At 54.3% G+C, this 69,917-nt stretch overlaps 2 protein-coding genes across 4 annotated transcripts; both read right to left on the bottom strand.

Moving 5' to 3' along the window:
* Positions 1–31,860: 31,860 nt before the first annotated feature.
* Positions 31,861–33,894, bottom strand: CHST14 (carbohydrate sulfotransferase 14). The gene has a single exon (XM_004609569.2). The coding sequence runs from the start codon at positions 33,749–33,751 to the stop codon at positions 32,621–32,623; it is 1,131 nt and encodes a 376-aa protein (XP_004609626.2). The 5' UTR covers positions 33,752–33,894; the 3' UTR covers positions 31,861–32,620.
* A 4,288-nt stretch (positions 33,895–38,182) lies between these two features.
* BAHD1 (bromo adjacent homology domain containing 1) lies at positions 38,183–60,986 on the bottom strand. 3 transcript variants are annotated; one of them, XM_055132418.1, is made up of 7 exons: positions 60,654–60,986; positions 43,467–44,906; positions 41,563–41,945; positions 40,091–40,250; positions 39,644–39,720; positions 38,899–38,999; positions 38,183–38,483 (listed from the first exon to the last, which is right to left on the bottom strand). In XM_055132418.1, exons 2-7 carry the CDS (start codon positions 44,890–44,892, stop codon positions 38,294–38,296), a joined length of 2,337 nt encoding a protein of 778 aa, XP_054988393.1. In that variant the 5' UTR covers positions 44,893–44,906; positions 60,654–60,986; the 3' UTR covers positions 38,183–38,293. The 3 variants fall into 3 exon arrangements, with proteins under 3 accessions (XP_054988393.1, XP_054988396.1, XP_054988394.1); XM_055132421.1 differs by having other exon boundaries at positions 38,899–38,990; positions 60,654–60,985; XM_055132419.1 differs by lacking the exon at positions 60,654–60,986 and adding an exon at positions 60,451–60,574.
* Between the last annotated feature and the right edge of the window lie 8,931 nt (positions 60,987–69,917).

Below are 69,917 nucleotides of genomic sequence, written 5' to 3'. Positions count from 1 at the left end.
GAAGTGATAGTACTGTGGGTAGGGCACTTGCTTTGCATGCAGCTGACCCATGTTCTATCCCCAGGATCCCATATGGTCTCCTGAACACTGAACACTGCCAGGAGTGATTCCTGAGGGCAGATCCAGGAGTAACCACTGAGTATCACTGGATGTGATCCAAAAACCTCAAAAAAAAAAAAAAAACAAACATAAAAAAGACTTCGTTTCAGAGGCAGGGGCCGCTCCTATTTTATCCCTTTTTACCTGGAAAGAAGCAGCTCCTGAAAAGTTGAAATACATGTCAAGAGAAAAGAGAGTGTTTGAAACTTTCAAATTGGTGTTCATTAAGGCAAGTGTCTCGGCGACACATCTCTCTGACAGCGGAGATGCCGTATACCGCCAGCGCTTTGGTGCTGACTTAAAAACGGCTTCAGGCATCCTTGAAACATATTTATTCATAGACTGTGCATATATTAAAGCGAGGGGTTTTCAGAGACAGTTATCTGACGGTGACAGTTATCTATGTTCAGACATCTGGTGCTTGTTTCTCCTCTTGCCTGAGCTCCGCGTTGGGTTTAAGAAAGACGCCAAGGCTGCCAAAATCTCTCTTTGGCGCCACAATTTGCTTTAATAACTGCGATGTCTCCCTGTCTTCAGAGAACGAGAGTGAGACGGGTGGGCTGAGGCAGCATCCCACTGGGGATAAGCCTGCTGACCCCAGGGTTGAAGCAGTCACTCATTATGCAGGGTTGGGGGTGCAGGATTTGGACCTCTGGGAGGAACCGGTGTGTGGGTGCAAAGACAAATTAGAATCACAAAACTCCCCCACTGTGAGTGTCAGGAATCTCCCTTGGCATAGTTGGAGATAAAATGTAAATACTTATGGCGCTGCAAGAGGTAATTAATTCTGAGATTGAAATTCGCCCTCAGGTGCAAATGAGACTTCCAGAAAACTGGGGGCCAAAGAAAAGTGGAAGAAAGACCCATGCGGAGGCCTAAGGGTGTTGTATAGGATCGGTCTGAGAGAGGCAGGTACAGGCTGGCTTTAGCTCAGGGCAGGGGAGTGCCAGGGAAGCAGGAGAAGGAAGTGCAGGGGAGTGTGTCAGGGGGAGGGGTGCAGAACTGAGGTGTGTCAGACTGGAAAGGTGAAAGCCCTTAGGGTTCACAAGGCCAGTTTGTGAACTGAAAATGTGCTTCAAGACCCCCTTTCCCTGTGTCTGCTCAGAACCTTCAGCCCTGTCCCCTGCTTTCACTTTCTAGGAAAATCAAGGGAATAGTGGGGACCATACGAGAGTCTGGGGAAGGGATGCCCTGAATTCCTGTATCCCCTACTTGGCATTTTAATTTTTAACACTTGCATTACTCTTTTATTTTCCTTTTTTTTTGGGGGGTGGGGGGGCCTTGGCCCACATCTGGCAGTGCTCCAGGGTTATTCCTGCCTGTGATCTAGAGTGAATCTAGGCGGTGCTCAGGGGACCACATGTGGTGTCAGATATCTGACTGGGGTCAGCTGAATGCAAGGCAAGTGACTCAACCCTTTTCCCTTTTTGGAGGGGCGGGGCACTTCGAAGTGATACTCAGCCCAGCTGTGCTGTCGCCTGGTGTGAGTCATTGTCCACAGTGCCCCAGGCCTTTGGAGCTATCTCCCCGGCCTTGCACTATCTTAAGTCATATTTATGACTATTTATATGTGACTGTATATACAAGGATTTACTATTATTTCCTTTCAACTTTTATTTCTGTTTTTTGTTTTGTTTTGTTTTATGGGCCAAGTCCAGTGTGGCTCAGGGGTTTCTCCTGGCTCTGCACTCAGGAATTACTCCTGACAGTGCTCCGGGGATCATATGGGATGCCAGGGATCAAACATGGGTCAACTGCAAGCAAGGCAAGGGCCCTACCTTCTGTACTATCACTCTGGCCCAAGAACTTTTTCTTCCTAAAAGAGGGGGCGGCAGTCAGAAATATCGCTGAACAGATTGACACATATTTCACATGGAGGAGGTCTGGGTTTGATTTCCCACCCTGTCAGGAGTAATTCCCAAGCACACTAGGTGTGGCTCCAAAGCCTACACACACACACACACACACACACACACACACACATATGTATATGCCTGCTCAAGCAAATCAATGAACAACGGGACGACAGTGCTGTGAACATATATATGCACTTATATTTATATATGTATCTATATACATTAAATTTTTTCCCTATTTTGGGGGGCCACACATGGTGATTTTTAGGGCTTATTCCTCATTCTACACTCAGGTATCACACCTAGCAGAAGGGATCACTTCCGTCAGGGCTTGGGGGACCATATGGGGTGCTGAGGATAGAACCCAGGTCACCCACATGCAAGAAAAGTACCCAACTTGCTATACCAAGCCCAAACCTTTCATTTTTAAATTCCCCTTTCCTTCCCTTTTGTTTTTGCAAGGATGAGGAATCACACTCTTCACCTATAGTATATTGCACACATATTGGGTGAATTTGCTGAGAGTTGCATGCTTGGTTATAGTGCTTGCCAGAGCTCACACATGTTTAGTTGTGATGCTCACACATATTTGGTTGTGATACACTGAAAATTTCATGCTTTGTGGTAGTGCTGGCATCCCAAATAGCAGTACTACTGGAAGTTTCCAGATGCATGTGGGGAAGTGCTGGGGATTACACTCTTGGTCTTGAGCTGGATGGAGAGTCCAGTGGGTAAGGCATTTGCCTTGAATGTGGCCAACCTCATTCGATCCCTGGCATCCTATATGGTCTCCTGAGAATTTCTAAGAGTGATTTCTGAGTGCAGGGCCGGGAGTAAATCCTAAACATGGCCAGGTGTGACCCAAGACCCCTACTCCAAATAAATAAAACAAAATTAATTCTTGATCTCATGCTTGCAAGACAAATGCTTTGCTACTGAGTTATTTCTGGAGTGCCCCCCCCGTCCCCCCACAATACACACCAAAAATTTTTTAATGAGATGCAGTATAATCTAGTGTTTAAGGGAGTAAGTCCTGGAACCAGAAGGCTAGAGTTTAAATTTGTGTGATCTTGGACAAGTTCCTAAACCTCAATGCTTCACTCTCTTTGTAAATTAGGCATGATAATTGTTCCTGCTCCGTGGGAAGATGAAACGAGGTCATGGAGCACCTAATAAATGTCAGCCACTTTTGTTGGTGTTTTAAGTTGGGCTTCCCATAGGCACTCAGCTCAGTAAGCCTCAGATTAAGACTCTCTGTGTTGTGAATTTCCTGCCCACTGATCGCAGCCATCTCAAGCTGATGAGGTTAGCGATTGACATGCTCATTTGCTCAGTGCTGACTAAATCAGCGACTGCAAAATGATGTTTTATTGTTTAGCTATTTTTTTTTTTGGCTTTTTGGGTCACACCTGGCTATGCACAGGGGTTACTCCTGGATCTGCACTCAGGAATTAACCCTGATGGTGCTCAGGGAACATATGGGATGCTGGGAATCGAACCCGGGTTGGCTGCGTGCAAGGCAAACGCCCTACCCAATGTGCTATTGCTCCAGCCCCTAGCTAAATTTTTAAATTAGGTATTCTGTCTTATTTATTTGGGTTTGGGTCCACAGTCGGTGGTGCTCAGAACTTACTCCTGACTCTGTGCTCAGGGGTCACTCTGAGGGTGCTCAAGGGACCATGTAGTCCTAAGGACTGAACCATAGATTCCTGCATTCTAAATACGTGCTTCAGCCCTGGGGCCAATTGCCCAGCTCTCTTTGATCACTTTCTCGTTGTCCAGTAGAACAAGATGTCCAGGCTGATCTTGTACATTTACTGATCTAGAACCAGTCAGATCTCCAATCAGCTTTTCCCCAAGATTTTGTTGATTTCGGTAAAAGATGATATTTCAAGGCTACAAACAAGATACCATAAACACTGATTGCTACTGGGTTGGTAATTATTTCCAGGTCTTTTCAGTTGTCAGGACTAGGATAGGTAGATGAAGTGATAGATTAATCAAGATACTAGTATGGAGTATCTTGAGTTCCTAAAGATACTGTCCATTCAAATTCAGGACTAAACTTTATTTGTGGTTGTCCTTTTCATAGGCATTTTTAATAGTCATATGTGCTTGGATAATAACTAGCTAACTTTGAGGTCAGAGAGATAGTACAGAGTGGGTAGGATGCTTGCCTTGCACAGGCTGGACCCATGTTCCCTGGTACTCCATATGGTCCCCTGAGGGTTACCAGCAGTGATTCATGGGTGCAATGCCAGGAGTAAGCCCTAAACACTGCTGGATGTGGCCCCCCAAACAAATCAAGAAGGGCCGAAGCAATAGTACAGCAGGTGGGACATTTGTCTTGCACATGGCCAACCTGGGTTTGATCCCTGGCACCCTATATGGTCCCCAAAGAAAGGCTCCCAGGAATAATTTTTGAGTGCAGAGCCAGGAATAACCCCTGATTATTGTCAGGTGTGACCCAAAAGCCAAAACAAAACAAAGAAACAAACAAACAAAAACACCCACAAGATATAGAAAGAACAAGTTAGCCTTGGTATTGAGGTCCTGTTGGACTGGGGTCTAGTAAACCATTGATTGAGTTCCTGAACTCTTTCTTCTCGAAGGCTCTTCCCTTGGGCTGGACTCCAGTCCCTTAACCCCCACTGCTCCCCTGCCTCATGCCTGTGACTTCTCTGCTGCCCAATATCCCAGGGTCTCACACACTGACTCAAGACGAATGTTCTGCTGCTGCGCTACATTCCGCAGCCCTCACACTTACAGTCCCGCCTTAGGCGTTTCTGAAGGCTCTTTCTTCACTATACCATCTTGGATGATCTTGCCCACTTCTAGATCCCAGCCCAGAGCTGGCTTAAACCTAAACCTGTATCTCAGGCTCAGATCTCCCTTCAACTCCAGATACACATTGGCTGAGGATATTTCTCGGCCATTTCACATTGAACACAACAAAACCAGAGTGCACTGAAGCTAAACTAGAATTCAACTACATTGGAACACACTAAAACTTTCCTTCTACCCCTAAATCTGCTTCTCTCCTCTCCCTCTTCAGCTTGGTCAATACTGACATCACCACCCACCCATCCACTCGTGAATGAGTGGGGTGACATGTACCTGAACTGCTTCCTCCTTGTCCCCTTCAAGCCCCTCTCACCAGACCCCAGATCATGGGCTGCCTCTGAGAAGTCTAAAGAGATTTTAAGGTTCTGTCATTAAAACATTAGCCTCAATTCTTTCCAACAGTCGTAGGTGACATGATAGAAACCACCAAGGAGGAAAAGGGTGTAGCCAAATCTCCATTCTGCCACCTGCCTTCACATAACTTACAATACAACATTTTTCTTTAACTTAAAAAACAATATTGGGCCCAGAGAGATAGTACTTTGGGTAGGGTACTTGCCTTGCACACAGCCGACCCGGGTTCTATCAACAAGCATCCCATATGGTCCCCAGAGAACAGCCAAGAGTAATTCCTGAGTGCAGAGCCAGGAATAAATCTGAGCATTGCCAGCTGTGGCCTCCCACCACCACCCCTCCCCCACCCCACACATAAAGAATTAGCTAGCTTTTTATCAATTGATAGGCAAAAACAAGCTCTCAAGCAAACTTCAGCAGAAAAGGGAGAATAAGATTAAAATGTGCACAAAGGCCAAGGAGAGAAATGCAGCCAAGTTCCCTGATTGGAGGAGAATCAGGGACAAGAGCTCACAGGGGTCAGGGTTGCCCTCACTGCAAATCAGCTCCTTATTTTTCCTTCCCCAGATTTACTTTCTCCACCTTATCATGCACCTGGACAGTAAAAATTCTCCAAACGCTGCAGTGAGTGGGCAGCTTCCGGTGTTACAAACATGGTTAGTGGGATGGAGACTGAAGAGGGAGGAGGGGGATCCTCATCCCTGAAGTGGGGTGTGAGCAGACAGAAAGCGGCAGCCACGGCCTGTGAAGAGAATGCAGGGCCCACAGGATCTTCACTTAACCTTTTCTGGATCCCATCGAAATTAGCTTCTTCTACTCCAAGCCTCCACGCCTGGTTCTCAAGAACACAGAGCGTGATAAAATTAGAATATCACATAATTACTAAACTACTTTATCCCCTGTACCACACACACACACACACACAACACACACACACACACACACACACACACACACACACACACACACACACACACACCAACCTCAGTCTCAGAGTATACAAGCACCATGGATATAAGGGCTGAGAACCTCTTCGATTGGTTGTCTGCATATGCTCTCTCCATCCTCCCCATTTTGACAGTTGTAATAGCTACATAATATGAGCATATGGCCTTCACACGCAGTCTTTTTACGTCTCTATTTTTTTGGGGGGGTGCTTTGAAGGCAGCTCTGCTTACCATTATACCACCAACGCGGGGGAGAGAGGTACTTGTTCACAAACAGTGGTGCTCAGGGCTTACTCCTGGCTCTGTGCTCAGGAATCACTCCTGAATCGGAGTCGGTTGCATGCATGGCAAGTGCCTAAACCCCTGTACTATCTCTCTGGATCTATCTTTTCTTTTTTGTTGTTCTGTTGTTGTTTTGGTGGGACCACACCTGGCAGTGCTCAGGGCTTGCTTCTGGTTCTGCACTAAGGGATCCTTCCTGGTGAGGCTCAGGGGACCATATCAGGTGCCAAGGATCAAACATGGGTCAGACACATGCAAGCAAGTACCCTACCTGCTATACTATCACTCTGGCCCCATGATTCTATCTTTTCTATATTTTAACCCTCACAGTTAGTTGGTTTTTCTAGAAACTATTTCAATTTTTTTCTTTTTTGCTTTTTGGGTCACACCCAGCAATGCTCAGGGGTTACTCCTGGCTCTGCACTCAGGAATTACTCCTGGCAGTGCTCCGGGGACCATATGGGATGCTGGGAATCAAACCCAGGTCGGCAGTGTGCAAGGCAAATGCGCTACCCACTGTGCTCCAGCCCCTCAATTTTGTTTCTTTCTTGGTTGGGGAACCCAACAGTGCTCATGTGCTACTCCCAGTCTGGCTCTGTCTCAAAGGTTGCTCCCAGCAGTGCCGGGAGGATCATGTGGTTCCAAGGATTAAGCCAGGTTTCCTGCATGCAAAGCATGTGCTCTGTTCTGTTGGGGCCTCCCCAGCCCCATACTCCAGCCTCTTTGTTGTACATCGATGTTTCTCCAGTCATATTGGTTGCTTTAACTGGGTAGTGTGTGTGCATGTGTGCATGTGTGTGTGTGTATGTGCGTGCATGTATGTGTGTGTGTGTGTGTGTGTGTGTGTGTGTGTGTATGTTTCAAAAGATTGGCTCAGGCAACTTTGGAAGTTGAGAAATCCTAAAAACTACTGTTGCCACGCTGGATATGTAGGAATACTTCTGGTCCAAGTTTCAGTCCAAATCAGAAAGTCAGAGACTTAGGAAGTCAATGTTCCAGTTCAAGTCTAGGGGCCAGAAGGATTTTACATTGGGGACGGTGTTTGCCTTGCATGAGGCCAACCCAGATTCACTTATTGGCATTCCATATGGTCCCCTGAGCACCATAAAAAAAAAAAAAAGCCAAAAACCAAAAACAGGGGCTGGAGCAATAGCACAGTGGGTAGGGCGTTTGCCTTGCACGCGGCCGACCTGGGTTCGATTCCCAGCATCCCATATGGTCCCCTGAGCACCGCCAGGAGTAATTCCTGAGTGCATGAGCCAGGAGTAACCCCTGTGCGTCGCCAAGTGTAACCCAAAAACCCAAAAAAAAAAACCCAAAAATAGTTCAAGCCAGCACTGGGGGCTAAAGCAGCAGGTAGGACATTTGCCTTGCATGTGGCCAACCTGAGTTTGGCTCCCAGAATCCCATACAGTCCCTCCAGCCCCACCAAGAGTAATCCTTAAGTAGAGAGCCAGGAATACCTGGGCATTCACTGTTATTCACCAGTTGTGGCCTCAAACCAAAATAAATAAATAAATAAAAGAATAGTGCAGGAGCTTAAAGGCAGGCGCCTTACATCATACATGTTCAAATCTCTGGTGTTCCTTATGCACTGACCACAGCCTTCAGGGCTCTGCTGTTCGAACCTGACAGCTCTGCTCTCTGCAATCCCTTGGGTCACAAGTAGTTTCCAGCCACTCTACAGCTAGATGTATGTGAGCACCAGAAAGTGGGCACGACCCCAGGCAAACACCAGGGCTAAGAGACATGCAGGAGTGCCAAGCTGGGAAGTGAAGCCTACTGAGCTGTGTGTGAGATCCATAGCCTGACACGCAGCCCAGTGAGCACCAGCGCCAGGCATGGATCACTGCAACACCAAAGGACCAAGGAAAGGGAGAGTGACAAAATAATCAATCAACCAATCAAATTCAACTAAAGACTCAGGGCTGAGAAGGACCAATGTCCCCACTGAAGATAGTGAGGCAAAAGGGTTCCTGTGCTATTTTTCTTTTCTTTCTTTCTTTTTGCTTTGGCCACACCCATCAGTGCTCAGGGATCACTCCAGGCGGGGCTTAGGGGACCATACGAGGTTTCGGGGATCGAACTCACGTCAAGCATCCTGCCTGCTGTACTATCACCCCAGCCCTCAGACTGTTTTTGTCTACTCGTCTGCAGCTGATTGGACGAGGTCCAGCCCTGTGAGGAAGAACAATCTGCTATACTCAGTCTATTGATTCAACTGTTACTCTCATCCAAAACACCCAGAATAATATTTGACCAAATGTCTGGGCACCCCATAGCCCAAGCCTGTTGACACATAAAAATAACCATCAGGGACTGGAGACATAATAGAGTGGGTAGGGCGCTTGCCTTACATGCACCTGACCCAAGATTGATCCTCCATATCCCAAATGGTCCCCCAAGCCCCACCAGGAGTGATTTTTGAGTGCAGAGCCAGGAATAAACCCTGAGCAATAATGGGTGGGACCTAAACCCTCTCCAACACACACACACACACACACACACACACACACACACACGGGCTGGAGCAATAGCACGGTGGGTAGGGCATTTGCCTTGCACTCGGCCAACATGGGTTCGATTCCCAGCATCCCATATGGTCCCCTCAGCACCGCCAGAGGTAATTCCTGAGTGTAGAGCCAGAAGTAACCCCTGAGCATCACCAGGTATGGCCCAAAAGGCAAAATAAAATAAAATAAAATTTAAAAAAAGAAAGAAAAGAAAAGAAAATTGCTAGTAGGGTCTCAGGGCTTTAGGGCTCCTGAACACTACCAAGCAAGGAGACCAAAAAAAAAAAAAATTTTTTTTTTTTGATGACAAGCCCCACAGTGTCATAAAAAATGACACTGTGGGGCTTGTCATCAGTGATTATAGCAGATAATCAGAACAGAAGAGGAAGACAGGTTTTGAGACAGGCAGATATCTGAAAAGCATCTTTTGTTTTTGAGCCACACCCGATTATGCTCAGGGTTCACTCCTGACTCTATGCTGAGGGAATCACTCCTGGTGGGACTTAGGGAACCATATAGGGTGTGGGGGATTGAACCCCGGTTGGCCCCATGCAAGGCAATTGTTCTATCTGCTGGACTATTGCCCTAGCATCTGAAAAATATTTTAAGATAAAATACTCCTAGGGCAATAATCAGTGAATGGAATGTTACTTTCTTGGTAATAAGGTCCTTGATGATACAGATTAGACAGCAATTTTCCCCCAAATGCCAATATTAGTAACTGAAAAATCCAAGAGTAACAATATGAAATAACAGTAAGGCAAGATTTGTATTCTATGAACTCCTTTAGATTTTTGGCCCATGTCTGATCTCCCCTCACTCAGGATTCACTGACTGCCCATGGCCATCACTTTGCCCTAAAGCCTAATTTTCAGCTTCCTGGGAATCCTTTTGTATCTGAGCAGAGACCATTTGAAACAGTGGAGAGGGATCTCAGTACCCCAGAAACAATCCTGAGATTTAGGGTCACAGGCATGAACTATTCTCCTATGATACCTTGGGGCAGAAATAGAAAAAAATAAAATAAAATAAAATAAAATAAATATGGAATATCAAAGTCTTCCATGTAGCCAAAGCAATCTTGAGAAAAAAAAAGAACAAAGTTAGAGAGATAGTACAGGGGATAAGACCCTTGCCTTAAACATGGCTGACCCAGGTTCAAGCCCCAGCACCCAATATGGTCCCCTGAACCCTGCCAGAAGTGATCTCTGAGCCTAGAACACCATTGTATGTGGTTCAAAAACAAACCAAAAAAAATTTTTTTTTTAAATTTAGGGGCTGGAGTGATAGCACTGTGGGTAGGGCGTTTGCCTTGCACGCGGTCAACCCAGGTTCGATTCCCAGCATCCCATATGGTCCCCTGAGCACCACCAGGAGTAATTCCTGAGTGCAGAGCCAGGAGTAACCCCTGAGCATCGCCGGGTGTGACCCAAAAAGAAAAAAGAAATTTAAAAAGTAAAAGTGCACACAACAAAAATAAAGTCATGGACATATGAGTGAGACTATATCAGACTTAAAAACTTCTGCACAGCAAAGTCAACAAAGAAAAAGGTCAACCTATGAAATCGGAGAAAATATTTGCGAAGGATTTTATTGCATCAGGGGTTAGTGTCCGTAATTATAAAGAACTTCTAAAATTCAACAACAAATAACACGATCTTAAAGTGAACAAAGGACATGAATAGCCATATTTCCAGAGAAAATGTACAGATTGCCAGCTACCTTTCAAGAGGATATACAACGCCAAAGAAGCAAATCACAGCCACAATGACACCTCCTTATGCACCCATGAGGGTGACTACTATCTAAAAGGAAAGACATATCACATGGAAAACACATGGGTTGATATAGATATGGAGATACTAGAAGCCTATGCACTGCTGATGGGATTGTAAAATGGTATATGTGCTATGCAGTATGAAAATATAAGAAGGTTCTCTAAAAAAATAAAGGCCGGGGTAGAGCATTTGTCTTGCATGTGAGAGGCCTTGGATTTGATTCCTAGCACTGCAATTAATAACAATAATGAATAAAACTAAAAATGAAACAAACTGGGGCTGGAACAATAGCACAGCGGGTAGGGCATTTGCCTTGCATGCAGCCAACCCAGGTTCGATTCCCAGCATCCCATATGGCCCCCTGAGCACAGAGCCAGGAGTAACCCCTGTGCATCACCGGGTGTGACCCAAAAAGCAGAAAAAAAAAGAAAAATGGAACAAACTTTTAATTCAGCAGCCCTACTGCTAGGTATATATCCAAAAGGATCTTAAACAGAATCTTAAAAAGGTACTTGTTTATCTACATTTGTTGTAGTGTTACTCACAATAGCCAAAACAGGGGCCCTGAGGGTCTGGAGAGATAGTACAATGGGTAGGGCACTTGCCTTGAAAGCAGACAACCCAGGTTTGATCCCCGGCATCCCATATGGTCCCCCAAGCACCACCAAGAATAATTCTTAAGTGCAGAACCAGGAGTAAGCCCTGAGCATTGCCAGGTGTGGCCAAAACAAACAACAATGATAACAAAAAAGTGGGGCCCCTGAGAGACAGGAGTTCATGCTTCACATATAGGAGACCTAGGTTTGATCCCCAGCACTGCAAGTTTTCCCAGGCACTGCCAGGAGTGACCCCTGAGCACTGAACCAGGAGTAGCTCCTGAGCACTGCTGGATATGACCCAAACCCTCTCCCCACTGAAAAGAGGGGTTGGAGGATGGGGAAAGGCAGTTCTGAGGACGGGAGATGCAGAAGGCCCAGGTTTCATCTCTGGTGCCACATGGTCCCTAGCAGCCAGTGGCCTCTGAGCACTGAGCACTGCTGGATGTGCCCTCCAGAAATAAAAAATAAATGAAAACTCTGAAGAGGGTACATTTAAGTTCTTTCTCTCTCTCTCTCTTTCCTTCTCTCTCTCTCTCTCTCTCTCTCTCTCTCTCTCTCTCTCTCTCTCTCTCTCTCTCTCTCTCTCCTTCTCTCTTTCCCTCCCCCTCCCTTTTTTTCATCACAGGGAAAAGAAGAACCCTTTGTCTAGAAGTGTCCTCTGGCCTCTGAATGAGGTTCTCAAGCAGCGTTCTCTTTGCAGGCCTCATAGAGCTGCTTCCCAAGTGGCGTCTGTGTGCTCCCCGAAACCCCCAGCTCTCAGGGACTGTGGTGGCACCAGGAGCAAAATGTGCAAATCAGCATGAGTCAGCTCAGCTCCCGGCACACTCTGGTGGTTAGGGAAGATGGTGGGCAGGACGGCCAGCAGGGGGGAAACTGCCCTAGGGAAGGGCAGAACAAAGTCAAAAGCACTCTCTGAGGCTGGCCATACCTTCCTGCGCTGTTGAGTACCTGAGAACATAAAGTGAGGTCACCAAGACAGTAAGAAAGTCAACCGTCCAAATGCTGCAGAATCACTGTATCACTGTATCACTGTCACCCTGTTGTTCATCGATTTACTTGAGCGGGCACCAGTAACGTCTCTATTACACTCAGCCCTGAGATTTTACAAGCTTCTCCTCACTCGTCTTTCCTAATGATTGGAGGCTCTTTCAGGGTCAGGGGAATGAGACCTATCGTTACTGTTTCTGGCATATCGAATATGCCAGGGGTAGCTTGCCAGGCTCTGCCGTGTGGGCGGGATACTCTCGGTAGCTTGCCGGGCTCTCCGAGAGGTACATATATATCTGTTACTGTATTTGGGATATAAATACACCACGGGAAGCTTGCCAGGCTCTCCCGAGCAGGCAATAGACTCTCGGTATCTTGTCAGGTTGTTCAGGAGAGAGAAGTAGGGTATTAGATGTCCAGAGGCCACTATGCACTTCCGGGAGCTTGGTTTTATAGTCTCTGGATGTTGGCCATTGATGGGATTACACAGCACTGGGGGCAGTCTCTGGGTGTAACTGCCTAGCTACTGGAAAAGGGGGGATCTGGTTGGAAGAGGCCCAGTCCTAATCCGAGCAGCCTTGGAGATCTCGGCCCCAGGTCCCGAACACCTGGGTTCCTCCGCCAGCTCCCCCATGTGTGAGGCTTGTCCAAACACTGCAGAATACGGGAGTAATAGGGGTGGGCAACAGGAGCAGCTGGGATCGGGGCAGAGTGGATGACGTTGTCATAGTGAGTGAGATTCAGAATTCCAGCACTGCCGACACACCTTGTAAAAATACCAGCTGGGGCCAGAGAGAGAGAGAGAGAGAGAGAGAGAGAGAGAGAGAGAGAGAGAGAGAGAGAGAGAGAACTCAGTGGATTGAGTACCTACAAAGCATTCCGGAGAGAGAGAGAGAGAGAGAGAGAGAGAGAGAGAGAGAGAGAACTCAGTGGATTGAGTACCTACAAAGCATTCAGGAGGCCCCGGGTCTGATTCCTGGACCCCATGCTCTCCTGATCAACACTGGGAGAAGCCCCCAAGCCTACCATATATGGCCCCCAAACAAAATAACAAAATAAGGAGGGTCAGGAAAAAGGAAAATAGTGTAGTGGGTAAGACTCTTGCCTTTCATGCCGCCAACTCCCCTTCTACCCCCAGCACCACATATGGTCTCCCCAGCCCCGCCAGGAGAAATCCTTAAGCACAGAGCCATAAATAAGCCCTGAGCATCGCCAAGTGTGACCCCAGACCAAAAAATAAATAAATAAATAAATAAATAAATAAATAAATAAATAAAAACACCAGAAAGGATAAATTGCTTGATATTTGATGCAATAAATTATAAAGATATGTTACATTATAAATTATAAACTATAAAGATTATGTTGAGGATCAAAGGTAGTCACCATTTTTTTGCTCTCTGGCTCCAAAAAATATTTTCTTTTTATCTTTTTCGTGACGCTGGGGAGGGAACCCAGGGCTTCATGTGTGCAAGGCATGGCTTCTACTGCTAAGTCATGTCCCCAGGCTCCCATCCCCTGCTTTTGATTTTGACATGTGTTAAACCTTCTGACATTTTGCAGATTTTCTCATCTTTAGTTCCTGGTACAGAAAATATACAGGGGCTGGAGAGATAGTACGGTGGTTAGGGTTCTTGCCTTGTGCATGTGATCTGGGTTCGATCCCTGGTATCCTATATGGTCTCTCGAGCATTGCCAGGAGTGAGTCTTGAGTGCAGAGCCAAGAGTAACCCCTGAGCATTGCTGGGTGTGATCCCAAACTTTTTTTTTTTTTTTAAGAATATACATTTCTAGGGACTGGAGCAATACCACAGTGGGCAGGGTGTTTGCCTTGCACGCCGCTGACCCGGGTTCGATTCCCAGCATCCCATATGGTCCCCTGAGCACTGCCAGGGGTGATTCCTGAGTGTAGAGCCAGGAGTAACCCCTGTCCATCGCTAGGTGTGACCCCCCCCCAAAAAAAAAAAGAATAGACTTTTTTTTTTTTTTTTTTTGCTTTTTGGGTCTCACCTAGTGATGCACAGGGGTTATTTCTGGATCTGCACTCAGGAGTTACTCCTGGCGGTGCTCAGGGGACCATATGGGATGCTGGGGATCGAACCCGGGTCGGCCGCGTGCAATGCAAACGCCCTACCTGCTGTGCTATCGCTCCAGCCCCAAGAATAGACATTTCTATAGGAGATGAAGTATGAATAGGTATGTATATATTTATTCCTGTACCATGTAGAATAGATAACTATATAGGTATATGATTGTGGGTGAGTATAAATAAATATATGTATATCTATACATGCTAGAGGATTAGAGGAACTTGACTTCACTCTTTCCCAGGCCAGAGAGACAGTACAAGGTTAAGGCGCTTGCCTATCAGACAGAGTAGACTGGAGAACAGACTATTTCAAGTCCACAAGCCCTCAGCCGGCCTGTCCCATGGTTTCCTGGCCTCCTCACCAGTCTAACCACTCTAAGAAATCCACTCTAGGGCAAGCAAACTAGCTCACTTGGATAAAACCCCCATCTGCGTCAACAGAGCAATGTGGAAAAGTGACTTTTGACAAATCAAGATGCACTTGACATCTCCAGAAAGTACTGGGTAATTAGCCATTTAATCCTTCCTGTGGGGAGCCTTTGAAATCAAGTCAGTCTGATGCTTAAGACCCTAACTCAGTCGCTCTTCAAAAGAAAAAGAGATGAACTGCAGCAGGCAACACGAGGAGTTCTCAGTACACACCAGCCCAGCCTTTCTCACTCTCGTGTAATAAACTTCCCTTATAGGGAAGAGAAAGGTCAGAGGGACAGTACAAAGGTTAAGGTGCTTGCCTATCAGGAAGCTATGACATTGATCTGGGTTCGAATCCCAGTACTGGAATATGCCCCGCCCCCCCCCCCCGCCCCAAGCTCCACCAGGTGTGGCCCCTGAACACAGATCCAGGTGTGGCCTCTGAGTACTCCTGTGGGTAGCCTCAAAACAAATAAAACAATAAAAAGGGAATAAAAAGATAGAGAAGATGCCTCAGACCTCATGCTAACAGATATTATACTACTGTGGAACCAAAATGAAGCAACCAGTACAGACGAAAACTACAGCAAAAACAGCTCAAATTAAAAATCATCCATTGCATAAATGATATCAGTGCTACCCTGGATTCTGCCCATGTGATGTGGCTGCCCACTGCTGTTGCATGGGTTTACTTTAGCTCTCTTTTCCTTTTTCTTTGGTTTGGGGATAGGGTGGCATATGCCATACCCACTGCATTCTCTCTCCGACTTTTCTCCCTCCCTCCTTCCCTCCCTCCCTCCCTCCCTCCCTCCCTCGTTTCCTTCCTTCCTTCCTTCCTTTCTTCCTTCCTTCCTTCCTTCCTTCCTTCCTTCCTTCCTTCCTTCCTTCCTTCCTTCCTTCCTTTTTCTTTTATTCTTTGCCACATCCAACTGTGTTCAGGACTTACTCCTGGCTCTATGCTCAGGGATCACTTCTGGTTGTGGCTCAGGGCACCATATCTGGTGTGAGGAATTGAGACTGGGTCAGCTATGTGGAAGGCAAGTGCCTTCTTCCATTACTATATCTCAGGCCCTCCATTTCTTTTTTTAATTATCTCCATTTACATATTCCACCAGCCTCCCTTCTTTTCTAATCAGATGGAATAATCCAGGAGCATTTACTGATGCCGTGCTGTTCCTATTGCAAATGCAAACTCAGAAGTTGAGGGGACAAGGCAGCACTGAGTTCTAAGTTGTTCAAAGCATCAGGAATATTATACAATCACTTGTTTCAGTCACTATCAACACTGAACATTTAAATCAAAAAGACTGGAGATGGGGACCTCAGAGGTGCATTCCTGACACTGTCCCATATGTACCCAGTGTGTTCCCAGCAATTGTCCAGTACCACAACTATGTGATCTCCAGTACTACAAAACCAAGGATGTGCATGCACCACAGCTAAAAAGTGTATTGGGATTGGGGTGATAGTACAGTGGATAGGACATTTGTCTTGCATATATTCAACCTGGGTTTGATCCCTGGAACACCATATGGTCTCCCAAGCCCCGACAAGAGTGATCACTGAGTATAGAGCCAAGAATAAGCCCTGAGCACTGCTGGGTGTGGCTTAAAAAGAAACAACAGATTCCAAGATGTAGTTGAGCAGGTAGGGCACTTACCTTGCATGCAGCCAACTTGGGTTCAATCCCTGGCACCCCATATGGTCCCCAGAACACTACCAGGAGTGATGCCTGTGTACTGAGCTGGGAACAATTCCTGAGCATTGCCAGGTGAGGCCCCAAAATAAGCAAAACAAACAAAAATAATAAAAATTTTAAAGTGTGCTGGGCAAGAAAGATGATAGTACAGGGCTTAAGGTGCTTGCCTTGCATGCAGGCAACCTGGGTTCAACCCCTAGCACCACATACATCTCTGAGCAGAAAGCCAGGAGGAGTGGCCCAACCTCCCCTAGAAAGAGTATGAACACGTATAAGCACTACAGCCAAGTGTGTGGGCACTGAAACCCAGTGAATAGCCTCCGGTCATCACCACAGCAACCACAAGGAAAGATTTTTAAAACAATAAACATAAATAAATAAATAAATAAAAAGACTCTCCAGAACATGAGGCTGGAAGCACTTGCCTTGCACACGGCCAATCTGGGTTTTACCCCTGGCTCTCCATGTGGTCCCCAGAGCCTACCAGTAGTAGTTGCTACTGGAATTACTGGAGCACAAAGCCAGGAATAAATCCTGAGCCCAGTCAGGCGTGGCCCCAAAATAAACAAACAAACAAACAAGCAAAAAAAAAAAAACACTCTCCAGAACACTTCCTGGGATGTTTGACAATAAAGTTCCACAACCTAAACCTGAGACTCTTCACCTTTCACAGGCCTGCAGCCCCCTTGATGGTCCCATATGAGATCACAGAAAAATGTTTGGAGATGGGGCTGGAGAAACAGTACAGTGGGTAAGGTAAGGAGCTTGCCTTATGCGTGACTGACCCAGATTGAATCCCTGACACTGCATATGTTTCTCTGAGCCTCTCCAGGAATGATCCCTGAGCAGAGCCAGAAGTAAGCCCTGAGCACTGTCAGATGTGCGCTCCCCCCCCACACACACAAAAAAAAGAATGTTTTGCACTTAAAAAATGCAAGGGATTGCAAAAGAAACCAGTTACATTAAAATGTAGTTATTGAGGGGCTGGAGCAATAGCACAGCGGGTAGGGTGTTTGCCTTGCACGTGACCAACCGGGGTTCGATTCCCAGCACCCCATATGGTCCCCTGAGCACCGCCAGGGGTAATTCCTGAGTGCAGAGCCAGGAATAACCCCTGAGCATCGCCGGGTGTGACCCAAAAAAAGCAAAAAAAAAAAATGTAGTTATTGAGAGGTCCAAGAGATAGTACGGGGGTTAAGGCACTTTAGCATCACGTAGGGTCCCCCGAGCATAGCCAGAAGTAATCTCTGAGCACAGCCGGGTGTGACCCGAAGTAAAACAAAACATTCATTTAGTAAAATGTTGAAAAAAAAGATGTGATGTTTGCATGTCAATAGCATTTAATACTTTATTAGCACATCAGGGATCTAGCGGCAGAGTCAATAGTTCTCATAATTTCTTTTTTGGGGGGGTTGGGTAATGCAAGGCAGTGCTAGGGGTTACTCCCAGCTCTGTGCAATGGCGTAGAGTACTATCTCCAACCCCACGACACTTGATTTTGTAGGTGACAAACCATTAATTTTACTAAAATTTTATAAAGCTGCAAATTTACAGAAGCTGGAGAGATAGTACAGCAAGTAGGGTGCCTGCCTTGCACATCACTGACCCGGGTTCAATCCCGGAAACCCATATAATCCCCGAGCACAGCCAGGAGTAATTCCTGAGTGCAGAGCCAGGAGTAACTCCTGAGCACTGAGAGGTGCGCCCCCGCCCCCCCCCCCCCCACAGTGATCCCTGAGTGGACTGGAGCAATACAGTACAGCAGGTAAGGTGCTTGTCTTGTACATAGTAGACCTCGGTTTAATCGTTGACACCCCATATGTCCTCCCTAGCTTCACCAGGAATGATTGTAAGTACAGAGCCAGGAGTAAGTTCTGAGCATCACTGGGTGGGCTCTCCCACACCTCAAATTAAACAAAATTGTGAATTTACAGTATTACATTATATAGGTCATGTATCTCAACTGATGTTGAGGAAAATAAAATTATAGTTTTCCCCCAAACTCTCTGATTGTATTCAGAGACCCCCAGGTCCCAAGGTCCCCAAGCAAGGACCTTTGCATCAGACTCACCCAGGCGTCAGTCCTGTGTGCTCGAGAGGCCTGCGGGCCTGAGGACGCAGAGCTGCCTGGGCCCATCGCCACCTTCCACAGAGGAGAGTGGTGGGACCTGCGTCCCAAGTGCCCTGTCCTCAGAGCATCTCTCTGGCCTGGAGAGCCCTGACTTGGGTCTTTTCCTCTTACTCCTTTCTCTCAAGAGTCTCTGCAAGGGAGAACATGTGCCTTCAGCAGCCTGGGAGGTGCCTCACATTCTGCAGACACTTGGGCGGTTCCCAAGTGGGGAGCAAAGGCCCAGCACACTCTGCCTGTCCCCATGGAGGAGGACATCATTCCCCAGAGCACTAGACTGTTTGTCTGGGACCACACCCAGTGGTGCTCATAGATTACTCCCTGACTCTGCGCTCAGGGATCACTCCTGGTACGGTTTGGGGGACCGGGATCCAACCAGGATCAGTCACTTGCGAGGCAAGCATATTTCTCTGGCCCCAAGGACTTCTTGTTAGGTAAACTGCTCATGAGGAAGCAGGATGGGGGGGCCTGCCAGAGTCAGGGACACCCAGGCAGCTAGGAGGCTGCCCATCCCCCCTCTGGCTGGGAAGGGCTGAAAAGCCCTAGGGTTGCTAGGCAACGGGACAGAATTCGGTGCTGATGGTACCCAGTAGATGTTACGGCCTTGGTAGTGTGTGGCATGGGGGAGGAGGCGTGGTAAGGGGGATGTGACTAGACTTCCAGAGATCTAGAAGGAGGCAAAAAAATGCAAATTTCTGAAAATAGCCTAAAGGAGTCTTTGGGGGTTCCAGACAGGATGAACAGGAGATCTGTGATCATCACAGTTTTTCCCATGCTGGGGTACCTTTTCTTTTCTTCCTGCAGCAGTTCCTGTCCAGATTTGCTCCCCATGGTCAGGGTATTAAAAGGAACTGAGAAGCAAATCCATCAAAAGAGCCCAAATGTTGGGGCAGAAGAGATAGTATAACTGCTAATGTGTTTTGATCCCCCACTTGGCCAGGAGTGATCCCTGAGCACAGAGCCAGGAGTAAGCCCTGAACACTGCCAGGTGTGGCCTCAAACCTCAAAAACAAACAAAAGAGCCCAAGCACTAAGATTGGCAACTGCACCTGAGCAGAAGAAGCATGAACAGAGACTCGAGGACCAAGCTTGATGGTCCACCCTTCTGTGAAGTGTGATTGTGTCACGGGATGATCGAACAGGCAGCTGAGCATACCAGAAAATCCAAACTGAGGAGCATTCTGCCAAACAATCCATCTAAAGTCTTCAGAACAGCAGAGCCATCAAAGACCCCACCATCCACCACCACGCTCACACAAAGACAGGGCTTTTAGACAGACAGAGTAACACTCTTTCCAAGCATGACCAACAACACTGCTAGTGATTCCACTGTCCTTGGAGAATGAAAAGCCCTAGGACCGTATCTGCACCATTGGGAGACTTTGAATGTGGGCTGGTAGAGTACTGATGTGTTCAGACAGCATTTAATAAACGAAAAGCCGCTGTTTTGCAGAAGGGTTAATCTGCAAAAGGTTGGAGTGTGGTATTGAGGTCCAGAACACAATGTTCTTTCAGCAGGAGAGGTCTAAAAGGTTTTCTCTTTTTTGAGTGGGGGAGGAGTGAAGTATTGTGATGTCTATAATGTGTTCTCAAATGGGTTAGCAAAACACGCATATGCGGAGAGGTGAAAGAAATGTGACATAAAGTGAACTGGTGGATGTGGGTCTTCAGGTGTTCATTGTGCTGTGTCTGTAACATTTAAATAGGTTTGAACATCTTCAAACTAAAAAAAAATATAGGAGAAAATATGTGCAGATATCTCTTGGCACAGGGCCTGATACAAACAAGTAATGAATACATATGGGGTAATTTTGTGTCTATGAGAGACCATTTCTTTCTTTCCTATTTTGGGGCACACCCTTCAGTTCTCAGAGCTTACTCCTGGCTCTGTGCTCAGGGATCACTCCTAGCAGTGCTCAGGGGACCAAATGGGGTTCAGGGGATCAAACTGGATCAGCTGTGTGCTGGCAAACTCCTTACCCGCTGTACTATGTCTCCAACCTCTGTGGGATGATCCCTTAGACTAACAGGATGAATGAAGAAGGCCAGGGAGAGAGCTTGAAGGCCCGGAGCTCATCCTGAGGAGGCACAAGGCCCTGGGTTTGATCCCTGGCATCTTATGCCCCCCCCCCAGCACTGCCTCAGGTAGCCCTGGTAGCTCTCAGCACCCTTGGGCGGCCCCTTCCCTCAAAAAGAATGAAGAACAGTGAGAAGGCAGGTCCAGGCCTGGGGTGCTGGTGGGTCTGCAAATGCTGGAGGCTCTTCACATCCGGATGACTCTAGCCCCCAACATAGTAGGGAGGGGCATATGTAACCTTCCCGGAGCCCAGATCTTGGCCAGATTCAGAGGCTGGCCTGAAACTTTCCTCTAGGAAGGTCAGAAGCCAACGCTGGAGAGGACACATCAGTCCCAGCTCGTTGGCGGCAGCCCCTAAGTACAGAGCGGGTTCTGCTGAGAATAACAGGGAGCACCTTCTCTGGGAGCCCTGGCCCGGGCTGGGTGCCGGCTGCCAATCGCACACAGCAACCCTGATTAACCCCTTCTGCAAAACGGTGGCTTTTGTTTATTAAATGCCAGGCATGTTCTGTGACTAATTTAGAAAGCTCACAACTCTTGGGAAGAGATGTTATTTTGCTCATTACTTGTGGGAAAACAGGCTCAGAACATATAATGGTTTGTTGGATTGGGCCCAGTGAGTCAGTATGTGAGCGAGAGAGCAAGAATCTGAATCCAAGACTTCTGATTCCCACACTCATCCCGCGGCTGCTGTCTGTGGGCACAGAGGAAGATGCCACGCCAACACTCTTCATGTGGTGCCCAAGTTCCCACAGGTGAGGGAGGTGATGAGGGGGGAGGGAACGGACAGTTGGAGGCAGAACTTGCTCCAGATTCTCAGAAGCTTCGGGGCAGAGAGATGACTCAAAGGGCTGAGAGCTGGCTTTGCAAGTGGGCGTTGGGCCCAAGTTTTGGCGCTGCATATCCCCTGAGCACCACTGGGAACAACCTGCAAGCAGTAAGCCAGGAGGATCCCCATCACTACCGGGTGGGACCCCCCCAAACAAAACTAGACATCGAGTCTTGTTTTTTGGTTTATTTTTGGGGGGGGATGGAGAAGAGGTGCACACCCAGCAATGCTCAGGGATTATTCCTGGTTCTGTAATCAGGAATCACTCCTGGCGGTGCTAGGGGGACCATATGGGATGCTGGGGATTGAACCTGGGTTGGCCATGTGCCAGGCAAACGCTCTGCCCGCTGTTCTATTGCTCTGGCCCCATATCTGAGGCTTGTGATGACTTGGACTTTCCTGCAAGACTAGCCCACTGTGTCCTCGATTCTCCAAGAGACTTGCTCTCTCTGACAGCTGCAGGGGACTGAGACTGGATAGCCCCGCACACGTAAATGCAGCTCCTCTCACCTCTGTTAGAGAGGCCCTTTGATTGTTGGAAATGCCTCCCTTTGGAGAACTCCCACGGTCACTCTTGCCCACCCTTCCACCCTCCTCCCCGATCTCTCTTGGATCCACCTTTTATGATGTCTGTCTCCCCTGGAGATGCTTCTGTCCATCCAGGACTCTGAACCTCTGCTCTTACCACCTTACGGGAAAAGCTCTCCTCCTTCCTTACCAGTCTCTTATTATGTTACTGGTTTTGGGGAAAACACCCAGCAGTGCTGGGGAATGGAAGGGGGAGGTCACTGCTGGCAATGTTTGGGGAACTGTGTGCTTCTGGGATCAAACTCAGAGCTTCAGTATGCAAAGCAGTGCTCCAGCCCCACGCGCCATCTCCCCACCCCTCAGCTGACTCAGCCAGAGCTATAGTATACTGGGTAAGGCACTTGCCTTGCACACATCCGACCTGGGTTCAATCCACGGCACCCATATATTCCCTTGAGCCCTCTAAGAGTGATCACTGAGTGCAGAGCCAGGAGTAACCTCTGAGCATCTCTGGTTGTAGCTAAAAGAGAGAGAGAGCAAGAGTGTGAGTGAGAGCGAGTGAGTGAGAGAGAGAGAAGTAACATACCAACCAGCAGTTGTGATTTGGGGTTCCTGGTTTCTCTTCCTGCGAAAGTTCTCCTTCCTCTATTCCCCTATGGCCATCACCTCTCCACTCAACCCTGTGTTCAGCCATCCAGCCATCTGGTCTGTCCCACACTGAACCTTAGTGGAGCAACTGCTGTGCATCCCATACAAAGAAGCCAGCCCCGCCCTCCCCTTCAGAAACCCCCTGTCTATAGGTGGGGCAGGGATGGACTAGTAGCATCACAGCTGAAAGCACTCCTCAAAGAGTGTCTGAAGGACCACGGGAGGGTCGGGAGGGCCAGTAGTCAGAGGTAGAGAAAAGCCTCAGGGAGTCCGGCTGGGCTGAGTCCCTTCTCTCATCTGTCTCTCATCTGTGGCCATCGTGTCCTCATCCCCCCATCTCTGCCTTCCTTTACTCTGTGGGTGCTTGGGCTAAGTAGTCTTCCTCCCTCCCTCCCTCCCTCTCTCCCTCCCTCCCTCCCTCCCTCACTCCCTCCTTCCCTCCCTCCCTCTCTCCCTCCCTCCCTCCCTCCCTCACTCCCTCCCTCCCTCCCTCCCTCCCTCCTTTCCTTCCTTCCTTCCTTCCTTCCTTCCTTCCTTCCTTCCTTCCTTCCTTCCTTCCTTCCTTCCTTCCTGCCTTCCTTCTTTCCTTCCTTCCTTCTGCAAGGAGGCCACATCTAACTGTGCTCAGGGCTTTTCCCTGGCTCTGTGCCCAGGGATCACTCCTGGCAGTGCTCAGAGAATCATAGGCAGTGCCAGGGACCGAACCAGAGTGGGTCACATGCAAGGCAGGCACCACCCCCCTGTATTAACTCTCCAGGCTGATTTGTCCTAGCAGACAAAAAAAAAAAAAAAAAAAGCCCCCTGGGAGCTGGAGTGATAGCACAGCGGGTAGGGCGTTTGCCTTGCACGCGGCCGACCCGGGTTCGAATTCCAGCATCCCATATGGTCCCCTGAGCACCGCCAGGGGTGATTCCTGAGTGCATGAGCCAGGAGTGACCCCTGTGCATCGCCGGGTGTGACCCAAAAAGCAAAAAAAAAAAAAAAAAAAAAAAAGCCCCCTGCATGAACCACAGGGGCTCCAGTTCTCCTGCACTGGCCACCTGCCCCCTGGGCCACTCTCGGGGACTGGTTCTATTATTTATTTATTTATTTATTGCTTTTTTGGGTCAAACCTGGCAATGCACAGGGGTTACTCCTGGCTTGCACTCAGGAATTACTCCTGGCGGTGCTCAGGGGACCATATGGGATGCTAGGAATCGAACCCGGGTCGGCAGAGTGCAAGGCAAACGTCCTGCCCGCTGTGCTATCACTCCAGCCCCAAGGACAGACTCTGTATTATCATGGAGGTTTGCACCAGGACGGCTGCATCCTTCCTGGGCACCGGCCAGTTGCTGTTTCTAGCAGCTTCTGCTGTACAGGCTCACCTCAGATTCTCGTTGGGGGAAGCCAGTCTAGGTTACCAAGGGGAGGGGGGTGCCCCAATTTCAGCTTAGCCCCACCACCAGAAGTCTTTCCCCTCCTCCCACACCCTGCCGACCTCGCTGTTCCTGGCTGGCCAAGAGTGCCTCCTCCCAGGCTCTCTGTAGCCCCTCTGGGCAGCTGGTCAGGGACTCAGGCCGGCCTGACCCCGAGCCCCATGCTCTCCTCTGCTCTGATGGCCCCTGACCACAGAGCTTGCACTCTTGTCCCTTTGCTGCCCTGGGGCCCCGGTGGAGATCCAAGGCTGGGAACAGAGAAAATAGTCATGGATCCTAATGACCCCCTGCACCCTGGGTTGCCACGAGGTCGTGAGGTCGAATAACTGGTTCCCTCCATCTGCAAACAGTCCAGGAGGTGACAGCAGCTGACCTAAGATTCAGGGCCAGTGGCAAGAGCGGCACCCTGGGATTCCTGCTTTGAGCTCCTGAAGCCCTTCATGAATGAAGCCCCCTGTCACCCCCAATCCCAGCCCGAGGCTGGCTCTGCTTTCCTGCTGGAGGGTGACTGGGTAGGAAACCCATCCTGACCTCGGCCTCGGCCTCCTTCACAATGGCCCCGTTCGAACTGACACTCAGATCTTTTCTTTCCTTTGTTTTTTTGCGGTGCTGGTGATCAAAGTCAGCTTTCACCCCCCCACCCCCAAAAAGCACGTACTCTACCACCGAGCCACCACGTGGCCCTGGAGGCTGAGCGACTCTGCCTCTGTGCAGCTTCCCACAGTGGATTCTCCGTGGCAGCAGGGGGCCCTAAGGAACAGCATGTGGCTGACTAGAAACCTCTTGATTTTTTTTTTTTTTTTTTTTTTTTTTTTTGCTTTTTGGGTCACACCCAGTGATGCACAGGGGTTACTCCTGGCTTTGCACTCAGGAATTACTCCTAGCAGTGCTCAGGGGACCATATGGGTTGCTGGGGATTGAATCAGCGTCAGCCGCGTGCAAGACAAACGCCCTCCCCACTGTACTATCACTCCAGCCCCTAGAAACCCCTTGAAGGGCCCTTTGCTTCCGTCGCAGGCTGCCCTGGAGCTGAAAGTCGGCTAGATGTTTTGCTGGGGAGGAACCCAGCCTGATACCCTGAGAGATGGGGGTGGGGGGGGGGCACCAGCCTCCAGCCCTAGCCTCCAAGTGATGCTCTCAGCTGTGAGCCAAGGAGTGAGGGCATTCACCAACAACCAGTGACAATGACCAACACACACGCCGGCAAATATAACCAAACCTGCAGTGAGCTATGTAAACCTGTATTTCTCAGCCAGGTGTCCTGTGACAGGAATATCACAGGATATTCCAAAGGGGCCTCAGAGGAAAATGGTGTAAATGGTAGTGGTGGTGGGGAGGTGGGGCGCTGTAGTACATGAGACCTACCAATAGGAGAGGGAGGCCACAGGGAGGAAACAGTTCAGAAGGGGGGGTCATGGTCGGGGAAAAAAAGGTCAGTGGTTTTATTCAAAAAAAAGAGGTGTGGTGGGGCTGAAGCGATAGCACAGCGGGTAGGGTGTTTGCCTTGCACGCGGCTGACCCGGGTTCAATTCCCAGCATCCCATATGGTCCCCTGAGCACTGTCAGGGGTAATTCCTGAGTGCAGAACCAGGAGTAACCCCTGTGCAGAGCCAGTTGTGACCCCAAAAGAAAAATAAAATAAAGGAAGGGGTGTGGTAGGGAAGAGGCTGAAAAATACTAAGGTAAATAAATTGCAGAGAGGGCCAGGGAAAGAGCTTAAAGGGCTGAAGAACATACTTCGCCTCTGGGAGAGCCAGACTTGATTCCTGGCGCCACAAGACCCCTAAGCATAGCGGGGAGTGAACCCCTGAGTATTTCTGGGTTATACAAAAATTAATAAATGAGGCGGTGTGAGGGGAGTAAGAGCCCATGGTTGCATCTTTGGGAATACACAGTCCTCCAAGCACTGCCAGAACCCAACACAGGACCGGGAAGAGCCCCTACAACCTCTGGATGGCAGAGTGAGGAGCACCTCATAACTGAGGTCAATTGTGCTTCTCACAGGGGGCTTTCTTGAAGGGGGAGGTGAGTCCGTTCTGCCACCTACAAACCCACCTGGCCACTCTGACTAATAGGTATTGGTCATATTAGTCTTCAGAAGTTCGGTTGATAGAAGGAACTTTTCAACAACCAGAAAACAGCCGGAAGACTGCAAGGGCTGAGAGGACCTGCCTTGTAAGTGTTTGGTCATGAGTTCAAGTCCCAGGTGTCCCCATGTACTGAGCACAATCCTGGCAGCACTGCCAGCTACAATCCGGGTGCGACACGCCATTCCTAGTTGCGCTGCAGTGAGATGTGTGTGAGCACCACAAAAGTGGTGTGGCACCCCCCACCCGGCGGGCACTCAGCTAAACAGATGCACAAGCACAACAGTCAGCAAATGCAACCTCTGGGGAGCCCACGTAGAGCACCACAACCCCAGCCCATGCATCTCATCACAGAGGTGTAGGCAGGGGTGGAGAGCTTCACAGTCAAGTGTGCGGGCACCACAGCTTGGCGAGGGTGTCGTTGCAACAATAGCAACAGCAGCAACAACTACGGGACAGGGAACAAATAAGAAGAATCAAAGAAAAAAGCCGTTGGCTTAGCAAGAGCTGCTCGATGTCTAGAGATCATGACATCGAGTTACTCCTGGCTCTGCACTCAGGAATTACCCCTGACGTTGCTCAGGGGACCATATGGGATGCTGGGAATCGAACCCGGGTCAGCCGCGTGCAAGGCAAACGCCCTACCCTCTATGCTATCGCTCTAGCCCCAGCACACGCCTTTTTTAGAATAAAGCCTCTTCCCCAGCAGGCCAAGAGCAGGACTTCATCTGGGTCTTGGGAAAATGTGCCATCCCCATGCCCCACGTGTAATTGTCAGGATGCTTTCTCGACAGTGTCTCTTCTTTATTTTTACTTTGGAGGGGTTTCAGGCCACATCCGGCGGTGCTCAGGGGCCCCATCTGCTAGAAATCTCCCGCATGTCTAATTCTGTCTTGGCATCTGCTGTCAGAGGACCAACCTGAGCTGAAAGTCTAATTTATTTGTGCTCTGGGTCCAGGGCTGTTAGAGAGTAGAGTCTCAGGGTGGACGAGTCTGGAGAATTGTATAATAGCTGAAGGGAACTGTGAACAGAATCACATGCGGAGTGTTGAGAAGCAGAACTGGAGCAAACATCAGAGGAAATGAACAGAGCCAGCAAATGCCATGGACTGGCAATACGCGTGCACACAGAGAAGCCAGGCTGGGTGGGACCTTGTTCATCCCCGCCCTCCTCTCTCCTGGGTAAGTCCTTCAGGTTTAATTACTACATCTAGACAATGGGAACATTTTCCTTTCCTGCTGGATTGTAAGAATCCAGAGGGCGATGCCTGTAAGGAGCTTAGCAGAGCAGCTGACACAGGTGTTCTGATTCCAGAGGCGCTTCGGCCACTTGGACTGCCTTCCTGTACAAGAATGTTTTCCTCCTGCTGTAAGCCAGCCAGTTATTGGGTCAGTAGTAAAAAAAACGCAGTATTAGGGGCCGGAGAGAGGTAGAGTGGGTAGGGTGCTTGCCTTGCACATCTTGCATATCAGGAGTAATTCTTTTTTTTTTTTTTGCTTTTGGGGTCACACCCGGCAATGCATAGGGGTTACTCCTGGCTTTAGAACTCAAGAATTACCTCTGGCGGTGCTCGGGGGACCATATGGGATGCTGGAATCGAACCTGGGTCGGCCGCATGCAAGGCAAACGCCCTGCCCACTGTGCTATCACTCCAGCCCACAGGAGTAATTTTTTTTTTTTGCTTTTTGGGTCACACCTGGCGATGCACAGGGGTTACTCCTGGCTCTGCACTCAGGAACCACCCCTGGCAGTGCTCAGGGGACCATATGGGATGCTGGGATTCGAACCCGGGTTGGCCGCGTGCAAGGCAAACGCCCTACCTGCTGTGCTATCGCTCCAGCCCCCACAGGAGTAATTCTTGAGTGCAGAACTAGAACCAAGCCCTGAGCATAATGAGGTGTACTGAAAGAGAGAGAGAGAGACAGACAGAGACAGAGAGACAGAGATAGAGAGACAGAGACAGGGAGACAGAAACAGGGAGACAGAGATACAGAGAGGAGGTAGGAGGCAGGGAGGGAAGAAAGAAAGAAAGAAAGAAAGAAAGAAAGAAAGAAAGAAAGAAAGAAAGAAAGAAAGAAAGAAAAGAAAGAAAGAAAGAAAGAAAGGAAGGAAGGAAGGAAGGAAGGAAGGAAGGAAGGAAGAAAGAAAGAAAGAAAGAAAGAAAGAAAGAAAGAAAAGAAAGAAAGAAAGAAAGAAAGAAAGAAAGAAAGAAAGAAAAGAAAGAAAGAAAGAAAGAGGGGCTGGAGTGATAGCACAGCGGGTAGGGCATTTGTCTTGCACGTGGCCGACCCGGGTTCGATTCTCAGCATTCTATATGGTCTCCTGAGCAATGCTAGAAGTAATTCCTGAGTGCATGAGCCAGGAGTAACCCTTGTGCATTGCCAGGTGTGACCGAAAAAGAAAAAAAAAAAGGAAAAAAGAGAAAGAAAGAAAGAAAGAAAGAAAGAAAGAAAGAAAGAAAGAAAGAAAGAAAGAAAGAAAGAAAGAAAGAAAGAAAGAAAGAAAGAAAGAAGGAAAGAAAGAAAGAGAGAGAGAGAGAGAAAAGAGAGAGAAAAGAGAGAGAGAGAGAGAAAAGAGAGAGAGAGAGCAAGTACTAGGTGGGGTGAAGCAGAGAGAGCTCCACGGGAAGAAGCCTGGCTTCATTCCCTGCCACCAGATTTCCCTGAAGAATTGCTGGGAGTGACTCCACCCTCGTCCCCAGCACAGAGCCACAAGGCACTCCTGAGCACCATGGGGTATGACTGAAGAAAGGACAGGACCCATCCTGGGATGTCTGGGGCTTTGTTCTGGGATAGGCAAGTATTTGTACTCCCAGGGAGGGCCAGCTGCCCTTTGAGGGACCCCACCTGGATGGGGGGGACTTTCCTGGGGTGAAAGAACAGAAGTGGGTGAGGGGGAGGGGAGGAGAGTAGCCTCAGTATTTCAGGTGACGTGGTTTCCAGCCAGTGCTTCCAGGCTGGAGGGAAAATGGACCGGAACTGGTGCCTGGGAGCAGAGTGGGGGCCTGGCTGGGCTCCTCCCTTCCTTTGTTCTCACCTCAGTCAGGAGAGCAGTCAAACCAGCCTGTCCCCCCCACCCCCCGTACCCAGAACAGGGTGTCCTGGGGAACTGGGCACCAGGAGAATGGGAGTTCGGCAGGGACCGATGTCTCCACAGGCGTCAGGCTGTGGAGTGGTGCTGAGCCCTGAGTGGAGACGACAGAAAACACAGATGAGCAGACCCTACCCTGTTCCTCGTGACCCCCCCCAGCTTGCCATGCACCCCAAGTGGCTGCTAATGTAAGACAGGTCCTGCTGTGACCCACTGGACGCGAATGATCTCTACCACGTCAGAGGCAGCTTCGAGCAAGTCCATTCTTCTGAAAGCAGAACAAACCGAATCCCTCGGGGGGGCTGATGATGGTGGGGGGGGCGGGGGGAGGGGGAGCACTGCCAGGCAGTGTCAGTTGTTCTCAGCAATCCCGCTTCTTACCTCCCACTCTCCTAACCATGTCCACGAGTCCAGCTCTGGCCGCCAAGAAGCTCCCGGGTTCTGGCAACCTTTCTGCCCATAAACCAACCACATCAGACCTCCCCAGGACTCCCACTCAGGGCTGGGACTGGTTAAAGCTGATGGGATTTGCAAATATTAAACATTGCAAATATCGAGAAAGAAAAAAGATAGAGCGGGTGAGCCAAGGCTAAGGAAGGAATGAAGTGAGGAGGGGCATGTGAACCGATGCATCTTGATGCTAGAGCACCGCTCGCCTTCACCTTCAAGGCCCCCTGTTCTCTGCACGCTCACCTCTCCACAATCTTTCTCCTCAGTTCTCCTCACACCCAGTCATTTGCGAGGCAACAGAGCGGTGTGAGCCACATACACTCGGTGCCAATTTCCGCTCTGTGGAAAGGATAGAAAACGCGGATCAGGGGCTGGAGCAATAGCACAACGGGTAGGGCATTTGCCTTGCACGCGGCTGACCTGTGTTCGATTCCCAGCATCCCATATGGTCCCCTGAACATCGCCAGGAGTAATTGCAGAGTGCATGAGCCAGGAGTAGCCTCTGTTCATCGCTGGGAATGACCCAAAAAGAAAAAACAAGAAAAAAAAGAAAGCCCCGACCTAGTGGGGGCTGTGGGAGTGTCAGCCGGAGGGCCCTGTCCCCTGCATCACAAGCAGCACTTCCAGGCAGGGTGAAAGAAACCCAGGACCTGGGCGCAGGCGGTGGGCTCCTGAGGGACTCTGAGTTGGGCCACCCTGAGCAGCTGGCCGAGGAAGTGAACCTACAGGTCCGAGGGACTCCGGTTAGAGGCAGCTCAGGTCTCCGGCACGGGTGGACATGGCATTCTGGTCTCTCCCCTGTCCCACAGCCTGCTGAGTGATCTGACAAGCACCTTAGAGAATGTCCTGGTGCTGAATGGGTCCCTTTCCACACTGTTCCCTGAATACCCACAGGATCCTATGGGCATTATCTGCATGACAACAGAGCCCCTGGGACAGCGGCAGCAGCTGGCAGAGGAGCAGGGAGACTTCATTGACCTGGGTGTTGCCCAGCTCAGTGCTCTCTGCCCCGCCAGCCATCTCAGTGTCTCCTGTAGACCCAACCCTGGGAATGCCCAGTGACCAAGGCAGACAGGCCACCTCACCCAATTCAGTCTCAGTGCAGGGTTGCTGATAGACAACTTGGTGCTTCTGGAAAAGCAGAGCAGGCCCTGAAGTGGCCTGTGACTCAAACAGAACATGGGAGACCATGAATGCCCACAGAAGCACCTTTTCAAAGGTCTCCTCCTAGCAAGGGGCATTGGCAGAGGGCCCTTGCTACCCACTTCCCCCATCCCTGAACACCCCTTTCCCCACAGCCTCAAAGTCCAGCAGTTCCGGGAGCGGGAAGTTAGGAAATGGGATGGAGAGGTATGGCCCCACATCTCTCTCCTGGGCATAGCAGGTCTAGTGCCATTCTCCAGCCCCTGCTGGGCCTGGGAGAGAGTGGGGTTATAGGGTGCACTGAGGCCTGCCCACCACTTCCTCCCACCCCACCCACAACTTCCTGGGGAGCTGCCAAGAACTGCCCCTTGCTCACCTCCTTGTCCTCCTAGTGGTTCTGAATGCCAGGAATAACCACCCCCGCCCCTTGTTTGCAGCACCCCCTTTCCACTGAAGCGCTTTTTTCTTTTCTTTCCTTTTTTCTTTTCTTTTCTTTTCTTTCCTTTTTTGCTTTTTGGGTCATACCCGGTGATGCATGGGGGTTACTCCTGGCTCTGCACTCAGGAATTACTCCTGGTGGTGCTCAGGGGACCATATGGGATGTTGGGAATCGAACCTGGGCGTGCAAGGCAAACGCCCTACCCACTGTGCTATCGCTCCAGCCCCTGAAGCGCTTTTTAAACCAGAAAGGATTCCTGTATGAGTGGAAGAAAGAGCCATGTCTCCTATCAGAGAACAACCCACAAGGTATGCCCTGGACCTAGGACCATTCCTAACCCAGCTAAGATTGGTGATCGGTGATCTTAGACATTGAGTCTGTGATCTAGTTATCACCTCTGGAAAGTCCCCAAATCCCCATGGTTATGCACCGGCCACGTGATCAAGGCCAGTTAAGCCGTGTCTTGCTATTTCTCCCTGCAAGGTCCCTCTCCTGACCTGGGAACACTTGCTGGACATACAGGGGCTGAGAAAGAGAAGCAAAGAGATACTGAATTGGTATACAAAACAGTTTTATTGAAAAATCCAGCCATTAGGAAAGTAAAGTCTTCCCCAGGGTTCTGTTAAAAAGTACAAAGTTTAAATAAATGTGTCAGAACAGTGGCAGCCAGACACAGCCACCAGTCACAACCTGGGGAGACGGAAGCAGGTTCCCAGAGCCTCAGGACACTGAGCATGGGGTCTTTGGAAGAACCAGGTCCTAGAGCAACCCAGCAAGGGCCCAGCTCAGCTTTCTTCTCTTTGGAAACAAGGCAAGAACCTGGTACAGACACGTCAGAAAGTCTGAGTCGGAACCGAAAAGGCACTAGGTCAAGTCTAAGGTGAGACCTCAGACTCCAGCCCCCAGGAGCATGGGGGATAAATGTGTAGGAGCTTTGGGGACACCACAGTCACCAACCCCTCTCTATCTGCTTCTGTTCATGCTATGCTTGGTGCCACCTCTGGGTTTGGCCACAGGTTAGATTGAGGTGGACCAAGTGGATGCCACAATCCCAGCTGCAAAGGGCTGAGGTCAGTCTTTGGAACAGCTGCGTGCTGCTTTGCTGGTGGACCTGTGTGTGGCCCAGCCAGAGGAGCATCCCATTATCCCCAGGGGGTGGGGTGGGAGGTGTCTCCCCAGTGGGAGATCTACCCAAGCTCTTATTTTCTGAGCTACTGTGGATACATCCACAGGAACTTACAAGGGTAGTTCCTGCCATGCAGGCATCTGGAGAAGCCCCCAAAATGCAGGTCCTGGCACAGGAAGCTGACACTGTCAACCTCCCTGGTCACTGGCGACAGGCCTCCCTGGTGACATTGGGCAGAGGGTAGGCAAAGAGGGAGAAGTCCAGGATGTACTTGGGCAGCACCTCCTGCAGCAGGGCCCTCGGGGTACTGCACAGGTGGTAATGCAGGCTCTCAGGGCTGGCCGGCCGGTACCAGGCCTGGCGTGCTGGGAACCGTACATGGGCTGGTGCCCGCACCCACTCCAACACCTGGTTGGCATCGGCCTCCAGCCTCTCATAGGAGCCCACAAAGTCGTAGTGTACAGCACAGGGCTGGCAGAGGTGGTACACGGGCATCCAGTGCTCGTTCATGCGTTCTGGGTCCTCGTCCACCAGGTACCTCAGGAACTCGGGGAAGGTGACGTCGTCTCCCGCCGGGCTGGGGCCGGCTCCGGCCCGGTACCGTCTCACGATCTCGGTCCCATAGCGCTGCTGGTACTCGCGGATCTCCCCGAACTTGTTGCGGTAGGCCGAGAGCAGGCGTTCCAAGGGGTCCCGCACGAACAGGAACTTGAAGTAGTGCTGCAGGCGGTAGCGGATCTCCTCTGGCCGCAGGTCGGCCAGGAACACCAAGTCATTGCGGTGGTCCATCTTTAGACGGACGTCCACGCTGTCCAGGACGCCGGCCAGCACCTTGAGCACCCGCTTCCAGTTGGAGCAGGCCACCTTGGGGACGTAGCAGTAGAGGAAGCGGTAGCGATCGCTCACGAGGATGTGGCGCAGCAGGGTCCGTCGCTGCCCCACCGGCAGGTCCCAGGGGTCCCGGGGCATGCCTGGCTGCGCGCACACGGCCCGCAAGGTGCGGTTCCGGACGTCCTGCCTCACCTGCAGGTCCGAGTCGGCGGCCTCCAGGGACAGCCTCCCGGCCCGCGGGCCGGCCCCGTGCCACCCCGCGCCCTCGCGGTTGGCGGGGTGCAGAGGGAGGGGCTTCATATCGGCCAGGATGCCGCGCTCGATCATGAGCAGCAGCCCGCTGGAGGCCACGATCACCGCGAACATCAGCATGGACGGCAGCAGGAGGGGCGGCCCGCCCAGCCCGGCGCGCGCCCTGCCCGGGGGAGCCCTCCGGAGCGCCCGGGCCCGGGGCTCGGCGGCGCCGGGGGCCGCCAGCGGGGTCAGCGGGCGGGGGAACATGATGCTCCCGGGACGGGGGCCTGCGCGGGCCCGGCGATGCGAGGCCGGGGCGGGCGCGGCCCGGGCGCGAGCTGCGGCTCCGGGGGGCCCGCGGCGGGCGGACCGGGCCGGGAGAGCGGAGCGTCCGCGGCGGGGCTGGCCGGCTCCCGGGCGGCGGCGGCGGCGGCCGAGCGGACGGCGGGCGGCGGGCGAGGGCGCGGCGAGGGACCCGAGCCGGATGTCCCGCCCGGCAGCTCCCCGCCCCCCGGCCTGCCGTGACACAGGCGCGGGGGCGGGCTCAGGTCGGGGGCGGGGAGAGGGGCGGCGGCCCCCGGCGGGAGCGGGCCCCGGACGGACCTAGCGCTGGCCCCCCGCCCCCCACGCCCCACTCCCGAAACAGGGCGCCCAGGCTGGGCTTCGAGGACAAAAGCTGCCGGGGTGTGTGTGGGCGCGGGGCCTCCGAAAGCGAAGCGCCCGGTCCGCGGCCCCGGCGGTGCAGAATGTGTCGTCCGGGAGCTGCTGGACGGGGAGGACCCGCTCCCTGCACCTTGCAGTCGCCACCACCGGCCGGTCTTCCGACGGCGGGCTGGGAGCAGGACGCCCCTACGCGCCCTCTTCCAGGCCCAACTTCCCCTCCAGGCTGGAAGTTAAGACACCCGCCCCCCACACGCATACCGAGCGCACTACTCCCGGTGTCCGTGGGCACAGACCAAGGGCCCAGAAGTGTCCACTGTGACCTCAGGCTTAAGTCTCCTGGCACTGGCTAGTGTGGAAATGACGGGCAATGGGTTCTCGCCTCTTTCTGCGTTCCCTCCCCCTTTCTAGATGAGATGGGACAACTGGCACACTACCTGCTGAGGGGCTAATGCCAAGTGGGCGCCTCTGGTCCACGGGCGATGACAGCTCACATTTTGAAGGGCAAAATGCTGAGAGCAGAGAGCTGCTTCTTGTCTTGCGTTCAAGCCCCAGCTGAGTGGCAGTGGCAGGTCAGGTGGGCTAGAGCACAGCTGGGCGCGCCTGGATGACAGCTGCCAACCTTACCCCATCCCAATGGGGTTGCTAATGAGCAGGGCACCAGGGGCGCTCTGCAGCAGAGGGAAGATGTGCCCTGGGCACACGTTTATGAACACAGAAGACTTCTCTGTATTCCTACCATCTCTCTTCGCTGCCACAGCCCCTGGAGGGACAGTGCCACCAGCAGTCCCACTGTTCGGCTCAAGGAGCAGGGGCTAGGGCTCATCTAATTCTAAAAACTCAATTCCTCATTATTTGGTTCCCTCAGAGATTAAACTGTGGAAGGTTCAGTGGGAGGAACAAGGGAGCAGCTGCCATTAGGACCCCTGGTGCTGAGCGGGATGATGGAGCAGGAATGTAGGGTCTCAGGAGAAGCTGTATTTATGGACTCCCCCAACCCTAGGGACAGGAGACAGAGCAAGTCTGATGACCTTTTGTTCCTCAGGGCAAGCGGTCCACATCCAAGTTTGGATTAAGTTCAGTCTTCCAAGAACACTGAAAGCAGATTCCTAGTGTTACCTTCTACTGAAAAAAATCTTTTGGGGGGCTGGAGTGATAGCACAGCGGGTAGGGCATTTGCCTTGCACGCAGCTGACCCAGGTTCGATTCCGAGCATCTCATATGGTCCCCCGAGTACGGCTGAGGGTAATTCCTAAGTGCAGAGCCAGGAGTAACCCCTGAGCATCGCTGCGTGTGACCCGAAAAGCAAAAACAAAACAAAACCCAAAAAACCTTTTAAAATAGTATAGTCATTTGTACGAAGAGATGCGACAATACCTTTGAAAAGGTTTTTGATCATTTGGCCACTGATGGTCTGCATGGTTGTGTGGGAGAGTCCCAGTCGGGGAAGCAGTTCAGGGACTTCATGGGACAGCGGCTTTCTCTGGGGGAATCCCTGGGTAAGACCCAGTGTGTCATCTCTGGTGCTAGAATACCACCTCTCCTGGGGCTCCATGGTCGGAGTGCAGACAGCTGTGTAAAGGGAACCCAGCAGGAGGAGGGGGTCTGTACTTGACAAAGCCCAAAGGAACACAGCTGCTCCAGGGACCTTCCTTCAGGAACTGCAGGTACAGGCTGGACAGCCATGCGGCCTCTGAGCTGCCCCACACGAGTGCAGGCAACACTCAGGGCTTGGGGTCGGGCTAGACCAGAGGCTCAGACAGTCACAAACTCTGGCTCCATTCTGGGGCTAAAGACTGAGGCCCTGGGCAATTTCTGTGATCACTGCCCCAAAGGCATGAACAAATGGGATGAGGTTAAAATCTTCATAATGTGCCAACTTTGGGAACAAGCACCAAGGTCACATAGGCAGAGTGACGGATGGCAACCCACACAGGTGGCTCTGGCCCCCAGGAGGCCAATAAGTGAGCTCTGAGTACCCATTCCTTGTCACATCACCGTTCCATCTGCTTCCCAGCCCACTGCTTATGGGATTCTACAAGCCCTGCACTACCAGGCTTAGGAATGACCCCCCTAAGACAAAGCGGGTGATCCCCTCCGCATACGCGCACACACAAAGATGACAGGACACGCAGGAGGTTTTCCTTTTCTAAATCAATACAATTTCTCAAATTTATTTTTTTTTCTTAAAGAAGTACTTCTAATCTCTGTCAAAAGAGAGGCGAGGAAAGGTCCTCCCTCCCTTGTAAACACTGAAATACAGATCTGAGAAACCAGGGTCGACACACACAAAAAGTGCATTTTACAAAATATCAACTAAAATATATTTTACATGAATTATGCTTCCATTGAAATTCTACCAGCTGCATTTTCAGGTTCGAAAAAATATTTCCACATCTACGAGATTTCAAAAGCATTTAAGTTCTGGGCAGCAGACCCTGTCTCCTGGGAGAAGGGGCCTCGATCTCTCCTGCTAGGGGAGGTGCCAGCCAGAGCCTGGAGCCCTGGGAATGAGCAAGATCCAGAGTACCTGCTGCCACTCTGCTGACCTCTCACTGCCCTGTTCGCCAGGGAGAATGCCTTCCCCACAGGGACGCCCTCACCCCAGGAGGACCCGAGATCCTTCCTCCCTTTGGGCTTCGGGCTGGGCTTCCCACGTGTCAACTCACTCCTGAGGCCTCAGGACTCCCCAAGCCCCAGGACTGATGAGGAGCTGCCACCTTCGCAGGGACAGGGGCTGGGAGTTGCTGGGAACGGCCCTGGGATTCACTTCCACTTCCTTCTCCAGCCTGTCCAGCGGCCTTCACCCGGGGCCTCTTCCTCAACCTGCTGGGTCCATCTGTCCCTTATGAGGGAGGAGCAGCTGGCGCGGCCTTCCTCAGCTCCAGTCCCCTGGAGCTGGCCCTGCGGAAGTGCTCCCGAGCAGGTTCCCAGGGCCAAGCTCAAGCCCTGGTGCTCCTCTCCCCACTGTGCTCCTCTTTGGTACAAATAGGAAAGAGAACCCGCTGCTGCTTCCTGCCTCTCCTGGGGGGGAGCCCCACCAGGGCTGAGCCCTGGCGACAACAGGGGGTCTGAGCCTCCTAATCTACTCTGGGGAGCGGCATGAGGTGAGAACAGGGCCCCTGGGCCGTAGGAACAAACTGAAAATGCAGGTCCTTAGCTCCTACAGTGAGTGGCTGCAGCTCAGCAGGTCTGTGGACTGATACAGTGTTGATTCTCGCTGGGATGTAAATTAGTGCAATCTACAAAAGAGACTAGGCTAAGGGGTGGCGGGGCAGGGGGGCCACAGCACTCCTTTGGTTTGATTTCAGGTGGGTGTGGCTTGAAGAGTCATACGAGAAGTTCTGCAAGAGGTTTCCTAGAACCTCCAGTGTAAGGCAAGAGGAAAAGTCTTCAATAAATCAGGTAGCAAATCTCCTTGCCCCCTGTACCCCACCCCAAGATGATCAGTTTAACTTCGGGAACGCCAGACCTGCTGGGCGGCCGGGCCTGGGCGGGAGGCAGGAAGCTGACTCCCATACAGCCGGCCACACCCAAGACCGAGGGCCGGGCAGCTTGTCCCAGCACCAGGGGCTACTGCAGGGGTGAAAAAAAGAAAAGCCAGGGAGAGGCCCAGGCCCAGGAAGCGGAAGTCAGGAAGTCAGTGCTCTGGAAGCCAGATTCTGGCTCTCTCTGCCTCAGAGGGGCGAGCCCGAGTTCGGAGTTGTGCTAGAATCTGGGAGAGCCTGGCCCAGGCTGACGAGGAAGCAGTGGGTCACAGTGGGTGAGGTAAAGCTGGCTCCCACTCACTCCCCCTAGAAAGGCGACAGAAGGGCCCGCCCCCACGGCCCCCTGCCCTCAGGCCGGCCCCTCGCAGGGAAGACTGCATCTTCAGGAGTCTCGGCGGGCACCTCACCAAAGAGAAGGGCCCCGGGCCAAGCTGAGGGCTCCGATGCTTTCTGAAACCCTGGCCTCCCCATCCCTCCCAGGGGGCCCAGCACCCACAGGGGCCCCTGCCCTCCCCTTCCCCACCCCACCCTCCCCAGAGAACCACAGGCAGCAAACGCAGGCTCCCATGGCCCCTGAACCAAGTGCTGTGCTTCAAGCAGTGCCTCCTGCCCTGAGCCCCACCTGCCCGTGGGCAGCCCCCCCCCCAAGGGCGTGAGGAGGCTACTGGGGGTTCTTGAGGATGCGGCCATGGCGGAAGTCATAGACATGGCGGCAAAGAAACACCAGCTCAGGGTCTGTGTCCTCGGGCACCGTGCGGTGAGGTGGGGTGGAGTAGTCCGCAGAGGGGGGCACCAGTGCTGTCTTGCGGCTGGGCAGGCCCTCGCCTCGGCGCTTGGCCATGGCACAGAATCTGCAGGGACACACCGTTTGTACCGTTTACCAGTCTTCTTCGCAGGCATGGAACTGGGCCATCCCCTCCCACCCTGCAAGGCTGCAGCTGCCTCCATCCCCAGCGGGCATTGCGGTCTCCCTGCTGGCCACCTGAGAGTCGTCTGCCAGGGCCTCCCTCCCCGTCACCACCCATTCTCTTGATCTACAAAACCGGCACCGTCCCCTGACCCCTCACCCCAACCGTTTTGCCTCAGTGCGACAACATTTTCCTTTTCCTAAAAGCATCAGGTGGTAAAAGACATGGACTTCGAGGAACAAAGTTGGGGGAGGTCAGGCCCCGGAAGTGAGCTCCTCTTGAGGGTCCTAATGGCCCCTAAATAGCACGAGGGGGAGTCTGAGGGGAGAGGCGAGCCAGAGTACGGGGCCCCACCCACCTGCAGTACTCGGCAAAGGTCAGCACGTAGCACTTCTCCTCAATGCAGGCTACGCTATTCTGGTCCTGATGTCGCGATGCAAAGACTTCATTCTGCAAAGGCTCAAGGGGAGAGAGGGGAGGCTGGTTACCAGGACTGAAGCACCCAGCAGAGGCCACTCCGGGCAGTGCCCACAAGGCCAGGGATCCTAGCCCATCCACTGCTCCCAGGCGCCAGCTCCAACCACGACCGTCCTGAGCCTCCTGAGCCCTGACCCCCAGGCCAGGAGAGGAAAGGAACTGGTCCCAACCTTCCTCTAGCAGGAAAAGCCCAGTGAGGGTGAACAAAAAGGGCTGGTGTGGTAGTGGTGGTGTGTGTGTGTGTGTGGGGGGGGTTAGCGGGAGGGGGGTTGGGAGGGCATTTATACGGCACCACCGTGCACACAGCTCAGTGAGATGCTGGGGGCTCTGAGGAGGCTCCCCCTTCTAGGGCTGTAGATGGCTGCCGAGGCCCCACCCACCATTGCTCCCATTCTCACTCCCCTGCCTGCCCCCAGTTTCTTCACTACACCAAGATGCCTGTTCCCTCTGTGGCACGAGGAGGGCTGTGCTAAGCAGTGAAAACCCCAGCCCTGCCACCATGCTGCCCGCTAGTGGGCAGGACAAGTCCAGGCCTTTGCTGCGGCGCAGGGCCCCTCCCAGCGCTGCCGTCGCCTTGGTGCCAGCCACCCCCTCGCCCTCTCCGACCCATTTGCCAGGGCTCTCACCTCGTGCATGCTGGGGCTGCGGCCTCCCTGTAAGTGCTCAGGTCGGTAATACCACAGGAGACTCATCATCAGCTCTCCTAGGGGACGAGAGAAGCAGTCGCGGCTGGAGCTGGCAGCTCCAGAGATACTTAGAAGGCAGCAAGCAGGCAGGCTGGCTACCTGCCCCGGAGACTCAGCCAGCAGCTGCGACGCCAGGGCCAATCCTGCAGGCTCCGCCACCCGGGCCCCCGGCCTGAGGCCCAGCCCGGCATCAGTGGCCTGGAATGCTGCTGGGAGGCACAGGAGAAGGGGACAGGCACTGACAGGGGAGGTGTGGGGACAGGTGGCCGGGCCTGGGAGACCACAAAGGTTAATGAGCGGTCCCACCCAGGTCACAAGGCTGTCTGCAGACTCTGTGCCAAGAACACGGGTGCACTAGAGCCGGGTCAAACTCCAGACAGCGTTTACCTGATTCGGGGTTCTCCCAGAGGGCGGAGATCTTGGCCACATAAGGAGTGGATGTCTTCCGTGGCCCCGACTTGAGGAGGACAGTGTCCCGAACTCGGATGGTCTCTCCACGCCGCTCCACCGCCTGGTAGCTCTTTCGGATGGCTGGTTCCGGTTCATCCTGAACAACAAACCAATGTCACACACGGGCTGGTGGGGCCGCTCAGACGTGGGGAAGGGGGCTGAAGGGGGGGTGACAGCCTCGCTCCACTTTCCCCAACCCAACCCACGAAGAATGGGAAGGGTTCCTCCTCACCAGCTATCGGGGGCGAGGGGGGATGGGCACTTCCCACAGCTGAAGCAAGGCTAAGGCATGGAACTGGGGTGGGAAGGTGGCCTGCGGATCTGCCCTCAACCCCCCACACTGGGCAGGCCCTTCAGCTTCTTACAGAAACAATCTGAGTCTGACCTTCAACCACCACTGTAGGGTCCGGAAAGATAGGACAGTGGGGAGGGCATTTGCCTTGCACAAGACCAACCTGGCTTCGGTTCCTGGCATCCCATATGGTGCCCCAAGCACTGCCAGGAGTTAAGTACAGAGCCAGAAGTAACCCCTGAGCATCGCCAGGTGTAATCCAAAAAGCCAAAAATAAATAAATAAATTTTAAAAAAAGAAGAGGAAAAAACCTACCACTGTAGCCTCGGGGACTAGTTAACCAAGTCTGTTTCCTCATCTGTGAACTGAGGACAATCATGGGACCATGGAGTACAGACCCCCCGTAGCCGTGAACAGAATCAAAGTGGCACACATGCAAAGATCTCAGCTCTGTGCTGGCACCTGGAAGCACTCAGCACAGCTCCGTTTTAGACAACACTCTTTCCTCCATCCCCATCAACCCTGTACCTGCTCATTTTCTCGGTCAGCTTACCGCCCCACCCCCCCGCCCCATATATACATTAATCGAAAAGTCTCCACGTCAATCTGCTGATGAATAACCCAGGGTTGAGGGCCAGAGTGTTAGCACAGCGGGTAGGGGGGCTTGTCTTGCACACGATCAACCTGGGTTGGATCCCCGACATCCCACATGGTCGCTTGAGCCCTGCCAGGAGTGATTCCTGAAAGCAGGGCCGGAATAACTCCTGGGCACCACTGGGAATGGCCCTCCCTGCTTCCCCTCCCACCCAAAAAAGAATAATCTAGGACCGAAGGGACAGTGGGGGTTGGGTGGGAGCTCATGTCACGGCCTTACTCTCACAGGGGGCACTCACCAGCTGTGACTGACAGCACCCCTCCCTGAGGTGCACGGAGGAGGACCTGCAGGGGGTGGGGAGCAGGCTGAGCCAGCCTGGCCTGTTCCTGGGGTACACATCAACCGGGACTTCTGGTCTCTCTCGACGGGAGCTAGAGCCAGGGGTTCCCGGGACCCGGCTGCCTGCGGCTCTCATGTCCCCATTGCCACCCTCCGTCCCATCAGCTCTGAGCTGGCACTCACCAAAACATAGACCGCCTTCTCGCAGGCAGCCCCGACGGGCACCCAGCCGTTAGTGCGGCGGCGCCGGCGGCGCCGGGGGCGTGGGCGCTGGACGCGCGGCTGCTTGGGGTGGCTGGGCCTGCGGGCGGCCTTGCTCCTCACAGTGTGCCGACAACTGGGGCCGGTGCGCAGGCCCGACTTGGAGCCACTGGGAGGCTTGGCGCTCTGTGGGCACGCACGGGCAACAGACTGGGGCTCGGAGGTGGGCGTCTGAAGATGGGGGACAGGCTCTGCTGCAGGTGGCACGCTGGGTACAGGGCATCCCAGGAAGGGGTGGGCAGGTGAGGCCGGGTGGCCAGCTTCCGGGAGAGGAAATTCCAGCTGGCCCAGAGACCTGCAGCCTTCTGAGGAGAGGGGAGGAAGGATCAGGGTGGAATGATGGCATCGTGGCCGCTCAGCCCCTCTGCTCTCAGCCCGTACACTCTGGGAGGCGGGGGCACAAAGTGCAGGCCAGCCCTCAAAGACGGGCCCACAGAAGCCTCCTCTTCCCCTCTTCCCCTCTGGTTTCTCGGCAGAGGAGAAAACAGCAACAGCTCCTTCAGCTGCAACTTAAGAATCAATCTCAAAGGTCTCCCCCGACTCAGGAGCAAGGGCTTGGAGGCTGACTGGCCTGGCTCTGAATCTCAGGCCTGTTGACTGGCTGGGTGACGTGTCACCTGGCGCCATATCACCAGCTAGCGTTGAGGCTGACACTGTTTCCTAGGGGAGTCACTCATCTTGCCTGCAGAACCAACCCTCTAAGGCTGGTACCAAGAGCACGTCTTACAATTAAGGCAACTGAGGCACCCCAGGCACCCAGCTCAGAAGCACGGCCAAGCACCGCACTCTGGGGAATCTGGTTCCGGAACCATGGCTCACTCAGAAGTGCTCAGAAGCGTGCCTGGGCAAGATGGTCACTGGGGTCCCAGGGTAAGGGCGTGAGAGGGTTCTGGGTGCATCTGGACCTACTCTCTAAACCTGGAGAGGGGCTCTAGAGGAAAAAAAAAGACAAGAAGCTTGTTCTCATTTCTGAGAGCCCCAACGCACCCCAGAACCTGAAACAACCAGTCTGGCCAGAGTCAGCTGGCCTATAAAACTGTTTTATAGCACCCCTACAAGAAGGGGTGTGGGGAGGCGGCCACGAGCCCTGGGAAGGCCTGGCCCCACATCAGCATCGCGGCAGACTCAATGGCTAGGAGAAACTCGCCCCCGAGGGGTCAGGGGGAGCGGAGGCGGGCATGGAAGGGCTCCTGAGGACACTCCTGCCAGTCTGGAGGAAGAGAAATCACTGCGGAACTGGGAGAGGTCCCTCGCTGGGTACAGCACAGTCCCGGGACATGTGGGTCTGGCGGCAAAGCCAGGGGCCCCGACATCTCTCTGTGCCAGGCAGTTCTGCCTATGTGCTCTTAGAGGGCCCACTAGGCGCAGCCTCGAAGACGAGAGGCTGAATCTGGGCATCACCACCTCTTGCAGGGCCAGGTACTACAGCTGGCACCAGCTACTGGGCCTGGTGCCCACACCCCTCCCCAGGAATGCTGACCTGGGGTGGCGTGTAGGAGATGGGGACTTCAAGGAGGGCGGGACCAGCCCGGCCAGAGCTGCAGCACCAGCCTCACTATTCCAAAGGGGTGTCCCGGTGAGGAGGAGAAAGCTCCCTGCCAGTCTCAACAGAGACCAGCGGAGAGTGCGGCTCAACAGTGGTCCCTGCCCACGAGCAATCCAAGACTTGGGGCCCCAAACCTGGGGACTCCTCTCATCTCACGGCTGCTCCCCACCCACCCTGAAGCTGGACCCCAGAAAGTCCCTGCCTCCAACCACAGCCCCTCTGCCTGGACACCGGGCCTCAGAGACTTCCTGGCACCCCCCCGCCCCCACTCTAGATTTACCTGCAGCAAAAGGCATTTTGTAGGGGCAGCCGACACAGGTAGTGCTGATGTGGGAAAGCGACGAGGACAACATTTCACAGAGGCCGTAGCCATTCACTCCAGTGTCTTCGCTGGAGCAGTAGCGAGCGCCCCAGGGAGGGTGCTGGAAAGGGCTCCCCGTGGGCACGGAGCTAGGGGCCAGGAGAAGCCCCTCGCTAGGTGCAGCCACCGGGGACAGCTTGCCCTCAGGGAGCATGGGGCAGGAGGAGTAGCCCCCACACTGGAGCCCGTCTCGGCCGCAGTACAGGTAGAGGTTGCCGAGCGCCGTGAGCTCCGGCCGCTCACACAGGCCTCTGTAGTCGGCAGGGTTGCCAGGCATGGGCAGGGGGGACAGCTGGGGGGCAGGGAAGGAGGGCTGGTGCAGTTCCTGTTTAGGGGCAGGTGACTCCTCCCCCGGACGCCCAGGCTCTGGCTTCAGGGCGGCCTGCCCTCCCATCAGCTGGGGCAGGTGGGGGCGCAGGCCCAAGGGGCTCTCCAGAGCCTTGCTCCGGGGCTGGGAAGGTGGCTGGGCAGAGGGCCCACGGGGGGTGGTTGATGGCCATGGCTCCTCAGGGTGTTCCTGCCAGCCTGGTGGGCCTGCACTCTCCCCGACACTGGAGCCCTGCCGGGCCTTCGGATAGTTCTTGCTATTGACCTTGGCCCACTTGGGTCTCGGGGCCTTTGGTGCCGAGGGCTCAGTGGCGCGCACATCCACTTCCGGGTGGGCGCGCGGTGCCCTCAGAGGCAGCTCCCGCTCCTGGCTCAGCTTGAGGAAGGCCGCTGCGTTCAGGCTCGCCAGTCTCTTGGGAGCCGGGTCCCCATCTCGGCGGGCACCTTCGTCCGGCGCCGGCTCAGGGGACAGGTCCCGACTGCCTTCTCCGAGGTCCCCAGGTCGGGGCCGCTTCTTGGAGGGCCAGCCCCCAGGGGCCCGGTCCCGCTCCCGGCTGCGCGGGGGCTCCCCGCCTCCTCGGCCACGGCGCGAGCTGGCCAGGCCCCCACTGTCCTCCCGCTCCAGCAGCAGGTTGTTGAGGGCCTCGGCGTTGAGAGAGGCCAGGCGCCGCTTCCGGGGCTGGACCAGGCCCGGCTCCTCCCCGGGGGGAGTTGGACTGGGCGGCTTCGGCAGGTCAGGGGGCAGCTCGTCGGCCTCATCTGCACTCCGTGGCCCAGCGACATTCTCCAGGCGGGTCAGCAGCACTTTGCAGGTCTTGGGCTTCTCGGGAACCAAGGGGCGCTTGCGCAGAGGGTAGTTCTTGCGGCGCCCCGTGAGGGGCCCTGGACTCTCAGGCACGCCGGGCTCAACTCTCTCCGGCCCCTGATCCATACTGCTGCCTTCCACCTGCAGGGGCTCCTGGCGGCCAGGGGGGCCCGAACTCAGCATGGGAAGGGACTTCCTCCGAGTGTGTGTCATGGAGCACCTCCAATCTGCAGAGCGGAGAAAAGGAGGCCGGCGGTGAGAGGGGTTCCCTGGGCCGCTCTGTCCCGTGCAGCCCAGCCAGCCCCGCTGTGGCAGTCCTGGCCTCTCGTCCCCCTCTCTAGCCTGGATGTCCAGGCTCTCCCCCTTCCAGAAGGCAAAGGTCCTACGGGGTCAGGCTGCCAGCAGCTGTGTGAGCACTGGTTGGGCCACTCTGGTTAGCCTCGCCTCTCTCTGAGCAACGCAGACCCCAAGGTCAGAGACAAAAGGAGTAAGAGGGGGGGCAAAATTCTCAGGTTTTCCTCCCGCTGGAGGACAGGGCCACGGATGGTGGGAGCCTCGACCACCACCTAGCTCCTCCACGGGAGTGTTTTGTAGCTGGGCCACATGATGATTACGACAAGGAGCAGCCAGACAAGGAATCTGCCAGCTGGGCCCTACCTGGAGGGACAGTGGGACAGCCACAACCCAAGCCTCACCAGTAAAGCCCCTGAAGGGTGCAAGCAGGTCTCAGGCAGCCCCACAGAGCCTGCAGAAGGCAAGGCAGGGCCAGCCTTCCCAAGAGGAAACACGGGAATAATCAGACAAATCCCCACCAGCCAAAGATGGAGAAGATGTCAGAGGGAAGAACAAGCGGCCAGGGGAAATCTGGGGCTGCCGGGCTAGGCCAGCTCTGGGCTAGGCCAGCTCTATTCCCCAGGTCCCCATCCTGGTGGGCAGGATGCCAGGTACGGGGGAGAGAAGCCACAGGACAGATGCCCAGAGACACCCACTGACTGACCGTAACCCGCCAGGCACCTTCCCAAACTCTCCGTGGCACATACTTTCCCACCCCACATACCTGGGGCCGCCTGGGCCCTGTCCTGAATGAAGAGGCCCAAGCAAGCTGTGGGCTGGAAAGGGGGCGGGGCCTGAGCAATTTAAAAAAACTGCAGAGGGGGGCGGGGACACAAGCCGGGTCTACAGGGCTGTTCTCTCTCCCTACCGACTCCCAACCTAAAGCCAGGCTCTGCCAAGGAAGGTGCCAGACAAGGCTCTGCCCTCCCAGGGCATCCTGCACAGAGCCCCTTCCCACCCAGCAGGCCCCGGCTTTTCAGCTTAATTTCCCCACTGCTATTGTTATTCATACTCACTATACCCGAGCAGTCCCTGCTGAGCCAGGATTTAACCCTGAAAGCCCCAGTTCTAAGGCCTCGGAGGGAATCCCCAGAGCTCTTCCCAGCAAGCGCGGGGAGGCCCCGGGCTGGGCTGGGCTGGGCTAGGCTGGGCTGGGCTGGGCTGGGCTGGCTGGCTGGGACCCAGGCCCCGGAGCCAGGCTGCAGCTCTGCAGCTCTGCACCTCAGGTTGCACGCAGCGTGGGCAACTCTACCTAAGAAAGGACTTGGAGAACTGGAAAAGGGAGGCAGCGTGCCAGGTGTTGCTTGGGCCACTAGCAGGGGCCCTGCCACTGCCCAGACACCAGGCCCAGGCAAGAGAGAGCCAGAGACCAATCCATTCATTCCTGAAACACAGAGGAAAACCTCCTACCCTGCCCCCCTGCCGCTGGGCTCCCTATGACGTCGTCCTGCTTCTAATCTGGGCGGCCACCTATGCTGGCCATGCATGCGGCATGCTTATTAGCACCATCTCCTGTCACTCTCCAAAGCATCCCAGCCCCCTTCTCAGGCACAGGGCACCCATGCTGCCCAAGCAGCAACAGTGGCAGCCAAGGACCCACGTCTTTGAAAGCCCCAGAAGAACCCTCCCCTCTCCACAAAGGCCTGGAGAGGCGGAGACGAACCCTCCAAACAGCTTGGCGGGCTGAAGCCCCTCAACAGGCCCCAAGTTACCAGAGTGAGGCGTGGGGATGGCTGGGGGCCAAGGCTGAGGTCACCTGGACTTGTGGCCTTTGAGGACACCAAGTACAGAGCAAAGAGGCAGCAGATGGGAAAGAGAAAGAGAAAGAAGGCCTGGCGCAGGGAGGAGGTGCTCCCCAGGAGAGCCCCAAGCTGCTGGCCGAGAGGCGTGTCCTCTCCCCATCAACGGGTAGACACGGGGGCAAGGGCCTGCCTGGGTTCTGGAACACTTGCTTCCCCGTTTCTCCCTTTCAGCACCACCAAATCCCAAGCAGGGAGTGGCAAGGGAAGGGAGCCCTGCTGGGCCCCTGGGAAATCTGCTTCCCACAGTAACCTCAGGGCTCTGGTTCCTCCGGGACACCTGGGAAATGTCCCCGACCCCCTGATCCCGGGAAGGGTAAATCAGAGGGTGCGAGTGACGTTTCCAAAGGAAGCCCAAGAGCCTCCTGCTAGCAGCCCGAGCATCTGCAGGAGCCTGTCACCCACTAAAAACACCCGAGAGCTCATTGCAAAACAGCGCCGAGCTTTCATGTGGCGCCGTGTCACAACGCCACTCACGCACTCACTCACTCACAGTCCAGGAGAGAGGCCTGGGTCTCTGCTGCCGGCCTCACCGCACCCCAGTCGGAGGAGAGCAAGTGTGAGTCATGCTTTGAAGCCTCACATGTGAGAAGCCGGCCAGAGCTTTTCCCCGAGGTGGGACTGAGTGGAAGGGGATCCTCGCCTGCTGGGGCCCCTCGAACGCACAGGGAGGGCCCAGGTCCTTGGGGAGGAGAGCCCAGGAAAGCAGAGGCTAGGTTCCCATGTCCACTGGCCCAACTCTCCCCTCCTGCCAGGAACAGGGAGTGCAGGCCGGGAGGAGGAGGAGAAAGTGTGCGGGAGGGACCCTTTCCCTGTCCCCGGGCATCTTACGGCTCCCTCGACCATGTCAAACAAGCTCCCATCAGAGAAAACCCACCTGATGTTCCAAGCTCCTGCCAGGAAGGCTCCTAAGTCCTCTGACCCAGCGACCCCGGGCTGCAACCCCCAAACACAGGTGTACAGCGAGTTCTCACTTAATGTCATTGCCCCTGTTCGTGGGAATGGCCAACGCCTGCTTCAGGAAACTTGGTTCCGGGTAACCTGGTTTGGGTTCCATTCAACATCTGCTTTTCTCCCCCTCTCCAGAACATTATAAGAAACAATGTTGAACAAAACCAAGTTATCCTAGGACCGGCTGTTCCCGCTAAAGAGGGAAAACAAGGCGCTCGGGTGGGGGAGGGACTTGCAGACCAGAGGGCTCCAGGGGGTGTCTGAGCCTCAGCACCCCAGGGCCTGCCTGCAAAGTTATTTCCCCAGAAACCGGGAAAGGACTTGTCTTCTGCCCTGAAGCTGTGGCTCCGTGAGCACTGGGCAAATGAGGCTGGGGGCTTGAGCAGGCAGGTCAAGCCTACAGCACTTAGGCTAGCCTAAGCAGAAGCAGGAGGAAGGCTCATGCCTGCAAGGCAGCTCACGGTCGCTGAGCCACATCCCTTAGCCCTGTTGCAGCTTCGTTAGAGGCAGGAAAAGTCCTCGGCCATGGCCACAGCTCTCACTTACTTGCTCAGCTCTAATTCCATCCTTAGTTCAGGAGCCCACTGCCCTTCCTAAACCTCTGACCCACGGCACTTGAGGCCTAACAGGTGGTCACTGGGGAGGGCTTGCACAGGCCCTGATCCAAGCTACCTCCCTCCAGTGACACCTGCAGTCACACAACTGGCACTGGGCTCAGCATTGCTCCCCTCTGCAGGGGCTCAGAGCACTTGCCGTGCAAACGTGACCACAAGTTCGAACCCCTGGGACATGTGCTGAGTCCTATCCAGGCAGCTCTGGTTTCTGTGACACCTGGTGCCACAAGCAATTTCCAGCCATACCGAGGCTGAGTGTGTGCAAACACCATGGAGAGGGGTGCAATCGCCACAAGCACTGCAACTAAAAAGTTGTGCCAAGGTCACTTCCCGGAACCGAGAAACACTGCAGCCAAGCCCCAGCGAGCAACACGCCCACATCTTATGTGCTTCAAGAATTTGAGTCCCTGAGGACACGTGTGCAAGCACTGCACCCGCACTGTGTGTGCCCTGGGATCTGATGCAAGCACCATCCCCAGCAAGCACCACAGTTAACGGTGTGCCCAGCACTTGGGGTGAAGGAGATGGTTCAGAGGGCTGGGGTGCCTGCCCGCTCTGCCAGCAGGAACCCTGGGCTCAGTCACTCGCACCATCAGCCCTGGCAGGAGCGACCGCCAAGCACCACTGGCTATGGCCCCATAAACAAAAATACGTGGGAGCACAGTAGTCTATGTGCAATCCTACATCATCACAGCAACAACAAAGAGGTTGAAGTGGGGAATGAGTGAATGAATTAGAGGGTAACACATTTTTTACAAGGACTGAGTTTCTTGCAGCACCTATCAGAAAAGCATAGGAACTCAAAGACAAGTTCCTGTTCACGAAAATGAGTCGCTATTTTTTGTTTGGGGGCTTACTCCTGGAGGGACCCAGGGACCTTGTGGGGTGCTGGGGAATGGAACCAGGGGTGGCAGTGTGAAAAGCAAGTGCCTATATGCTGTGTTATCTCTCTAGCCCCAGTTGATGTTATTTTACAGAAAAGTGGAGAGGTGACACTGCTAAAATTCCCATGAAATGCCAGTAAAGACGTGGCTGGTATCTCTTGAATACCCAAAGGCTAGTAAAGTGGAAAGAGTAAAAGCTTTTGAGTTGGGCAGACCTGGGTTGAACTGCCAGCTCTGCCTGTCAGGGACAACTCACCCAACTGTTCTCAAATTCTGAGTCCTCATCTAATACGGCTGCAGCAGGGCTAGGGGATGTGGCTCAGTGGCCGTGTGCTGCCTTGCAGGCATGAGACCATGAGGTCCGTACACAGTGTGCTCCCTGCACCTACACAAGGTGCTACCCCTGCAGCCAAGTCTATGTGAGCACCACATATAAAGCAAGGCCAGGGACATTGCTCAACGATGGAGCACACACCTTGGTATGTGTGAGGACCTGACTTCTATCCCCAACGTCAAGGACAAAAAACACAATGAAATCAATTTTTTGGGGGGTGGGGGCACACCCAGTTACTCCTGGCTCTGCACTCAGAAATTACTCCTGGCGTGCTTGAGGGACCATAGAGGCTGCCGGGGATTGAACCCGGGTCAGTTGCGTACAAGGCAAACGCCCTACCCGCTGTGATATTGCTCCGGCCCCCAACAAAATCAAATTTTAAAAAGCAGTTAAGACATAAATCAATTAGTTGCATCAGAAGGAAACTGATGGGGGACAGAGACATAGAACAGCAGGGAGGGTGCCTGCCTTTCTATGTGGCAGACCCAGGTTCAGTCCCTAACACCCAGTGTCCCCAGAGCCCATCAGGAGCGATTCCTGAGCAGAGTCAGGAGTAAGTCCTGAGCACTGCCAGGCTGTGGCCCTCAAACAACACCAGAAAGAGCCCAATGTGAAGGGGGGCTGAGAAGGGTGTGCATTGCCCTGCAGGAATCGGGGGAATCAGCCCTCTGAGAAGCACAGAGGGCACGTGCCATTCCCAGAATCAGCAGCTCCAGCAGCTAGGAAGCCGCCTGTGCCAGGAGAAACCCGAAAACTCAACCCACACCTGCACTATCTGTCCCCTCAGACCACCCAAGTGTCCTCCCTGGGGGACACATGGCCAGCTGCTCCTTTCTCATGCCAGCCCAAGTGCGGGGTGAGCTGTGCAGGTGGGGTTCACATCCCAGGAAGAGGGCAGGGGCAGAAGCTACAACCCACTGCACCCGAACAGCAGCTGCTCATGTCCCTAGAAGCGGTGCTATTCCACTCACCAGCCCGGGGCCACCGCCATCAGAACACACCGCCCAGGCCCTCAATTTGCTCTGCAGTGGGGTGGGCACAGGGAGGGGGCCACAAACACCTAGGCAGGAAGCACAGCACCCATCCAAAGGGCAAACTGGTCTGAGCAGACTAGTGTACACACTACCCTCGGACCCTCAGGTCCGCCCCTGACAGTGCCTCCAGAAAGCACGAGGCCCAACTATGGGCTGTTGGGCCACCTGTCCCTCTCACTTCCCAAAGGGGCGCCCAGGAGCCCAGAGCGGCCAGCAGCAGCAGCAGCGCAGGTGGGGAGGGTCCCCCGCATCAGTAGGTCTGGTCTCACAGCCAGGTCCCATCTTTGCTGCTGCTGTCCACTTTCTATCCCACTACAATAGCTGGGGTCATACACAAGTACTCAGTACCTCCCCTGGCTTCTGGCTTCGGAGAGACGTCAAGAGAAACTTCAGCAAGGTGGGTAGGAAGAATTCTGAAACCTATAAAGTGGACCCCTCGAATTGTATATTAAATGAAACTGCAATTAAGAGGACAAGAGAGAAGAAGGGGGTGGGGCGGGGGGAGACTGCCATTAGAGGGCCAGAGAGTACAGAGGTTAAGGCACTTGCCTTGCACGCGGCCAGCCCTGGTTTGCTCCTCCTCAGCACCACAGACGGGGCCCCTTAGCACCACTGGGAGTGACGCCAGGGAAGGTCTAAGGCAGGACACAAATACAACTTTTCCCAGACCCACTCCTCCGGCTCCATAAAGGAACACTTCAGGCTGGGGGATGAGTGAGCTCTGGGCTAAGGTTCCCACAGGCCCTGGCCCCCGACTCCACTCTGCCTCACTGGGCCAGAAACAAATCAATTCCCGGACTCATTTGTTTTGAGCTGTAACCATGTGGGCGAAATAAAGCAGCAATAGGGGCCAGGGATGTGTCTCAACAGCAGAGCAGAAGCCTTGCATGTGTGAGGCCCTGGGTTTAGGGCCCTGTGTGACAAAAAGACAGACAAAAGACCTCAAGAACACTAACAGGGACAGGGAATCCCAACGCTCAGCAACAGGACTACAGCAAAACCAGGAGGAAAGCTCGAGTTACTGATGCACCATTCTTCAAAAACACACAACAGATCACAAGTCTATGCTGGGCCACCTGCCCAGGAATGGCAAGGAATAGGTGTTGGTTCAACCACCAGAACACTCCAGGAACCAACAACTTAGATTTCAAAGATGACCTGTCAAGGCTGGAGGTGCTATCTCTTGTGCAAAGACAGGAAACTGGTCAGGGGGCCAAGACGGGAGCTCTGCTCTCTGAAATGCTGACCTCTGACCAAGACCCAAGACCTGCCACCTTCCTCACACTCTCCAAGCAGGAGCAGAACCACAAGGCAGACCCTCCAACAGAGACTTACGGGCACCTAAGCCCAACTCACACCCAAGTACCACTCTTGTGAGAACACAAGTTCAATGGAGGCAGGGGGTCTCTGCCTGCCTCCTCACTAAAGCCCATCCTTTTTTTCAACTGAGACTGGGATCGGAGAGATAGTACAGTGGATAGGGCACTCGCCTTCTGTGCAGTCAACCTGGGTTCAATCCCCAGTACCCTGTATGGTCCCCCAAGCCCTGCCAGGAGTGACCTGAGCAGAGCCAGGAGTAAGCCCTAAAGCTTAAGCACCATCAGGTGTGGCCCCAAAAGCAAAACAAGCAAAGAACCAAATGAACAAGATCTGGCTGCCAATCTGTCTACTGCCAAATTTGTACCTTCAATTAGTGACTCTTGGAGCCTAGGACAAGAAATTCTTTTTTTTTGGGGGGGGTTGTTTTTCGTGCCTCCCACAACTGTGCTCAGGGCTTACTCCTGGCTCTGTGCTCAGGGATTGCTCCTGGCACTGCTTGGGGGACTATATGGGATGCTGGGGATCGAACCTGGTTGACCACAAGGCAAGCACCCTACCCACTGCAGTATCATTCTGACCCCCAAATCTTCCCACACCCCCATGCCTCAACCTAATCCACAGTTCAGTCAGGTGACTGCAGACAGTCTCATATTTACACAGCACAACCCTCTTTTATGACCCACTGCCTTTTCTCTCTCAACCTGCCCAGCTATTTCAGGTAAATATTCCACTCATTCCACTTCTTACTCCAAACCACTAAGTGAGCAAATGTGGCACTAGAAACACACTCGTGTCAAGTCAAAGAATGTGACAGATATTAAGGTGAATTCAGCAGCCAAGAATCTGAGTTTGCATTGTAGGTCTCCAAATCCCTTAAATGTCCGGGATAGCTAATTCCTGATTCACCGCTGAGGCTCCGAGTCTGACAGGGCACCTAATGCCAGCCAAGCACCGTGTGTCCGGCCCCACCCTCAAAGCATGCTCCCTTCAACATCTCATTTATCCTTACAACCATCAGGACCAAGGTGTTATCCCATGGAAACCAGGGAAAACAAGAGGTCCAGAGAGATAACAAAGCCAAATCTGTTGTACTCCTGGGTGGTGGTGGGGGCCATCCCGGCTCACACCTGTCCCGCAACACAGGTAGCAGCTGGATCAGAGACCGACATTCGAGATCAACTCGCAGGCTGAATCCTGTTTCTCTGTGCTGTATTCACTTCTGACATTACTGAACAACATGACCATTCAGTACAGTTTTAATTACCAGCATTAACAAATTATTTAGTTTTTCCCGATTTTTCACCGCAAAAGAACTGAAGCTGTCCTCCAATTTAAAAGGCATCTGTGGACTGGCCGGGGAATGCAATTTTAGAAATTATTTCAACAGAAAAGCTTCCTCAAAGTTTCTAATAAGCCCCTTACACTTCTGAAGCAAAACCATTTTATAGCCCTGAAAGGTGTGAGGGTTCCAAAGGTATGTTGTCTGGGTTTCACAGTAAATCCAGAAAAGGGGTCTAGGGAGGTCCCCACGCATCTCACTATGTCTGTCTCTCACCTCAGATAAAATCTCCTTCCCTCAGCCCAGACTGCAATGAAAACTCAACTCTGGGAATCACATTCCGAACAAACCACCTTCACAGGTCAGGACACATAACTGCCCCTTTGCGACCTTTCCTCTGAAGATCACCTCTTACTCATTTCATCCATTTAATGCTTCTTTTTTACCTTCTGTCCAAACTGTGTGAGCCCCTGAAGCACACAGCAGAGAACGCCTTCCCCAACACACACACACACACACACACACACACACACACACACACACACACACACACACACACACACACACACGAGACAACCTGCCAACCCTAACAAAAATGAGGAATGGAGAGGTGACTTCCTTTACAGCATACCTATCAGGGTACCTGGGTAGCAAGCAGTAGCCTATTATCTCTCAGGGCTGGAGAGATGGCTCTAAGGGCTATGAGCATGTGGAAGCGCCAGATTCAATTTCCGGCACCCACAGTTCCCCTGAGCACTATATGAAGGATCCAGAAGCTGGGAGTAGCTTATGAACAGCAGTAGGTGAGACCCCAAATCCTCCAAACGATAATAATTCATCTCTAAACCACCTGGCAAGATGTGAACAGGATTAACCAAGTGAACCCCCACGCCCAAAATATTTTAGACCTGTCTCAGGATGGGTTCACCTCTCTCCTTCAAAGGCAAGAATGGGAAACAGCAAGATTCTAACGGGCTGGGCGGTGGCGGGTGGCGGGTGGGGAGAGGGGTGGGGGAGCGACGACACACAGGCACTACAGATATAATACAAGCAGGCAAGCAGGAGTGGTCCAGGGGAGATTCCAGGGAATATTCTGGGGTGACACAAAGGAGATGCATATGTTCTTTCTCCGTTAATTGAAGACAGGATCTCCAAGCACCTTGGCCCCCACAGCCCGTGAGAAAAGAAACGTTAACGTTCCTCCAAACACTTGCCCTGGCAACCAAGAGGAGTCACCTGACTTTTTTTGCTTTAGGTCACCCGGCCATGGTGCCTCGGAAATAGGTGCCCTTTCAAACTGCAGAGGCTGAGATAAACCCATTCTCCCACTCCTGCCAGGCCTGCTAGGATCTCAAGAACAATGTTTCTGGTTTTGTTTCTTTGTGGATGCTCAATCAGGGGGATGGCCTACCACTCTGCAGGTGTTTCCCTCCGGGAAAATGGAATCTGGATAAAAAAAAAAAACGGCCTTCCCAGGACACGGCACAAAGTCCTTCCTGTGACTCTGCCCTGAAGCCTGCTCACCAAACCCACAGTTCTCTGGCTGCCATCTGCCACACGGGTGATTCTCAACCTGTGTCCCACCACGGCCCCCTCTGGACCTCGCTTCCCACCTCCGGTTCCTGTCCCACCCAGCTGGCCACCTCATGTTGTAGCTGTGATCTCCCACACACGAGATCTTCACCTGTGACCCCTTCGGAATACCTTGGCGGCCCACAGGGTGAAAATGCTATGTTAGACCATGTCCCGTAGGAGAAAATACCAATACCACTTCTCTTTGCTGCAGCATGTGCGTACATACGTTCATATGTGTACACACACACACACACACACACACACACACGCATGCAGAGTAACCCCAGGGCTGAGCTGGTGACACACACACACACACGTAGAGTAACCCCAGGGCTGAGCTGGTGGTGCTCGGCAGCTCGGCAGCGCTGGCTCAGTGGAGCGAGGGCACTTGTGGGGCCTTCTGGCCCCAAGCAGGCTGTCTGCAGCCTCACACTGCTGCCGCTCTTCCTCCTCCTCCTGTGAGGAGGTTTACTGCTCATTAGTGGCGGCGGTACCAGGAGGTGGGCAGGGGAAACATAAAGGAGCTGAAATTCAAACCAGTTCATTTTACTCCAGTTAGGTGCCTCCCATAAAACCTGTCAGGATTTCAGCGTGCAGGACCTCCCTGTCCCCTGGTCCTGGGGAAGTCACAGCAGCCCAAAGGGTGAGGAGCTGGAGAAATCTCAGGACCTCAGGCTTCGGGAGCCTCTGATTCTGATCTCCCCACCCCCCACCCCGCCACACACATAGCCCCCCACACTCCCCCTAATCTAGACTACGCACAGTATTTTCTGTCTTTTCAGGGTTCACAGGCACTTCTAGCCAAGGCAGAGGATGTGCAGAGCGGGCGTGCCGGGGCTGCCCCCCAGAAAGGCCACACACTCTCCTCATCCCTCCACAGCACAATGGTAAGTTCACAAAGGAAATGCATGTTTTGCCAGACAGTGCTAGCGAACTCCCATAAATAATTGGGCCAGGGTAGTGCTGCTTATGTAAAATGCTTTCCCATTGAGAGATGCTGCTTTATTTACATTCTTCACAACCCATTCATAAAAAGGAGGCCCTTTAATGTTGGGGCTGTTCGTATAATGCTCCATAAACCCAGCAGCTTCAGTGGGAGCTTTAGTTCAACACAAGCTCGTCTGAACTCCAGAGACTTTTTTTCCTTAAGATTCCCCTCCCCTTTCTAATGACTCACCTTGCGACAGGGCGCCGAGGCCAGATGTTGCTGAAGCAAGGCCAAGAAGAATAAGAACAGATAAAATGAAAATACACAAGTGCTCCAGAATGCTCGGACAGAGAAATGGGGAAGAATGAAAGTATACTGAAAATCCCCAAAGAACTCCGATGTGAATTACGTATATCAGGAGGCTGAATTCCTTCCTGGTTTACCGAAACTTCCTTTCTGAATATCAGATGCTCTCCCAACTTTTAAATAGCAGATCTCTAAATACCAGAAGTGTGGAAGTTTCCCCCCACCCCCTGCCCTTTGAACCCCTACAGAAGAGGGTTCTTTCTCATTTTTAATTTGCAGTGCAGATATATTTTAAAAACATGACTTTGCTTCTTCGCAGAAGTATCCCAGGGGCTAGTGAATGCAAAAAAAGAGGCACAATCTGCTCTGAGTGAAATTCAGGAAAACCCCAGAAACAGGAAGGATCGTGTCCTAGGACAGACCGCAGCAGCGCCAGCCTGGATACTGCGTGCGCCCAGGAGATGCATTCGGAGGCTGCCTGTCTCTGATACAGTAGAAGCACGAAGAGAGTAGTAAGGATTTTTTTTTTTTAATTGACGGGGGAGCGGTCTGCATTGCCATGGCAACTGTGAGGGGTGGCCTTCCCGCTTGGAAGGGAAATGCTGGTCCATTAATCATCAAACTGGGGCACAAAAGGAAGGTTTGGGGGAACAGCAATGGATGCAGAATTAATTTTTTCACTGTCTAGACTCAAACCAGTCAGCAGTCCTCATTCCCATTTCCCCCATGGTCCAGCACTGATGGTAAACATAAAGGGAAGTTCTGAGAGAGCTGGAATCATAGCTGTCCTTTCTGGTGGGTCCTGTGTGGGGCGGATCCTATGTCTACTCTGTCCCGTTCAAGCACCTGTCCCAACACTGGTACCAAAAGTCCCGGGTACAAGCCACCTTAGAAGTCTTATCCTTTTCTGTTCTCAGAACCTTGCCTTCTCCCTCATTTACACCCAGGATTGAGAAGAGATAAAACACATGGATTCGTTTAACATGGACAACAAGGAAAATTGCATAAGAGCAGTAAAGTCGGGTGGAGAGAACAGCTTGGTGGGGTAGGAGGAAAACAGGATTACAGCCCTTTCCCAATTCATGTCTATAGGATACAGGGTGTGCAATCCACAGGGCAGTCTTCAGCAGCCAGAGCATGAGAAACAGCAAGCCAAATGTCATTTGCTCTCCATGCCAGAGCACCCTCAAAAATGCTCATGTGCCTCTAACAGGAAGTCAGAAATCACTAAGGACACCACACTATGCACCTGGGAAATAGGGAAGGTCTCCCCTGCTCCCAACTAAGCTGCCAGTACTGTGCATTTACGCGTTCAACAAAACCACAGCATAGTAACAGAAACTCTGGAATCCTCAGGCATACATACAAGCTAAACTGTCATACTGAGCCTATTCTTAAGAAATTTCCAGCCGACAAAACCACTCAAGAAGTCACCATGTGGAGCTGGAGCGATAGCACAGCGGGTAGGGCGTTTTCCTCGCTCGCGGCTGACCCAGGTTCGATTCCCAACATCCCATATGGTCCCCCAAGCACCACCAGGAGTGATTCCTGAGTGCAGAGCCAGGAGTAACCCCTGTGCATTGCCAGGTGTGACCCAAAAAGCAAAAAAATAAATAAATAAAAAATAAATAAGTCACCACATTATAAACTCCAGGGTGACAACTGCAGAGGCCAGCAAAGTTGTCCTGAGTGGTGGTGGCAAGACAAAGGGTGAACAGAGTTCAGGCTGGAGGAGAGGAAGGCAAGGGGCTCCCGTGGCAAGGCCTCGGGAAAGCAGCAGGAGCAAAGAGCGGGCGAGACTGTGCATGGCACGGCTGGCGAGCCACTAGGGATGGCAGAAGTCAGACTGCGGGAGAAGGGGAGTTCGTAGATAGGAGGGTGGATGGGGGAAGGAGTGCTTCAGAAAGAACTATCTAGCAGCTGGGCAGAGACTGGATCAGAGGGGCCAGAGTAAGCAGCAGGGAAAAGAAGGTTGTGACATCATCACAGGCCTGCTTTGGACAGAGAACAGCAGGAAGAATGAAGGACCTCAGCTCTGGCTCCAGTCTCCAGGGCAAATCCCCCTCAACACCTGGTCTGACTGACAGAGAAGTCGTGGGCAGATTAGAGCCTGTCACAGAGTGTGCCCTTGTTTGCATAATTCTTACAATATTCCAATGACCAGACCACGTCCCCTTTCGATTACCAAAAGAAACACACACTGGGGCTGGAGCGATAGCGATAGCACAGCAGGTAGGGCATTTTTTACCTTGCATGCGGCTGACCCGGGTTCGATTCCCAGCATTTCATATTGTCCCCCAGCACCACCAGGAGTAATTCCTGTGTGCAGAGCCAGGAATAGCCCTTGTGCATTGCTGGGTGTGACCCGAAAAGAAAAAAAAGAAAGAAAAGAAACACACTGTGTAGCCCCAGAGAAGGCACTGAGGTGATCAAACTCTTCCTCGTCCTCTAACGCTTAAGACATACAATTAGATTCTCTCTGAACAAACTTTAGTATCCTGCCTGAGCTAATACTACCCTTTCCCACAAGCCTCAACTCCACCCAAGATGGGGTTCTAGATTCTCCTGGAGAGTGGGCTGGGGGTGGCCATGAATTAATTCCATGTCCATCCTAAGCATGGCTGGTAGGCGGCTCCCTCGGGTAGGAACATAAGCAACCACAGCGGTAGCTCATCACCTTCCGGAACCCAGAGATACTCAGCAAAAGTTCACACTCTAAGCAAGTCTGAGTCTCCCGTCTTTGTGGTCCCGACTCTTCCATTGGGCATGTATGGGCTCACATGCTGGGGCAAAGGAGCTCTGAACAGGTTCTGATAAGTGGGAAAACAGCATCCTCCATAGAGCTGGTTATAGAGGAGTCAGGAGCACTCCCAGCTGACGCCGGTGAGTGGCTACTAAATGCCCTCCAGTTGGCCATGGAGAGAGGTGTCCCTCCAGGATATGTGGTCTCTCTGGGGTGCTTCCCATCCACCACCCCTTTTTTGGGGAAGACCTGAGGATGGAGAGGAAAACTCGGCCCAGAAGCACAAAGAAAAAGAGCTGGATACTGCTAATTCAATCACTAAATTTCTGCCTGGGTTTGTAAACTCGGCTTCTCATTTCCTTAGGCTGAGGAAGGTCCCTCGGCAAAAAGTGCTGAAGGCCATTGCGGCTGGATTGCTGAAGCACATTTGAGGGATTGGAGCAGAGTCACCAATCCAACTGGTCTTCTGAACTCTAGGACAGTCCACGATGGGCCACTGGGAGGGGTCCAGGTGGGGTTAAACCTCTGCCTATGTGCAGATTCTGCTTGCTCAGACCCCCCTCATTCCTGGAAGGCTCGAGAGCACCTCACCGGACTTGCCTCCACGAGCCCAGCAACCGAAAGGAGAACGGCCAGGCCCACCATGTGCACACAGCCCACCTCTGCCCCTCTGCCCCGGCGGGTCGACCCCACTTTCCCCCAGTGCCGCGAGGCGATCGCGGCTGGAGCGGGGAGCCGGTGCGGCAGGAGCTGCCGGCCGGCTCCCGGCCCCCGCACTCCCTGGGGCAGAGTCCGGCCCTGCCGCCCGCCCCTCGTCGGGGACCCGCTCCCCTCCCCGACGCCACCACCTGCGCCCGCTTCGGCGCCGCCTTTGTCCGGCGCTTCACCGCCGAGCGGGCCCCTTTGGGCCCGACCTGCCCCGGCCCCCCCCGGCCCCCGAGGAGAGGTGGCGAGGCGGGCAGGGCAGGACGAGGCCGGGAGGCGAGCACGGGGTCCCGCTGTCACTTGAAGGCGGTCTGACAACTTCGATCACCCCCCCACCCCCCGCCCCACCTCGGACGCAGCCACCGCGCTCTGCACGGTCCCCGCCGGGCCTCCCGCGGCCCACACTCGCTCCGCGAACCGGTTCCCTTCGCTCTCAGGCGCCTCCCTTCCTCCCAGCACGATCGGGTCGGGTCGGGTCTACACTCCCCCCAGCCCCAGCCGCGGCCGCGGCCCCGGCCCCTGCCCCCCGCCCCCCCCAACCAGCAATAACCGGTCAGCTCCCAGCGCGGGAGGGCGCCCCCCACCCAGAGCGGGCGATCCCCGCGGCGCCGCCCCCAGCCGCGGCCCCTCGCCTCGGGGACCGCGATGGGGGGAGGGGGCGCGGCGGGGGGGGTGGGGGCCGCGCCGCCCGCGCACTCCCGGGCGAGCCGGCTCCGCCGCGGCGGCGAGGAAACGACCAGCGTCCTCCCGCCCTCCGCGGCCCGGGACGCTCGCGCCGCCGCCGCCGCCGCCGCCCGGCCGAGCTGCCACCCCGCGGCCGCCACCCACCCCGCCCCCGGCCTGCGCGGCGAGCGGCCCCCAGGGGCTGTCACCTCGAGGCGCGCCGCGCTCCCCGATGGCGGGACCGTGGCGCCGGACCCGGGGGAGGGAGGCGGCGCGAGCGGGCGGGCGGGCGGGCGGCCGCACCTGCTTCGCGTCGTCCGTCCGTCCGTCCCTTCCCGGGCTGGCGGGGGCGGCGGCGCGGCGCGCTCGCTGGGGCGCGCTGACGGGCGGCCGGTGCTCTCCGCTTCACTCGTCTGCCTGCTTCGCTCGCTCGCTCGCTCGCTCCCGCCGGCTCGCCCCTTCCCCCCCTCCACCCCCACCTCCGCGACCCCGGCCCCTAAGCTCACCGGGACGGCGGCGCGGACGGCGCGGCTCTGGGCGCCCGCAGGCCCCGGCCGGGCTGGAATCCGGCGGCTGGAACCCCCCGGGGGCGCTCAATTCCCGGGCTCCACGCTGCTGCGTCAGCGCCTCCTCCTGGGGGCCGGGGCCGGGCGGGCGGAGCGGGGGCCGCGGCCGGGCGGGGCCGTCGGGGGGGCGGGCGCGCCTGGCCGGGGCGGGCGGACGGCGGGGGCCGGACGGGCGGGGCAGGCAGCCGGACGGGCAGGCGGCGGGGGCCGGGCTCTGGGATCCGCTACGCCGCTCGCTGTTCCCCCACAAACTCCCCGAGAGCGGAGCCTCCGCCGCCCTCCTTCCTGCTTCCTCGTCCCCAGCCAATCAGCGGCGCGCCCCTCGGCCAGCTCCTCCAATCAGCCGTCCCGCCCTGCGCTGGCCCCGCCAGCCAATCCGGCCCTCGGCTCCCCCTCCCGCTCTCCGACCAATCAGAACCGTGGGTCGGTCGTCCCAACGCAGGGGGCAGCACGAGGCGGCCGGGGGAGGCGGTGCGGGGAGTGGTGGGGCCTGGGGGGGAGGGGTACGGTGCGAAGGGTGGTGGCGGGGGTAGGTTTGCTTGGCCAGCTACTTGGTTTTTCTCCTCGGGCGCCCGAGCCCAAGATCGTATCCCTTGGTGACCCCGGCGCTGGAGCCCCAATACCCCAGCTGCTGCCCCCCCAATCTTATCTCGCCCCACCCCGGCCGTCACCCCTCTACATCCCTCTTCCCCCTTCTCCCTAGCACGGACTGGAGAGAACTGCGAACCGAGAAACAACCTACCCTCGCCTACCGCTGCAGCCCCCAAGGCAAAGCTTCGGGTAGATCAGTCGAAAAAAATCAAGCGAGGACAACCCCCCTTTCCTGCAGAAAGGGCCCCAGACTCCAGCGAAAGGGCCCCGACTGCTGAGAAGCCCCTCCCGCCCTTGCCTCATCTTTCCGACTTCCCTGCCTGCCACGTCTCCTTTCCTTTCAAGCAAGGTCGGTCCTTGGCTCGGTAACCCCTCACCCGCATCTTTTTCCTTTTTCTCCCTTGCACCTACCGTCCCCCCACTCCAGCTCCTAATCCACCCTCCTCAGAAGCAGAGTGTGGAACCCTCATCCATTTCCAGCTTGACAGCAGAGCCTGGTCTGTGAGTCCTTGACACCCACACACCCTCTTCCACCACCGCGGGGGAACCTCAGCGCTCTCCGTGGGAGGGCGGTGGGGGCGCGCAGGCTGACAGCCCCGGCTGGACTCCCTTCTTCGCGTCCCCAAGCCTGGATGGGACCAGGCGTCGCTACTTACCTGGCTTCCCCCTAGTCACCGAATGCCGTGGCTCCGTCTCACACCCACAGACGTGCCTTTCCAAGCCCGAGCACGCTCACGGGGTCAGCGGGGTGGGTGGGCACAGCAGGCTGAGGTCACACGGAGGCGGGGGAGGTCCCTGGGAGGTGCGGGAAGGGGCTGTGGCTTGGGCACTTTGGATCGCCAGCGCCGGCTGCGGCTTCAAGTCAACAAGCACCGGATGTGCACATAGTAGGTTCTTGAGAAATGCTGCGTCCACCCCAGAACAAAGCCTCATTCCTGATTCAGGCGGGGGAAGGGAGCTTTGGGAGGTGAAAGGAGCGGCAGCAAAAAGGGTAGTGTCAAGTCACCGGCGCTGGAGCAGCCCAGGGAGGGGCTGGGTGGAGAGCTGCAGGCGGAGAGAAGCACCCCAGGGCTGGCGCTGCCGAGGCTAGAGGAGAAAGCCCACCCTGGGCCCCGCTGCCTAGCCTCCCCTAGACCTGAACACTCAAGTGTTCCAGGGTGGCCCCCGGAAAAAATCACCGGGGGCGCCCCATCTGTCTCTCCACCTATCCAGGGGACCAAAACTGTCTTAGCTGTGCTAGGGGACTTGAAAGGAGGCCACCCAGCCAAGGAAGTGTGTGAATGGAAGCGAAAAGCACACGAACTTCTCCAAGGACCAAATTTACCAAGGATGACTGCCCCTACGTCTCCCCTCTCCCACCCTTAAGGGGAAAGCAAAAACCCCCAAACTGGCCAAAGTAGGACACTAAAGGACTCCCCCCCCCCAGAGATTCCTAGCAGTGTTCCCATGACCACCAGGCCAGCCCTACCTCTTCCCCTCCCCAAACACCCTCTTCTCCCTTTCACAGTTTGTCCCATGGGCCAGTCCCCTCCCCACCCCACCACACACCCTGGTGGTAGACTGGTAGACAGCAGTAGTGGCCGCTGGCGCTGAGCCATCCCATCCTGGCAGCTTGGAGCCACCGCATCAGGGGGAACAGGGCTCCTCTCCGCAGCTTAGCCTGCTCACTGCACTGACCTTGGCTTCATGCCCACACGGTCAGGGACTGAGGCTAAAGGGTCAAAGGAGAAATGCACCTAGTCACAGGGAAGCAAGACCCCCCTGGACTGGCTTAGGAAGTGATTGCCTGGTCATGGGGCTAAACATTTCATCAAGGAGGGAAGATCCTGTGGCCCAGAGACTGGGGTTCCAGAGGTGGGAAGATGCCTTTATTTGGGACCCAGATGAGGAAAGCGAATAGGGGAGGAAGCAGAGAGTCTCTCTCAGGAGAGCCAGTCAGTCTCCCCCATTTGCCCAGCCTGCCTGGAAGCCAGGGAACTTCTGATCTCAGAGCCCCCCTAGTTGGTGGCTGAGATCGCCTCTGCCAGGAAAGGTGCTGAGAGAGTTCTGGTTCAGAGACACAGGCTGCCTTGGTGATCCTCCTTTGCCAGCTCCTAGATCTAGCCCTGTTCCCCCCATCCATACACCCCGCCACTTTCTTCAAACTGTCAGCAGATCAGCACAAGGGACCAGGGGACCGTCATGGAGCCTTCTCCCCACAGACTGCTTAGTCTCTCCTCCCCCCATTCAAGGGATCTCTGGAGTGGGGTGGGGGGTGGCCTTCCTTCTCAGCCCAGAGACTTCGCCATGGGGCGTGGACTTCACCCTTCCTTCTCCTTTCAGCGCCTCCCGCCTTTCCTGTGTGTTGTCCCCCTGCCCCGTTTCTGCCAAAGCAGCCATGGCAGGATGTGGGGCTCGGCACCTTTCCCCACCTTGGCACGTACCCAGCAGCCCAGGGGGCCCCGCACAGAGAATTATTTTTCCTTCTGGTCTCCAGGAGCAGGGAGAATGGCTCCTTAGGGGGTCCAGGGCCACCGGGTCTCTCCCTTCAGGCCAGGGTGTGGAGGGTCTCTGCTTAACCAACTCCCATGTTGTCGGGAAGGGTTAACTGCCTCAGAGCAGGAAAGCATAGAGAGGGAGATGCGGGAGGAAAAAGCCAGGGCGGAGAGAAAACACGGCGCATTCCCCTCCCCCACCAAGTAAGACCAGACTGACAGCGGGACAGACCGGCGGCTCTGTCCTCGTCATCAGCAGTCCAGCCACCAGGCCCCTCCCCCGCCGCCGCAGTCACTGCAGACCTCCTTGCCCTCAGTGGTCGCCACCTGGCACTGGGCAGGACACCTCAGCAAAACAGCCTCGTCCCTGCACTGGAGGCAGTGACCACTTTTCCCTTCCTCCATTCCACGCCCTGGTCCGATCTTTCCTGGGAGCTGGCAGCTGCTCCCCACGCGGTCAGAAAGCCTGAACTTTAGGTTCTAGGAACACTGATCCAGTCACCTGGCCCCGTAGTCCCAGTGGACCCACGGAGGGGCATCACCAGGGGAGGAAACAGGAGGGCACCATTCAGTGTCGCTGTGGCACTTGCCCCCTCCCCCATCATGGGAAGGGAGGGGGGGAAATCAAGAAAGCTGGACTTTTATAGCCCTTTTATCTGACCCACTCCCTCTTAAAGGGATCCAAACCCCCTCCTTAAAGGGATTCCTGAAATTATTTGCCCCCAGGCAAATCCAAGTGCAGATTTCAATTTGGTCTTTACTTGGTGGGGCCACTTTCCCCAGGGATGGGGAGGCAGAAGTGCCCTCTCCAAGACTGGACTGGAGGGACAAGGACCCCTCAGGGCACCAAGAAGCCAGCCCTTGAGTGCTCAACCAAGACCAGGAGGGCTCCCTCTGTTGGCCCCCCACTGCCCCAGCCAGAAGGTGGGACCCAGGGATCTGTGTGGCCCCAGTATCAGAATGAGAAGGAAGAAGGGGAACTCCATGCGCTCATACTCTGGGATACACATGACCATGGTGCAGTGTCCAAACCCCCCATCTGTCCAGGGCTGTCCTCCAGACTGCCAGCCAGGGGAAGTCTTTGCAGGCTGCCTAGCCCCGAACACTATTTTGGTATTCTCTCTCCCAGCCCTGCAGCCCTACCCTCTTTGGGCTCCCAGGCTTTCCCCTTGGGGTGCCCTCTCTGCCCTCTCCCCAAGTTGCCCCCTAGATAGCGCCAACAACTGCAAACTGCAGCCCGTTGTAGGTGCTTCTCAGCCCTAGACGGCGGGGGGTCTCTAGGGTCTGTCTCAGCCCCAGGCGCATTCCCCCCTTCCCCATCACCCCCGAGAGGGTGGGGGATGGGCACACCTCGACTCAGCGGAGCCGCACAGAGCCGCATCCTCCGGTTCCAGTCTAGACTCATCCTGCCCTTGGGGTTCTGGGGTGGCAGACCCGGAGGGCGCGTGAAAGGGAGGGGTCGGGCTCTGGGGTGCGGGCACCCAGGGGCAGAGTCGGAAGCCAGCACTCACGGCAGTCCCCTTCTGCCCCTTCTCCCTTCGCCCGTGGAGGGTCGAGGCTGCCAAGGGAGGGCCTGCCAGGAGCTTGGGAACTCGCCAAGCGCCCCCCACCCCCGCGGCGCTCACTCCCGGGAGAAGCGGCTCCCCCCCAGGACTGGAGCTCGGAGCCCTGTTCCCCCCCCCCCCCCGCCCCCCGACACACCGCACACACACACCCCTCCCCGCCACCGCCCCCCCCTCCGGCAGCTGCTGCAGCCTCCGGCTGAGGTCAGGCTCCACCTCCTTTCTCCGGAGGGAGAGCGCGGAGGGTTGTTTGTTGTCGGGGTGTGAGGAAGAAGGTTCGAGATCACCTGCCCGGTGGGCGCGGGCTCGGCGGGAGCTTGCCGCAGGGGGTGCCGGGCAGACTGCAGCCCGGCGCCCCCCCACCCCCACGGGCTCCGGAAAGGCAGCGCCGTCGCTGCCCTGGTTGTGAATCCAGACGCCCCCTCGGCGCGCCCCCACCCAGGCAGCCACCCCGGGGGGGGACCCCCCCGACATGCCCAGCCCCCCGCAAAGGGCCAGTCGGGGGTCACCTCGAGGAATACGACTTCCTGCTCTCAAGAAGCTTCCAGTCCCGGCGGGGGTGGGGGAGCTGGGACGTGTTGGGAGTGGAAGGGACGGAAAACAAGGATGATGAATCGAACTTCCTGGCGGCAACAAGTCAGGGCTGCGGAGGAGCCGAGCGGAGGGTGCCCAGGTGGGGCGCCGGGGTGCGGGGTCCCTGGGGGGCCGCGGCCGAGCTGCCCGCGGAGCTGCGGGGACTGGCTGCAGCAAAGAGGCAGCGCTGCGAAGCAGCCCAGGGGGACACACTGCCACCGGGGTCAAAGCCCCGCAGGCTTTGGAAGCAATGCCAAGAGTAAAGGGCTTCACCCCAAGGACACTAGGGCAAGGGGGACACGGAGGACTCCGAGGGAAGAAGGTGCTGACCACTTCTGTGCCTGACAGAGCCGGAGAGGGAGGTGGGGGAGCAGGAGGGTGTGACTGTCGCTGAAGGGACGGTTAACCTTGAGGCTCCGCCCGCCCTTCCGAGTGGGGGCTGGGCAGGACGCGGCAGTCCTGGGGAGAGTCCTCTCTGAGGGACGCCCCTGGGAAGGGGTCGGAAGGACCCAGTTCCTTTACTCTTTTCTCACCCCTTCGGGGCAGTCGTGCCCTCCCTGAACTAACGCCATTTCCTGGAGCAACCTCATGAGCAAACAGGGGGCCCAGCTTCACCTCCCAGGTGCTCTTTCCCCAACCCCTGGAGACTAGACTGTTCAGGCAGTGGACGGGACTGGGGACTGACATCACACGGAGGGCTGGACGCATCCTCACCCCCCCTAGGTACCAAACTCTCTCTGTGACAGAGGAGGAGACCGAGGCTTAGGGATTAGTGCCCGGCCCTCTGCACACAGGTACAATTTATCCCGAAACCTGACTGCCTCTCAGGCCAACGTTGTTCCTCCACCCCAACCCTCAGGACCGTCTTCTGGGTGCCTGCGGAACCTTGCTCCCTATTTGCATGTCCACTTGCACCCCATTCGCTCCCAGGATCACCTTGGGATTGCCAGATCCTGGTGTAGGGCACTGAGGGAAGGCAGCCGTGAAGCTTTCTCTTAGCTGGATGCAAACTCTCTGCACCTCTCTCTTTCATGGTTTGTGGTTCACACCCAGTGGTGCTCAGGGGTCAGTGCTCCGGGGTCACTCCCCAGGGCTGCTGGGGGACTGTGTGCTGGTGCTGGGACTTCAACCCAGCCTTCTGCATGCAAAGCAGGCACGTATCCTGTTAAGCCTCCACCCGGACCCTGCAGGCTTTCCCTTGGGAGCTTTTTCCTCTGGGAGGGGATGTCTACAGATTAGGTGGTGCGCATTTGTTTGCTCCCAGAGCCCCAGAATCCTCCATCTGAAGCCCCAGTGCCCAGGATCTCCCCACTATCTCCTGCTCTGCCTTTGTCTGCCTATGTGTCCCGGCACACCCCAGGACCCAGAGAGGCACAGCATCCTAGTTTCCTAGTTTTTTGTTTTTGTTTTTGGGTAATACTCAGCAGTGTTCAGGGCTTACACCTGGCTCTGTGCTCAGGGACCACCGGACCACTCCTGGCAGTACTTGGGAACTATATGAGATGCTGGGATTCCACCCAGGTTGACCACATTCAAGTCAAGCACCCGTCCCCAGGACATAATTCTGATTGCCTCAGGCCATGGCCCCAGGGCATCCCCCCACTTCCTCACCCCTGACCACGGTCCCACTCAGAGATCCCAAAACAGTCTCCTTTGGGTAGAATTAAGCAAGCAGACACATTCTGCCTGAAACTGTCTCATGCGACATTCCAAAGGTTTGAATTTGGGAGAAAGTGCTGAAGTTTTGGGAGATTTCCATAAAAACTCAGGTTATTCTAGTGTCTTGACTCCCTGGCACCAATTGCTACAAAAAGTCCAGCTACACGTCTGGTTTTGAGTTTCCAGTTAATTCTCAACTAACTTATGACAAAGGACTGTTCTTACTAAAGTGAAAAAATGAAACAAATCCCTATTTTCAGTTTCTCTTGAAAAAAACAGAAGCCCTTGCTGCCTTTGGCCCACATTTCCACTTAGAAGCATAGTCTGGTGCCAAGCGGCAAATGCCAGCTTCACGAGGCAGTATGCTGCTGCGTCCCTGGTCCCACCTTGCTCTCTGTGGGTATTTCTGACACATGGTTCCTTCTCAGTCCCTCTCTGCTGGGCGCCGTTTCCTGCCCCCTCCCCCCCCCACCCCGCCACATGTGGCTCCATGGGGCAGGCTGGAGATGAGGAAAGAAATTCTCCCTGATTCAGGTTCTGTGAGGACCACTTCTGAGAATGTGGCATAATGCCTAGCAAATAGTGGGTACCTAATATCATCTGATGAACTGATTCCTGAGTGGTAAAAAGGAATGAAGAAAGGAGGACTGGTTCACAAAGCATGAGCTGTCTGTGAGAATCCAGTGCTGGGTACTTGAGACCTCCCTCTGCTTGTTTAGGGACCACACTTGGTGGTATTCAGGGTTTACTTTTGTCTCTGTGCTCATGGGTCACTCCTGGTGTGTTTGGGGGACCACATGGGGTGCCAGGGATCAGACTAACTTGGCTGTGTGCAAGGCAAGTGACTTACTCCTGTACAATCTCTTTGGCCCAAGGGTATCAACCATTTTAGGGCCACCGCCATCATCATGACCATCATCCATCGTGACACTTGTCCGCTCAGATAGCAAATACATGAAAATTAATGGGCACTCTTCTCAACAATTTTGGAAATGGTAGAACAGAATTCCAGGGGTGTGCTCTTGGTGGTTCTTGCACCCAGATTTGCAGATTCAGGGGAGATGAGGAAACTCAGCTCTTGAGTGGGCAAGTAGTGCCATGAAAACCCCCCAAACCAGGGTGTCTTTTTTTTTTAGTAATGTAGGAGTACTGCTGTTTATTCAGCCATTGATTAAGCTGATTGAGTTGGGCATGAACTCCACATTATTTTTGTTTTTTATTATTCTATTCTGAATGTTAACTATCTTATTATTTTATTATTATTTCTTCCCCCCCTTTTTTTTTTGATTCACCGTGAGATACAGTTACAAAGCTTTCATGTTTGAGTTTCCATCACAAACCAGGCTGTCTTAACAGAAGGCTTGGGCAAGCACTGGACACTATTAAGTCAAGATTATTCTCAAGTGAATGAAGGAATCCGGAGTTCCAACCTCTGTCAACGATCAAGAATCAGGGATGCTGTCTCATTTGTCAAGGCGTCGAAAATCAGATGGGCCAGACATGTAATGCAATTTTTTTTGGGGGGTCACACCCGGCGATGCACAGGGGTTACTCCTGGTTCTACACCCAGGAATTACCCCTGGCGATGCTCAGGGGACCATATGGGATGCTGGGATTCGAACCCGGGTCGGCCGCATGCAGGGCAAACGCCCTACCCACTGTGCTATCGCTCCAGCCCCACGTAATGCAATTTAGAGATGACCGCTGGACTAGACTGGATTCCACGGGACATCAAAAGACCACGTGGCCACCCACCTACGAGATGGTCAGACTTCTTTGTCAAGACCCTGAGTGAATGGTTTGAGGCTCTTCGTGTTTCTGGAACAAGCAGATGCCATTGTGCTACACTAGCATGCAACAGGGACGAATGGAGACATTATTGGCGCCCACTCGAACAAATTGATGAACAAGTGATACAAGTGATTCTCAAATTTATAAGCAAACTAGGAAACAGAGCCTTAGGGAAATCAAAGTGAGTAAAGACTTGGGATTACACTTGCTTAAAGGACCTCCAAACTCTGCATTTTTGGGGCTATGTCATTTGAGATTAAGGTTAGACAGAGGTCTTAGTCTTTGCAGGTTTGGATTTATCCTTTCTGTCTCCCTCCCTCCCTCCTTCTTTCCTTTCTTCCTTTCTTCCTTACTTCCCTCCTTCCTTCCTCCCTTCCTTTCCTCCCTCCCTCCCCATCCCTCCCTCCCTTCCTCCCTCCCTTCCTCCCTCCCTCCCTCCCTCCCTTCCTCCCTTCCTCCCTCCCTCCCTCCCTCCCTCCCTTCCTTCCTTCCTTCCTTCCTTCCTTCCTTCCTTCCTTCCTTCCTTCCTTCCTTCCTTCCTTCCTTCCTTCCTT

Source organism: Sorex araneus, chromosome 3, assembly GCF_027595985.1.
Source record: "Sorex araneus isolate mSorAra2 chromosome 3, mSorAra2.pri, whole genome shotgun sequence".
NCBI classification, from domain to species: domain Eukaryota; kingdom Metazoa; phylum Chordata; class Mammalia; order Eulipotyphla; family Soricidae; genus Sorex; species Sorex araneus.
This window is presented reverse-complemented; position numbering and strand designations above follow the sequence as displayed.

Excerpts from the sequence above, each read along its gene's own strand:
- CHST14 (XM_004609569.2), bottom strand. The coding sequence starts at position 33,751 with ATGTTCCCCCGCCCGCTGACCCCGCTGGCGGCCCCCGGCGCCGCCGAG.
- BAHD1 (XM_055132418.1), bottom strand. The coding sequence starts at position 44,892 with ATGACACACACTCGGAGGAAGTCCCTTCCCATGCTGAGTTCGGGCCCC. Across the intron at positions 41,946-43,466 it reads CAAAATGCCTTTTGCTGCAG|AAGGCTGCAGGTCTCTGGGC; the intron begins GTAAATCTAGAG and ends CCCTCTCCTCAG. Across the intron at positions 38,484-38,898 it reads ACCTTTGCCGAGTACTGCAG|ATTCTGTGCCATGGCCAAGC; the intron begins GTGGGTGGGGCC and ends GTGTCCCTGCAG.